The sequence below is a fragment of the Mustela lutreola genome, chromosome 10, assembly GCF_030435805.1.
Source record: "Mustela lutreola isolate mMusLut2 chromosome 10, mMusLut2.pri, whole genome shotgun sequence".
NCBI lineage: Eukaryota > Metazoa > Chordata > Mammalia > Carnivora > Mustelidae > Mustela > Mustela lutreola.
The window spans coordinates 110,545,941-110,618,029 of NC_081299.1; the positions used below are offsets into that span (position 1 = coordinate 110,545,941).

General features: G+C 43.5%; 1 non-coding gene and 1 pseudogene across 1 annotated transcript; one reads left to right on the plus strand and one right to left on the minus strand.

Moving 5' to 3' along the window:
* Window positions 1-20,133: 20,133 nt before the first annotated feature.
* On the plus strand, window positions 20,134-20,296 carry LOC131810725 (U1 spliceosomal RNA). The gene has a single exon (XR_009345704.1). It is a non-coding gene; the product is annotated as a U1 spliceosomal RNA (small nuclear RNA).
* Window positions 20,297-47,459: 27,163 nt separating this feature from the next.
* LOC131810746 (small nucleolar RNA U3) lies at window positions 47,460-47,700 on the minus strand (annotated as a pseudogene).
* Between the last annotated feature and the right edge of the window lie 24,389 nt (window positions 47,701-72,089).

Here is a 72,089-nt window from a genome sequence, read left to right on the forward strand (position 1 = left end):
GTTCTAATGAAATATCATAAAGAGTCAACTCAAAAAACAAACAAACAAACAAACAAACAAACATACAAAATATGGATGAGCTGGGAGAAAATAAGCAATGTTTCCTCTTTCCCATCAAGAGGAAGACCATTTCTGAATTATCCATGATTTTGCTTTTACCTGAATAACCATACAGTTCAATAGTACTTGAAGGAAAAAGCATGTTTTGTCCTCAGCGATCCTTTCCCCTGATATGGCCGGCAAGTGTGGAGTGATTTCTTGTGATATATCTTTGCTCCAGAATGGGGAAAAAAAGGAGTTCATTCACCAACGTTCAAAGGGTTTTTAAAAAATGGCCTTCATTAAAATACATCTGCCCCTCCTTTGGAACCTGCTCACACTACACTCCAGGCCAGTGAGCATCAAGGGGTTGGAAATATGGTACAAAGGGTTAAAGATCAGTACTCGAGGAACTACAGAACACTTTTGAAACAAACTAAAGAAGACACAAAAAGATGGAAGTCCATTCCATGCTCATGGATCGGAAAAATAAACACTGTAAAAATGTCTATACTGCCTAGAGCAATCTATACATTCAATGTCATTCCGATCAAAATTCCACTGGCATTTTTCAAAGAAGTAGAGCAAACGATCCTAAAACTTGAATGCATCAATAGCCATTGTTCACAACATGATGCTCTTAGCGTCTTAGGAAGAAATTTTTCAAATGAAAAAATTTAATCCTGGAGGGTTGGGGCAGAAATGAGGTCTAGGTAAGGAAGCACCTGTATGGAAGTCTATAAGAGTGAATTGAAAAATGTGGGCATGAGGTTTGTTGTAGAAGGGGACTCTCCCCAAGACCTGGCTCCAGCCGCCCTAGCAAGGGGTCCTTGGGCCAGTCATAGGGGAATTGGGTCCTCTCTGTGCCTTAGTTTCCTCATCTGCAAACCAGGAAAAGGGGAAGCTCACATTAACAAGTTTATTGTGAAGACTGAAAGTCCTAATATATATGAAATCATCAGTCTCAAGAACTATAAGGGACATCCCTGATCTCAGGGAGTTTCCAAACTGACTAAACCCCTGTCTTTCATACGTAGATTCCAGAGCCCACATAAGCCAGCTGAAACAAAATTGCTAGAAACCAGATCTAAGAGGTTGCATTTTTACTAACTTTCTCAGGCTGTTCTGACATAACGATCAATTTAGGAGTAGGAAACACTGAGTCGTATAACTTTCATCTAAAACAGCAAAGTAGGAATAGCAGAACGAGGATATTTTCAACCCAGTCTCTTCGACAGAGGAGAAAAGGTGAGGGACTCTCAAATGGAAGGAGACCTGGCCCATTTGACCCCATTTCCTCCAGTTGCCTGCAGAGACACAAACCTTTGGAGATGTAAGCCTCAGGCACCTGACAGTCCACCTTGAAAACTGTCAGAGCCCAAATTTCTCATTCAATGTTTCTTTGAAAGTAATGTTTTTGCTCATTGCTGGGACTGATTGTCTTGGTTTCTTGCCTTACAAAAATGAATCCTCCCTGTCATATTGCTATTTTTGGAAACTTCCAATTTTACAGATAATCTCGCCACCTAATAAGGAACCAGAAAGTTCCAACAACATCCAAAGAAAACTGACAGAATGAGAGAAGATACTTGCAAATATCTTATTAGATAACGGGCTAGTATCAGAAGCCATAAAGAACTTATGAAATTGAACACTCAACAAATAATCTAATCAAGAAATGTGCAGAAGACCCGAACAGACATTTCTCTAAAGAAGGTATCCAGATGGCTAACGGACACATGAAAAGATGATGCTCAACATCACTCGGCATCAGGAAAATACAAACCAAATCCTCAATGAGATACCATCTCGCACCAGCATTAAAGGTTAAAATTAACAAGTCAGGAAATGACAGGTGTTGGCAAGGATGTAGAGAACGGGGAACCCTCTTACCCTGTGGGAATGCAAGCTGGTGCTGTACTCTGGAAAACAATATGGAACAAAAGTTGAAAATAGGGCTACCGAATGACCCAGCAATTGCACTTCTTGGTATTTACCCGAAAGATGCAAATGTAGTGATCCAAAGGGATACTTGCACACTAATGGTTGTAGATGCAACTTCCAAAACAGGCAAACTATGGAAAGAGCCCAGATGTCCATCGACAGATGAATGGATAAAGAAGATGTGATATTATACATATATTCATGACTTCATCATATAATATATGATGGAATATTACACAGCCATTAAAATGGAAACTTTCTATTTGCACTAATGCAGATGCTAAGAGATATAAGTCAGTCAGAGAATGATCATTATCGTATGATCTCACTGATATGTGGAATTTAATAAACAAAACAGAGGATCATAAGGGAAGAAAGGAAAAAAAAATAATGAAGATGATTCCAGAGAGGGAAACAAGCTGTAAGAGACTCTTTGTTATAAGAAACCAACTGAGGGTTGCTGGACAGAAGTGGGTAGGGGATGGGGTAAGAGGGTGATAGACATCAAGGAGGCTATGTGTTGTAATGAGCACTGGGTATTATATAAGACTGATGAATCAGAGACCTGTACCCCTGAATCAAATAATACATTGTATGTTAACTCATTGAATTTAAATTTAAAAAAAGAATTGAAAAATTAAATTGAAAAAAGAAAGAGAGAACATTTGGATACTCAATGAAAAAAGAAGAAGAAGAAGAAGAAGAAGAAGAAGAAGAAGAAGAAGAAGAAGAAGAAGAAGAAGAAGAAGCAGCCAGAAAGTTCAGGATAGTTCAGCCCAGTACATCACAGTCATGAGACATTAGGCACCCCAATTAAAGAGAATTTACCCCTTTCTGTCATTTGATGTCATGCCAACTTCTGTGAGGTAGGAAAGAAGTTAACAGTTCCAAAGGACAGATGGGTTTTTCTTGCCTTCAGACCATCTCATGTCCTGACACCAAAAACCTTTCAGGGAGCCTTTGGAGGAGCCCCGCCATCACTAGAAATGGTTTAGTAGAATGAGGAGGGGCTCTTCCAGAAAAGCTAGGTCACATAGAGGTGGATTAAATGGGATGAATGCCTGTTAAAGACAAAACATGTTTCTCTTACCATTCCCAATGAAAAAGCAATAACTTACTTGCACCTCTACTGTTTCTTCTAATCTTGTCAAATTTTAATATGGTGACATAAATGATTTTAATGTTTCTCCTCAGTTTTCCTACTCTTTGTTTATGGATGATATGACCTCAAGTGATTATGATGAAAAAAAAAAAAGCCATAACATACATACAGTGATTAGCAAAATGCTTAGCACAATATCCCTCAGTGAGTATTATTGTTATGATAATTTTTTTCCTTTTGAGAGAGAGCAAGAATGAGCATACAGGTGGGAGTGGGGAGAGAAAAGTGAAGGGGCAGAGGGAAATGGAGAGAGAAAACCTAAAGCAGGATCCACACCTAGCACAGACGCCAAAGGGTCATGAGACTTGAGATCTTGAGATCTTGAGACTTGAGACCCTGAGATCCTGACTTGAGCCAAATTCAAGAGTTGGATGCTCAACTTACTAAGCCACACAGTTGGCCCTCTTAAAGGAGCTTTTACTAGTGCCACAAAACACTCATACCTGTGTGACTTCTAGTAAGTCATATAACTTCTGTGAGCCTTCATTTTCATCACTTTTCAGGGGAGGAGATTTGACAGATTTTCCTTCCATAGAAAGTCAGGTACTACCAACACGAGAAAAATAGGCTTCTTTAAAGCTATTTCTTCCTGGCATCCAGAGACTCATCTAGTAAGAAGAAGCTATGGCCAAGGTGTTGTCCTCTAGGATCTTGATGGCTTCCTATCTAAGGTTTAGGTCTTTCATCCATTTTGAGTTTATTTTTGTATATGTGTTAGGAAGTGGTCCAGTTTCATTCTTTTGCAGGTAGCTGTTCAGGTTTCCCAACAGCATTTATTGAAGAGACTCTTTTTTCCATTAGATAGTCTTTCCTGCTTGGCCAAAGATTAGCTGGCCAGGTAGTTGTGGGTCCATTCCTGGGGTCTCTATTCTGTTCCATTGATGTATGTGTTTGTTTTTGTGCCAGTACCCTACTATCTTGATGACTGACGCTTTGTATTGTAGCTTTAAGTGTGGAATCTGAAGCCTCCAGCTTTGCATTTCTTTTTCAGGATTGCTTTGGCTGTTCAGGGTTTTTGTGGTTCCATCAAAATATTAAGATTGTTTGTTCTATTGAGCACTAGCTGTGGCGCATAAACAATGAATTCTGGAATACTGAAAAGAAAAAAAAAGATTGTTGTTCTAGGTCTTTGAAAAATGCTGGTGGTATTTTAATAGGGATTGCATTAAACGTGTAGATTGTTTTGGGTCCTATAGACATTTTCACAATTGTTGTTTTTCCAGTCCATGAGCATGGGATGTTTTTCCATTTCTTTTTGTCCTGCTCAGTTTCTTTCATTAGTGTTCTGTAGTCTTCAGAGTAGAGATGTTTTACTTCTTTGATTAATTATATTCTAGGTGTCTTACGGCCTTTGGTACAATTGTACATGGGGTCCATTCCTCCATTTCTCTTTCTGCTGCTTCATTATTGGTGTATAGAAATGCAGCTGATTTCTGTACATTGACTTTACATCCTGCAACATTACTGAATTCATGTACCCATTGTAGCAATGATGTGGTTGGAGCTAGAGTGTGTGATGTTGAGAGAAATAAGTCATTCAGAGAAAGACAAATACCATAGGATTTCACTAACATAAGGAATTAAAGAAACAAAACAGATGAGCATGGGGAGAAAGAAAAAAGAAAGGCCAGCCATATACCAGACTCTTAACTTTAGAGAATAAACTGATGGTTATTGGAGGGGAGGTAGGCAAGGGGATGGATAAATGGATGATGGGCATCAAGGAGGGTACTTGTTGGGATCAGCACTGGGTGTTGTGTGGAAGTGATGAGTCACTAAATTCTATTCCTGTAGCTAATATTATACTCTATTTTAACTAACTGGAATTCAAGTAAAAACTTGAAATGAGAAAACAAAAACCCTTGCTGAATCTCACAGAATAATATCATTATGCATTGTGCATGGAGACTGTCATGGGGTAGGGTGAAGATAAGCTTTCAGAAGTGGTTGCTCCAGTCCTCTGTCCTCTACTTTTTTTTATATATTTTTTTTCCAGCGTAACAGTATTCATTGTTTTTGCACCACACCCAGTGCTCCATGCAATCTGTGCCCTCTCCAATACCCACCACCTGGTTCCCCCAACCTCCTACCCCCACCCCTTCAAAACCCTCAGACTGTCCTCTACTTTGAATGTTCAGTGATGCCTGGCCAAACCCATGCACCTTCAACTCAGGCCTAAGTCCAGCCACTAAATTGAAGAGATTGATGCCATCGATGCACAACAAACAACCCTTCAGAATTTCATTAGAGAAAAAAAAAAAAGACAGTTTTACTTGAGCCCAGATTAGGACAGCTGTGTGGGATAGGAAGTCTTCACAAAGAAGAGAGTGTTCTAACAAAGGGACATTTGGTGTCAGGTTATATCACTTTTTTATATAAAATGTTGCAAATTATTAAACAAAAGACATTGTAGAAAGACCCTGCAGTTCCAGATGTTAAGCTTCTACTATATTCAGGGTTGAATGACTTTAATGTCATGGGAACCAGGGAAGTGTCTTCCTTTTTCTTCTCTTTTCCCAAATGCTCCTTTTGGGCTATTTTCTTTTATTAAGCAGATGTACATTGTGTGCTCGGTGTAGAGAGAGAGCCCCTTCTTTGAGTTTTCATAGACTCCTTTTCACTTTTGGTAAATGTGAAAGCACCACTTCTTTGGGGAGCCCAGGAGCAGTACCCACAAACACTAAAAGTTGACAATTTCTTTTGTTGGTGCTACAGGAGCCTCTTAAGTCTTTGGCTCCTCAGATCTAGGAGGGAATCCTGTGCTGAGAGAGTGAGGATATGCTTCAGGGCATCACTTCCCCTGCCTGCCTATTTCTCTCTTCTCAGGCTCAGATTCTATGTCATTTAACACCACTTCACACATCCACAGTGGGTATCATCCATCACTGAGCCATGACCTTGAACTTCCTGTGTTTGGTTAGAGGAATACAACCTCAGATGAATGGCATGAGGTCATGTCAAAGGAATCTATCAAGCAGTGCTCCATCTTTTAAAAATAGTTTTACTTCTTTGAAACTTGAATTTCAGTTATCTTACAGTGTTAACATGAGTTTCAGGAGTATAATGTGGTGATTGAACATTTCCATACATTGCCCAGTGCTCCTTCACACAAGTACACTTTGTAACCCCCATCACTTTCACCCATTCCATGGCCTCCCTCCCCTCTGGCTACCACTGCTTTGTTCAGTATAGTTAAGAGTCTGTTTCTTGATTTGTCTCTCTCCCTTTTCTTTTGTTTTGCTTATATATTTTGTTTCTTATGCTTCACATACGAGTAAAATCATATGGTATTTATCTATATCTGACTGACTTAATTCATTTAGTATAATACACTCTAGATCCATCTGTCTCATTTTAAATGGCAAGACGTTATTCTTTTCTATGGCTGAATAATATTCCTGGTAGAAATATACCACATTGTCTTCACCAGTCATCTGTGGATGGACATCTGGGCTCTTTCCATAATTTGGTTATGAATGTCTTCCTGCTAATTAGTGTTTATGTATTCCTGGGAGTCAATATCCAGTAGTAGGATTATTGGATGATAGGGTAGTTCTGTTTTTACCTTTTTGAGGAACCTCCATACCATTTTCCACAATGGCTACACCAGTTTGTGTTCCCCCTACATTTTGGTAAGAGGGTTCCCTTTCCTCCACAGCCTTTCCCAGACTTGTTGTTTCTTATATTTTTGATTTTAGCCCTTCTGACAGGTGTGAGTTGATATCTCAGTGGTTTCTCCCTTTTTGAAGTTTTTACCTACTTATTTGAAACAGAGAGCATGAGTGGGAAAGTGTTGGAGAAGGAGAAGCAAGCTCCCCACTGAGCAGGGAGTCTGATGGGGGACTCAATCACAGTGAAATGTGGTCCTTATGACCTAATCAAAACAGCAAGAAAAGCATTGCATATGTTTTGGTGAAATTTACTGATGACACCAAGACAACCCTTGACTATGGATACATTGTAGATTCCCAGAAAGCTTGTGTGTCCAAACCCTACTTGTCTAAAGACTGCACATATTTTTTTTTTTCTAAACACTTTTCTTGCCATGAATTCCTGCAAACGTCATAATGCAAAACCAGCAAACACGGATGGTATTTAGGCTGGATCCTAATCAGAGAGACCTTGAGAATGCCAGAAGTCCTGTGATTGCTTGGTCTACCAGCATCAGTCTGAAACTGTCCTTTTGGATGGGGTCTTTGCCTGGTTTTGGGATCAGAGTAATGCTGCCTTCATCAAAAGAGTGTGAAAGTTTTCATCTTGTTTCTACTTTTTGAAACAGCTTCAGGAGAATAGGTATCATTTTTTCTCTGAAAGTTCATTAGAATTCCCCAGAGAATCTATCCAGTCCTGGAGTCCTGTTTTCTGGGAGGTTTTTGATCACTGTTTCAATCTCATTCCTAGATGTCAGTCTATTCATGTTGTCAGTTTCTTCCTGTTTCACTCTGGGAAGTTTAGAGGTTTCCAGAAATACATCCATTTCTTCTAGGTTGCTGAACTTATTGGCATATAACTGTTGATAGTAATTTCAGATGATTTTTTTTCTATTTCCTTGGTGTTAGTTGTGATCTCTCCCCCTTTCGTTCATAATTTTATTAATTTGGGTTCTCTCTCTCTCTTTTTTTTTTTTTTTTATTAGTTTGACCCGTGGTTAATCAATCTTATGGATTCTTTCAAAGAAACAGCCTCACGTTTCCAAGATGTGTTTTCCTGTATCTCTAGTTTCTAACACATTGATTTCTGCTCTATTCATGATTATTTCCCTTCTCATGTGTGCAGTTGGCTTAAGTTGTTGTTGATTTTCCTGCTCCTGAAGGTGTCAAGAGAGCTGGTGTATTTCGGGTTTTTCCGGTTTTGTGAGTGAGGCTCAGATGGCTATGTATTTCCCCTAGGAGACTCCAGGCTCCAAGTTTGGGAGGGATTAAGAAAGGGGCTTCTAGGGGACACCTGGGTGGCTCAGTTGGGTTAAAGCCTCTGCCGTCGGCTCAGGTCATGATCCGAGGGTCCTGGGATCGAGTCCCACATTGGGCTCTCTGCTTGGTGAGGAACCTGCTTCCCCTTCTCTCTGTCTCTGTCTGCCTCTCTTCCTACTTGTGATCTCCTTCTGTGATATAAATAAGTAAAGCCTTAAAAAAAAAGAAAGAAAATTTGCTTTCATATCTTTAACATATACCAATTTCTTTAATTGATCTGTTGGCTTTTTTATAAGATGGCAGTAGTGAGTATGAGACTCTGAAATACCACCTTATAAGCTGCCACTCTGGAGTCTCCCTTCTGTCTAACTGCATCAGCTCAGTGGACACTGAGTTCAAAAGTCATGTCACGGAAATGACAGCAATGCGATACCATAGAATGGGAAACTTGGGTGGGCAACAAGATGACAGGCTTTTGAAGGAAATGCTTCTTTTGTCTCAGGGATCAGTCAGTATCAAGAGGTCACCACCCCACCCTATTCAACTGTATGCTGCTCCCATTACATTCCTCTGGAATCTGGGGCAAATGCTGAGTTCCCAGTGTTCATGTCACCTGTGGCTGCCAAAGCATCCAGGACTTGTCGGGCTCTATGGGTTCTCCTTTCAGGCCCCTCCTTCCCTCCCTCTTCCCAAGACCCTGTGGGACGGTGGTCCCTACACATTCCCCCTGCTGAGTGGGACACTTGCATCACATCTCTTTTCCCCCTACAAACCTTCTTCCTCACACCTGGACTTACCACACCCACCTTCTGGGTCTGTCTTTCTTCTCCGTTTGTTCTCTTACAATTTTGGCTCTGATTTCCCACATAGACCCTTCGCATTATTCAATGAGTCTTTTGGTTGTTGTTCTTATTCCTACTTTACAGGTTTCATTTTCAAGAGCTAATTTTCTAGGAGGTGCTCCCAGTGAGGTCTCAGAAGCCACAGGAGGCCTAAACCCGGGGGGGGGGGGAGGTGTTGTCGACATCACTTCCTGCCTGGTCGCCAGCAGTCCATTGGCCATGAGGGTGGGATGGGCAGGGAAAGCTGTCTGTCTGGATGGTATGCAGAAGGGAGAAGGTAACAATCAATGGCCCAGACTAATGAGCGTGTCTAGTTGTTGTTGTTGTTGTTTACAAATAGAAGTATTGTAATATTATTGTTTATTTGTAATTGTGGTAAAATTCACATAACATAATATTTACCATTGCAACCATTTTCTCCAGATTTTTTAAGGTATAATGAGCACATAAAATTACATATATTTAAAGTATACAATCTGATGATTTAATATACATATGCATTATAAAATGATTAATGCAATCAAATTAATGAACACATCATCTCACAATCACCTGAATTTTTTTGTAATATTTTATTTATTTATTTGAAAGAGAGACAGTGAGAGAGAGCATGAGCGAGAAGAAGGTCAGAGGGAGAAGCAGACTCCCATCGAGCTGGGAGCCCGATGAGGGACTCAATCCTGGGACTCCAGGATCATGACCTGAGCTGAAGGCAGTTGCCCAACCAACTAAGCCACCCAGGCACCCACCTGAATTTTTTTTTAATAAGCAAGCTTAAAATCTGTTCCCTTAGCAAGTTTCAAGGGCACTCTACAGTATTATAGCTACAGTTGCCATGCTGTACATTAGATCCTCATAACCTATTCATCTTGTAACTGAATGTTCTTACCCTTTGACCAATATCTCCCATATGACCCACCTCCCAGCCACTGGTAACCATCATCCTACTATTTGTTTCTGTGAGTTTACTTCTTTATTTTTTAAAAGTCCATGTATAGATGATAGCACACAGTATTTGTCTTTCTCCTTCTGGCTTTTTTCACTTAATATAATGTCCTCCAGTTTCATCCATGTTGATACAAATAGCAGAATTTCCTTCTTTTTCATGACCAAATAATATTCACACTTGCTTTATCATTAAAGTATAATGGATATACAATATTATATTAGTTTCAGGTGTACAACACATTAATTTGACAATTATGCACACTACTCAGTATTACTCAATAAGTGTAATCACCATCTGTCACTATACCCTGTTATTACAATACAATTGAGTATATTCTTTATGCTGGACTTTTCATGTCCATGACCTACATTTTATTCACCTGTGCAACACTTAAGTTGTTTCATTGTCTTGGCTACTGTCAACAATGTTACAATGAACATGGGGTGCAGATATCTCTTTGAGATCCTGTTTTCAGTACCTTTGAATATACGCCCCAAAGTGGGATTGCTGCCTCACATGGTAGTTTTACTTTCATTCTTTTTGGAAAAAAAAATGGCTGTATCAACTTATGTTTCTACCATGTACAGGGGTTCTATTTTCCCCACAACCTTGACACATCTTCCTTATCCACTCGTCCGTTGAAGGGCATCTTGGTTCTTCCCACAGTTAGGTGACTGTGGACATTGATGCTATGAACACTGGGGTACAGATGGCCCTTCTTTTCACTACATCTGTATCTTTGGGGTAAATACCCAGGAGTGCAATTGCAGGGTCATAGGGAAGCTCTATTTTTAATTTCTTAAGAAATCTCCACACTGTTCTCCAAAGTGGCTGCACCGACTTGCATTCCCACCAGTAGCGTAAGAGGCTTCCCCTTTCTCCACATCCTTTCCAACACACATGATTTATTGTTTTGTTAATTTTGGCCTTTCTAACTGGTGTAAGGTGATATCTTAATGTGGTTTTTATTTCAATCTCCCTGATGGCTAGTGATGATGACCATTTTTTCATGTGTCTGATAGCCATTTGTATGTCTTCATTGGAGAAGTGTCTGTTCATGTCTTCTGCCCATTTTTTGACATGATTATCTGTTTTGTCTGTGCTCCATTTGAGAAGTTTTTATAGATCCTGGATATCAGCCTGCTGTCTGTACTGTCATTTGAAAATATCTTCTCCCATTCCGTGGGTTGTCTCTTTGTTTTGTTGACTGTTTCCTTTGCTGTTCAGAACCTTCTGATCTTGATGACATCCCAAAAATTCATTTTCGCTTTTGCTTCCTTTGCCTTTGAAGACATATCTTGATAGAATTTGCCATGGCTGATATCAAAGAGGTTACTCCCTATGTTTTCCTCTAGGATTCTGAAGGATTCCTGCCTCACATTGATGCCTATTATCCATTTCGAGTTTATCTTTGTGTATGGTGTAACAGAATGGTCAAGTTTCATTCTTCTACATATAGCTGCCCAGTTTTCCAAGCACCATTTATTGAAGAGACAGTCTTTTTTTCCACTGCATATTTTTTCCTGCTTTGCCGAAGATTATCTAACCATAGAGTTGAGGGTCCATATTTGGGTTCTCTCCTCTGTTCCAGTGGTCTATGTGTCTGATTTATGCCAGACACATAGACCACTTTATGTCATGCTGTCTTGGTGATCACTGCTTTGTATTAAAGCTTGAAATCAGGCAATGTGATGCCCAAGGTTTGTTTTTCTTTTTCAACATTTCCTTAGCAATTGATGGTCTCTGCTGATTCCATACAAATTTTGGGATCGTTTGCTCCAGCTCTTTGAAAAATGCTAGTGGAATTTTGATCAGAATGGCACTGAAAGTAGAGAATGATCTAGGCGTTATAGACATTTTTACAATGTTTATTTTTCCAATCCATGAGCATGGAATGGTCTTCCATATTTTTGTGTCTTCTTCCATTCCTTTCATGAGTGTTCTGTAGTTCCTCAAGTACCAATCCTTTTCCCCTTTCCTTTGGTTTATTCCCAGGTATCTTATGGTTCTTGGTGCTATAGTAGATGGAATCGATTCTCATAATTTCCCTTTCTGTATTTTCATTGTTAGCATATAAGAAAGCAACTAGTTTCTGTACATTGACTTTGTATCCTGACACATTACTGAATTGCTGTATGAGTTCTAGTAGTTTGGGGATGGAGCTTTCTGGGTTTTCCATATAAAGTATCCATAAAGTGTCATGTCATCTGTGAAGAAAGAGAGTTTGACTTCGCCCTTGCCAATTTGAACACCTTTTATTTCTCTTTGTTGTCTGATTGCTGTTGTTAGGACTTCTAATATGATATTGAACAAGAGTGGTGAGAGTGGGCATCTTTGTTGTGCTCCTGATCTCAACGGGAAGGTAGTCAGCTTATTCCCTTTGAGGGTGCTGTGCATTTTACATAAATAAACTTTGTGAAGTTGAGGAATATTCCCTCTATCTCTATACTTTGATTCATTTTAATCAGGCCCAGATGCTGGATTTTTTTCATTTTTTTTTTTTCTGCATTGATTGAGAGGACCATGTGGTTTCTATCTCTTCTTTATAGAAACAAAGACTTCACAGGTAACACAATGTCAATAAAAACGTATCTCTGAATTATCACTCTCAACATGAATGACTTAAATATGCCCAAAGACCAACACAGGGTTGCAGATTGGATAAAACGACAGGACCCATCCATATGTTGTCTACAAGAGACACATTTTGAACCAAAGGATACATCCAGACTGAAAGTGAAGGGATGGAGAAGCATTTTTCATGCAAAGGGGGCTCAAAGGAAGGCTGGGGTACCAATTCTCATACCAAATAAATTAGATTTTAACTAAAGATTGTAGTCAGAGATACAGAAGGACACTACATAATTCTTAAAGGGACTATCCACCAAGACGTTCTAACAATTGTAAATATTTATGCCCCCAATGTGGGAGCAGCCAATTACATTAGAAAACTGTTAACTGGAGTGTTGTGGGGGAGAGATTGGGTGGCTCAGTAAGTTAAGCCTGTGCCTTCAGGTCAGGTTCTGGGATTTAGCCCCACAGTAGGTTCTCTGCTCAGCAGGGAGTCTGCTTCCCCCTTTCTCTCTGCCTACCTCTCAGCCTACATGTGATCTCACTCTGTCAAATAAATATAAATAAATAAAGAAAGAAAACTGTTAAGAGAGAGAGTCATATTGATATAAATACATTAATAGAAGAAGATCTTAACATGCCACTTTCAGTAATAGATCATCCAAGCAGAAAATGAATAAAGAAGCAAGAGGATTGAACAACACATTGGACCAGATGGACCTCATGGATATATACAGAACATTCCACCCTAAAACAACAGAATACTCATTCTTTTGAGTGCACATGGAACCTTCTCTAGAATAGACCACATACTGGGTCCCAAATCAGGGCTCAAATGATACCAAAAGATTAAGATTATTCCGTGCATATTCTCAGATCACAATGCTTTGAAACTGGAACTCAACCACAAGAAAAAGTTCGGAAGAAATTCACACACCTGCAAGCCACAGACCACCTTGCTTAAGAATGCTTGGATCAACCAGGATATCAAAGAATAGCTTAAACTATTCAAGGAAACAAATGAGAACAAAGACACTTCAGTCCAAAACCTATGGGATATATAGCCATCCAAGTCTTCCTCAAAAAAATTGAAAAATCCAGAAAACACAAGCAGTCTTTACACCTTAATGAACTGGAGAATCAACAATGAATTAATCCAATTCCTGACACAAGAAGGGAAATAACCAGGATTGGAGCAGAGATCAATGAGATGGAAACTGGAGATAAAGTAGAACACATCAATGAAACTAGAAGCTCATTTCTTGAAAGAATTGATAAGATCAATAAACCATTGGCAACACTAATCCAAAAGAAAAAAGAGAAGGCCCAAATTTAAAAAATTATGAATGAAAAGGAAGAGATCACAACTAACACCAAGGAACTAGAAACAATCATCAGAAATTATTATAAGCAGTTATATGCCAATAAGTTTAGCAACGTAGATGAAATGGATGTATTCCTGGAAAACTGTAAACTTCCAAAATTGAACAAGGAAGAAACTGACAACCTGAATAGACTGATAACTAATAATGAGATTGAAGCAATGATCAAAATGCTCCTAAAAAACAAGAGCCCAGGACCTGATGGATTCCCTAGGGAATTCTACCAAACGTTCAAAGAATAGATAATACCTATTGTCCTAAAGCTGTTTCAAAAAATTGAAGCAGAAGGCAAACTTCCAGATCCTTTTAATGAAGCCAAGATTACCCTGATCCTCAAACCAGGCAAAGACCCAAAAAAAGGAGAATTTCAGACCAATATACCTGATTAATATGGATGCAAGGCTCTCGTCGAGATCCTAGCAAATAGGATCTAACGGCATATTAAGAAGATTATTCACCATGACAAGGTGTGATTTATTCTTCGTTGCAAGGATGATTCAACATTTGCAAATCAGTCAATGGGATAGTACACATATATTTAGATTCAGTCCTGGCATCAGACAAAATCATAGAAAAACCCTGTGAAGTGGGAAAGATATTACATTATTAAATTATACTGAGCTGTGTAATTGCAGGCTCCATTAACCCCTCCTACCCACCTGCATATCCCACAAAACTTTTCAGTAGAGTTTGTTCGTGCCCTCATGTAGAGTCTAAGGATATAATAACTTGAACTCTTACTCCACTGTTCCACTATTTCCCCTATATGCTACTGAGTGCAAGGTATATAGACTGCCCATTCCCATTTTCAGAGAGACTTCAGTGAGGGCATCCAGGGAATATTCTGTTCCTTGGTCTACTTCTCTACTTAGTGTGCCAACTTTTGTCAGCCAGTGGACTTCTGAGAACACACGGGAAACCCAACAAGTACTAAAAGTATAGGGTCTCTGGGTTGATCTTGGGAAGTGTCAGCCAACATTTAGAATTCTCTCAGGGCTCAGAATGGCTCTTGACCTGCAAGGACCCTATCCTATCCTGAGGGGAGGCACTCCAGATTCCTGATGCAGCACCTTACGATTTCCAAGGCAACACACACAGAGAGATGCACACACAACCTCCAATATTTTCTTATTGGCAAAAATGTTTACAAGTCTGTGATATGCAGCTGACTTAAATTTGAGCAAGGGTGGGAGAAATATCTAGAGGACAACACTTGGAACAACACTGAACTCCCCACCCAGAAGAGCTCCAAGGTCTCAGCCGGGGATGCTGGTGGCAGGGAGAAGCATGCCTATGGAATGCTGTAATGGAGCAGGAGGATGGTGGGGGCGGAGGGGGCGGCAACATGGAGTGCAGGGGGAAAGAGAGAGGGAAGATGGGAAGGTGAGAGAGTGAGATTGCTCTGGCATCCTGCTGGGGGCAGCTCCAGAGCCCTGAGACCTACTTGCAATGGCCTCCGTGGACACCGTCCTTCAATTTGGAGCGTCTGTCCAAAGAACAAGGACTCCTGTAGTCTTATTATCCTTGTAGGTGTTGATCCAAGGCTCTGGGGCTGAGGTGAAATCCCATCTGTCGCTCCTCCTCACTGAGGGCAAAATCCAGGGGTGTCCACACGCAGAAAGATAAAATTCTATCCTGGGCAAGAATATCTTTCAAATCTCAAGCGTGTAAATAGCATGTGGGAAGGAAGAAATAAAACTATAGATGACCTTGTACAACATATTTTAGAACAGTACGTGTACACTTCCGGATTCCCTTTTTATAAACAAAGCATACTACTCTAACTATATGTTCTCATCCTTATGATTATCCTAATACCATTTGTTTCTCTAGCTTACTTTATTATATGTATACAGTGTAGAATACAAATAACTTGCAAAAGAGGCATCAGTTGACTATGTTTTCACTAAGGCTTCCAGTCCACAGCTACTATTACTAGTTCAGTCTTGGGCAGTCAAACATTATACACAGATTTTTGACTTTGAGAGTCAGCACCCTTAACCCTGCATTCTTCAAGGGTCAACCTGCAACTCTATTTACAGAGCACATGCTCCTAAACATAGAAAAATCTCAAGTCATCCACACACAAGAATATTAGCGTCCATAAACTCATTCTGTAAGGTTGCAGGGACCATGTATACACACATCAGGTGTGCTTCCATGCACTAGCAATGATAGATCAGAGAAGGAGATTAAGAAAAGCAATTCCATTGACAGTGGCACCCAAAACAGTAGAATATGTAGGCATCAGTTCCTTCAAGGAGAAGTAAGACCTGCTTACTGAATAGTAAAAAACATTGCTGTAGGAGATTACAGACCTAATGAGCAAGAAACTGTGCTCATGTATGGCCGATTTACTGTAGTTCCTAAGGCCATACTACTCAAAGGGATCTATAGAGTCAACACGATTCTATCAGAATTTCTATTCTACATTTTCTCATTGCTGTCAATCTCTTGCCATACATTCCTTTCAGACATTGTCACTTTCATCTCTTAGATGGGGTCTTGTTTATATTATTTATTTATTTATTTCGCATTTTCAATTGATTGTAAACACACTAAAAGTTCTTATGTCATTTTCTTTCTTTTTTTTTTTTTAAAGGCTTTTTATTTATTTATTTATTTTTTAAATTTATTTGTCAGAGAGAGAGCGTGAACACAGGCAGACAGAATGGCAGGCAGAGGCAGAGGGAGAAGCAGACTCCCTGCCGAGCAAGGAGCCCGATGTGGGACTCGATCCCAGGATGCTGGGATCATGACCTGAGCCGAAGGCAGCTGCCCAACCAACTGAGCCACCCAGGCGTCCCAAAAAAAGTTCTTATGTCATTTTCTGGTAGTTGTCCCATCTGCATCATCTGTGGGTTCAGTTCAGGTGACTGATCTGTCTCCTGATTATGGTCATTTTTCCTGCGAGAGCTCCAGGCGCTGTTCTCTCTACCGCTTTCAAATGATTGCCCCCGAGTTGCAGACCTTGCCATCCATGGAGTAGGACAATTGATGACCATGGTCCTGAGTAGGACCGCACTGCACCTCACCCCAGATCTCCTGCAGAGCTCTGGCTAAGTGACTTTCTGCAACACTGTCCTCCTGGGACAGCGTCCTGGGGTCTCACAACTCAGTGTCCTCAGCTCCAGGATGTCCATGGGGCTCCTGCTCAGGTTCTCCTGCCCCGTGGCCTCGCTTGGAAACTCTCTCGAGCCAGTTCCTTGGAGCAGATATAGGGCTCCGCTCACCTGTGTGCTTTCCTGTCTAGGAAGGTTCTCTTCTTTCCCTGATGCCCAGAAACTTGGAAATCTGCATTTTATGCATCTTGTGTGTCTTTGCAGTTGCTTTGTTTTTTTCAGGTAGGAGAGTAAATCCAGTCTGTACAGACTTGGACAGTCTGAATATAGACTTGTACAGAATGCAGAGCCAGAGCCAGGGCCCAACCTTGAAGTAAGAAAACCCTTACAAGTTTGTATTTAAAAACCACTGAGCCAGAACAAAGGGCAGCTTTTGTTGTGTATTTTTTTTTTCTTTTTGAGAGAAGCCTGTGCCCTTATGGGCCCAAAAGGCTACTTGAGAAGGATGAAGCAGGAGGACTGAGTGGTCCCAGGACGCCCATGCAGGGCTGTCCTGCTTTCCAGGTTGGAGGTGATGGAGACCTCGCCAGGGTAGTGGCTTGGTTTCCACCTGATTGAACGTCTAGCCATTGTGCGCAGTCTCCCTGTTGCCCACCATCTCTAGCAAGAGGATGGGGTCCAGCAGGAGTGCCTTAACCGCCTGGGGCTTGTCCATGGGGAAGCTTCCTTCCTGGCCTTGCCCAGGGGCTTCAGTACTGTGTGCCTCCTCCTCCACCAAGTGGGGTCAGCCTATGCTGCTGGGGGTGCTGTTCAGTGGCAGCTCCTGCTCTGAGGCCCAGTCCCAGAGCTTGTGGAGGTGGACCTGAGGGCTGAGCAGAACCTGGGGAAGGTGAGCTTCTTCCGCTGCTCCACTGCTGCCATCTCATTAGCTTTTCTAAGACAGTTTTTCGTCAACACTGGGGGAGAGTGCAGGAGACACCCACCCCTTGCGTGGGGGCTGAGAGGATGCTGCCCTGAGGTCTGTGATAAGAGATCTCTTCTGTCAGTGGGCATGGCTCTTGAAAGCCCCTGAGCCTGCTCTGCTCATTTCTCTTCTCTCCAGCATCCTCCCCAGGAAGAATGAGACTGACCACAACGTGGCCTCATGGTAAGTGTGGGCTCTCTCCCAGCCTTTCTAGGGTGTCTCATGGGTAACACTGAGCCCAGGTCTGACTTCTGATCCCTAGGGAAATAAAGAGAGCCACGAGTTGTGTCAAAGCCCTGGACTGCAAAGCTGGTGCTAAAGGAGGGTCAGGGATTCCTTGCTCCCATCCAGGCACTCCCCTACTGGTCCCAAGAGACCCCAGAAAGGGCTCCACTCACACACACATTTTTACCTTACAGTTCTGAGGGTGCAAGGTCCCAACAAGGATCTCAGTGGACTAAAATCCAGATGTCCACAGGACACCTTCTCTTCTGAAGGCTCTAGGAGAGGGTGGAAATTAGTCAAGGGAAACTGCACTAAAATGCAGTTTGGAGGTTTTAGCAAGGGAGCTCCTCTGCCTTCCTTACCTCCTAGGGCACTACAGCCCCAGGGGAGGGACTGATCTGACCTTACAGGGACTTGACATTGCACAGGCATAGGCCTCTACTAACCAGGCCAGAGTCAGGAATGCTAGCTTTGTTCTCCCAGGGAGACACCAGTGCTCTTCCAACTCACAGTTCACCCCGATGGACTTTTAGAACAATCTTCCCAACTGACCTCTTTCAAAACTGTCCCTCCCATTTGTTCTCTGGACTCACCTATGGATTTGCCAATGCTGATTTTTCCCAGATCACCTTTCCCTTTTATCCTGAAAAATCCCATTTTTGCTGGTAAAATATCTGACAGTTTCTATTTTTTTTTAGGTGAAGCAGTGGTTCTATTTGCCTGTTCCAGCTTTTAGAGGCCCCTCCTCTATGCTAAGCCCCAGCCCCAGCAGGGATAGTCGTCCTCACACAGCATCCTTCTGACCTCCTTCTCTGCCTCTTCCAGTTTTAAGACCCCCTTGTCTTTCCAGAGGTTGCCTGGAGAATCCAGGATCATCTCACCATTTCAAGGTCCTTAACATAAGCACCTCTGCAGTGTCCCACTTGCTCTGTGATAGAACATGCATACAGGTTCCTGGCATTAACATGGGTCCCTACTGCCCCCACCTCACTATGAATTTATGTGACAACTAAAGTTGGATGCCCCTCCACCCCCTTTCTTTTCGAATTACAACAGTCCCATAAAAGAAAAGCATTCTCTCAAGGCACAATCAAGACTATGGCAAATTAGGATCCTGGCGGCTCCTTCCATGACCATAGAATTGCCAAGTACTTGTCTCCTGGGAGTATTTGTTTTGCTTTGCTTCCTAGATCTGACTTTTTTCGGTCCACAGGCTGACTTTGATGCAGAAATTTCATCCGAGGGGAAACGCTGGAGGGAGGGAAGGCAGCGGCAGAGCAGGGCATGTGGAACCCTGCTAACCCCCTACTGTGAACCCAGAGCCCAGTCTAAGGGAGCAGAAGGGATGGTTTCCTTTGGCCCTGCCCTCAGAGGCAGAATCCTTGGGCGCTCTCTTTCGGGCGGCCACCAGAGGGCACCGCAGCTCTGCCCTAGGAGCCCACCTGGTGAAGAAGCTGGTCCTGGTGGTGTTCTCAGGGCCTGGGATGTTGCTGGCAGGTGTCAGCCCAAGGCATGGCCCAGAAGTTTCTGATTTTGGGTTTCCCGCCCCCTCCCCCGGGGTGTCCAGGCCTGGGGGGGGTGCGTGGGGCACTGGCTAGGAGGCTGAGTTCCACAAGTGCAGCCAATGTACTCTGTCTCCTCAAAACAGGTTCTAAGGAAGGGGGCAGAGAGAGAGAGAGAGACAGAGAGAGAGAGAGAGAGAGAGAGAGAGAGAGAGATGGATCTGTGCTTCTCTGTCTGCTGGAAAGTCCTCCCTCACGTTCCTCTCAAGCTGGGACAGCCTTCCCTGTGATGAGTGCTCTGTGTGCATGCGTGCATGTGTGTGTTTGCCCCTGATGTCATGGGCGCAACGTGTCTAATGTCAAACAGGTGCCCTTGCGGGGCAGTTCTGGGCCAGAGAATTCCTGGGACAGAGGATGTAGCAGTGCTTTTTCTTCCATTGTATAAGAAAGACTCCTGTGGAAGGTGAGTATGCTTAGGACAGGACAGGGTGCCAAGGATTTTGGGGGTCAGGGTGGCGAGTGAACATGTATGTGGGGTGGACAGCCGGTGAGGCTGGACTGGAGCAGAAGAGGAGGGAGTCATATTTACTTAGCAGGGAAAATGCCACTATCAAGTAGGTGGTTTTCCCAGGATGAGGTTTGACCATTGCACGACGGTCCTGCTGACTCTTGTGATATCCCCAAATGTGGTAAACTCAACTGCCTGACTTGTGATGGGGAGGACTGTCTTCGTGCTCTTTCCCTGGTAAATGACAGAATTCTCTTTTCTTTGTATTCTCACATGTTTTTCTCTGGTAAGATGCATTTTGGTCCTCCCAGTTACTTAAGGAATGCATGGTTTTTAGCCCTTTTAATTATATTGCTGCTTGATGAAATAATGTAAAATTTCCTTGGTAATTTAACCTAGATTACTTGTACAACTGGATCAGAATATATATACATTCCTCAACTGTCAAATGTCCTTTTAATTCTCATTCCAAATAAAATTTGGTCATGTTGATAAACAAACAAAGAAATCAAGAACCACAATAAAAGTGTGTTCCTCACCTTTAGGTGATGTTCCCTCGCACTTGTATCATGAAGGACACTGTGAAGGGCATTTCCCAACTACAATAGGTTTTTGCTAACACCCTCTTCCTGAGACCATGGGGTGTGTACTTTCTGGTTGCAAGGAATAAAATCCCCAGTTTGTTTCCTGGGAGGTGTGTTCCTGATGATTTGGCTTCAGGGAATTGCCATCAGCCTAGCTCTGCCATGGTGGCAGGAACCATTTTCACACGTGTGTGGTGTGGCACATTTCCTGAAAATGAACATATTTTTTCAAGGTAAGATTGCTCCCTGTAATTCCTCTGTTCTTATCCCTACTGTTTTCCTAACTATGGTAAATTGTACAAAAGAACTGAATTATCATAGATGGGGTTTGGGATTTAATAAGAGCTGTTGGGGAGCCTCTGTGGCTCAGTGGGTTAAGCCTCTGCCCTCAGCTCAGGTCCTTGGATGGAGCCCCACGTTGGGAGCCCCGCTCGGTGGGGAACCTGCTTCTCCCACTCCTTCTGCTGTTCTCCCTCCTTGTGTTCTTTCTCTCTGTCTCTGTCAAATAAATAAATAAAATCCTGAAAAAAAAAAAAAAACCAACCAAGAGGTTTTATCATCTTGAACTTCCAGGGAATTGATGACAAGGACTACAAAGGAGCTGGGCAATATGCCTCTGGGCTTTTCAAGTTGCAAATGGGCACGTGCAAAAGAATGATACATAATTTTGGAAGATACTTCAGCAACAAACTTGGCCATCACGGCCATGAAACCAATGATCCGCCAGTCACTCTGTACATAGATTATCTTGCTTTAACATTGGCCAATTGCAAGTATTTCAGGAAACATTAGAGACTTGGATAAGACCACATCCAACCAATATGGGATGACATAAAGGATTGTATTGCCTAATCAGTCCCCCCAAACCATAAATCGTCCACAGTATCAAGTTTTACTTGCATTTTCAAGCGTCAAATATTGAGGTATGATGAAAGCATCTGAGACCCCAGCAACACTAACTGCAGGAACCTGCTTCCCACAGGAGGACACGCTCTGGCCCACATGAAACCTTATGGTTCCTCAGTGATGTGTGAGCTCAGCACACAAAGTGGAGCTGTGTGGGGTGATGTCCCATGGCCATGCTTACATACCTCATGTGACCATTCCTAGGGAATGTGGTCATTTTAATCCGCAGATTCTAAGTTTGGTTCCTTAAATAGTTCTATACACATCAGATACACCCTTGTAAATCAGCAAGAATCCTATTTAACTTCCTTAGGAAAAGGTACGCAAAAAGGGAAAAGTTCCTCCCTTATCCTTCAAGGTCTCACAGCTAAACTAAGAAGTAAGTTTACCTGAGACATTGAATACGCATCAATAACCAATATTAAAATCGAGGCTGTTACAGAAATATAAAGGATGAAGGCAGACAGTTTTTATGCATTTTAGACAAGGAGATCTTGTCTCTGAGGGCTGTTTGGGAGTTTAATTTGGAGGGAGTTCTAAGCAGAATTTAGAACCTCTGTTTTAAAGTCCCTGGTGAGAAGGATATCTTTTTATTTCTTAGCACAGGCAGTGCCTTTTATATATGGGAGGTTGGTTTCCTGCTCTCAGAAAGAGAGAGGAGGATTTGAGTGTCCTTGTACCAGGTGCTTTTCAAGTAGCTTCAAGTCAAAATAATCAGTGTGCCACAGTGGTCCATTTTGGGCAATCTGACCTTGGTGTCTAATGGGTACCATGGTTTCTCTCAGCATTGCTCATTATTCAGTGCCTGTTTCAGTAGAAAGCTAAACATATGATTGTCAGAAAAACAAATGGACACCCAGGTGGTTCAGTCGGTTCAGTGCCTAACACTTGACAGCTCAGGTCATGAGTTGAGGGGCATGGGAACCAGCCTCAGTTCTGCTTCCATTCTCTATGTAGAGTCTGCTTGGGATTCACTATCCCTCTGCCCATGACTCCTGCTATAAATAAATATATATACGAAAGAAATAAAAAATAAACACTATGATCTTACCTGAAACTAATACAATGCTGTATGTTATGTGTAATGGAATTTTTAAAGAATTATTTGCAGGGATTCCTGGGTGACTAGTTTGTTGAAGTGTCAGTCTAGGGCTCAAGTCAGGGTACCAGGGTCCTGGGATAAGCCCCAAGTAGAGTTCCCTGTTGGTGGTGAGTCTGATCCTCCCTCTCACTCACCCTTCCTCCAAAACCACTCCTGCGTGAGAGAGAAGCGTGAATGAGAGAGGAAGCGGCCCGCTTCCCGAGGGGCGAGCACATGGGCTGAGGGTCCTGCCTCTGCCTCCTCAGTGTCTGGCATTGTAGGCGGGAAAGCAGACTGCTAATGCAGAGTGTAAGTGAAGGCCTGAGGTAAAGTCCCTTTGCGTCCCTGTGAGAAAGAAGTCAGTGTGGGATGCCAACATCGTCCCCGCACACTTTGCTCCAAGAGGAAGCATGCCTTCTCAAACCTGAGCCTGCACAATGTGAGACAGAACCAGAGCCTTACCTCCCAGAAGCAAGCCTGAAGCCCAGCTGCCTTTTGCGGGCAGGCCTCCGTGGCGAAGACAGAAAGAGTGGCATGCGCCAGTTAGTGCACAAGCCTGAGGAAACTTCCCCGCCCTCGGATTGGAGAACAGCCGTGGAGTCCATTACCTGGGTCACAAAGAAACCCCTCACAGGGGCATCGAACAGGCTCTTCCTGCTACCCTGAACATGGGAACCACAGCAGAATACACACAGAAGGATTGCAAGTGTGGGAGTACTTCTGACCTCAGCCCCTTTTCTCTCAGCATGACTGTCGCCTTCGGTGGACCCCACTGGAGCAAGCCTTAGGAAAGCACTGTGCTGCATACCAGTCATGCAGAGAGGAAAGGATGGCAACTCCCTCCTTGGGGCACACATTCTTGGAAGCGTCCTGAGCTGGGAGGCCTACCTGAAACATGGGGGGAGACAGTGTTGGGTTGCGGGGAGGTGGCGGAGCACAAACAAATGCCACGGGAGTACGTAAAGATGCCCAAGTTGTCCCACATGCCACACATTTCCATGAAGAGAGAAGCAGTCATGACACCCAGAAGCACAGAGCAAGGTACCAGCACCTCAGTAGCATGAACGAGCTTCACAGATGAGGTCCAATCAGATCCAGTTTCCCCAAAGCCAGAAAGCCTTCTCTCAGCTGTTGGTTATCTTCCACACACCTCAAGGCCTTTGGCCTCCAAGTACTGGTGGGTGCCACCAGCACCTCTGGAGTGACAGCGTGGTTCAGTGAGACAGAGTCATTTGCTCCGGGGCCTGGAAGCCGAACGAGCCAGCGGGGCCCTGAATTCAGAGCAATTCCGCTCCCCGGGAAAATCATCCTCCATGAACAGAGTCCTCGAAGAGAGAAGCGTGGATGAGTGAGGAAGTGGCCCGCTTCCTGAGTAGCGAGCGCCTGGGCCGAGGGTACGGTCTCTGCCGCCTTAGTGACTGACGTCGATCCCGGGAAAGTGGTCCTCTAAGTCCGAGTGTGTGTGAACGCCTGATGTAAAGTCCCTCTGCGTCCGTGTGAGAAAGCAATGTGGGATGCCAACACCGTCCCCTCACACGTGGCGCCAAGGAGCAGGATGCCTTCTCAAACCTGAGTCTGCACGATGCAAGAGAGAACCAGAGCCTTCCTCCAAGAAACAAGCCTGAAGCCGAGCGTTCTTTCGCGTGCAGGCCTCCCTGGCAAAGAGAAAAAGAGTCGTGTCTGCAAGTTGGGTAGAAAGCCTGGGGAAGGTTTGTGACCCTCGGATTGCAGGACATCGGTGAAGGCGCCCGTTCCCTCAGCCTCACGGACGACCCTCAGCGGGGCGACGAATCGGCTCTTGCTGCTACCGTACCCACAGTAGAATGCACCCTGCAGGTCTGGGAGCGCGGTAGTATTTCCGACAGCAGCCGCGTTTCTCTCAGCCTACCGGTCTCTGTGAGTGGGCCCCACTGGAGCAAGCGTTAGAAAAGCCTGAGCTGCATAATGGTCTCAAGGAGAGTACAGGACGCTACGCCCTCCTTGGGGCACACATTCTTGAGGTGACCTGAGCAGGGAAGCCTGCCCGAAACAGGGGAGATGGCAGGGTAAGGCGGGATGGTGGGGTGGACGCGCAAAGCAAGTGCCACGGGAGTACTTGGAGACTACAAGGTTGCCCCGCACACCACACTCAGTCCCATGATGAGAGAAGCAATCGTGATACTCAGAAGTACACAGCAAGGCTGCAACGCCTCAGATCCATGAACGAGCTTCACAGAGGACGCCCAATCAGCTCCGGTTTTGCGTAAAGCAAGAAATGCGGCTCTCTTCTCTCCGCGGCTGGCGATCGTCCACACATCTTAGGTGACGTGTCTGTGCCGCCAGCACCTCTGGTGGGACAGCGTGTTCCAGGGTGACAGAGTCGTTTCGCATAGGGCCCGGGAAGCCGAACGAGCCAGCGGGGCCCTGAATTCAGAGCAATACCGTTCTCAGGGAAAAGCGTTCTCCCTGAAGAGTCCGAGAAGAGAGAAGCGTGGATGAGAGGAAGCGGCCTGCTTCCTGAGGGGCGGGCGCCTAGGCTGAGGGTTCAGTCTCTGATGCCTTAGGCCTGAAGTCGAACACAGGGAAGAAGCGGTCTCTTAACTCAGAGAATGTGTGAACGCCTGAGGCAAAGTCCCTCTGCACCCATGTGAGAAAGAAGTCATTGTGGGATGCCAGCACCTTCCCCCGCACGCAAGCGCCAGGGGGAAAGATGCCATTTCAAACCTGAGACTGCACAAGCGAGAGAGAACCAGAGCCTCTCCTCCAAGAAACAAGCCTGAAGCTGAGCTGCCTTTCTCGTGCAGGCCTCCTTGGCAAAGAGGGAAAGAGTAGTGCCCCCGAGTTTGTGTGGAAGCCTGGGGAAGCTTGCCGGCCCTCTGGTCGGAGGACATCCGTGAAGGCGCCCATTCCTTCTGCCTCACAGAAGACCCTCACAGGGGCGTCAAACAGGCTCTTGCTTCTACTGTGACTGCAGGACACACTCACAGCGCGGGAGTACTGACAGCAGTCCCCTTTCTCTCAGCCTGACTGTCCCTACCGTGGGCTGCATAAGAGTAAGCATTAGGAAAGCACCCTGCTGCAATAGCCATCTCACAGAGAGGACAGAACGGTGACGCCCTCCTTGGGGCACACATTCTTGGAGGCACTCTGAGGAGGGTTGCCTAAGCGAAACAGAGGGGGTGGCAGGTTTGGGTGGCACAGAGGGGTGGAAGGGCAAGAACGTGCCACGGGAGTACTTCGAGATGATAACGTTTCCCTGCACGCCACACTCAGTCCTGGGACGAGAGAAGCAGTCATGACACACACAAGCACAGAGAGAGGATCCAACGCCTTAGCTCCATGGACAAGCTACACGGAGGTGGTTCTTTCAGCTTAGTTTTCCCCTAATGTCAGAAAGCCTACTCTTACACGCTAGTGAACATATACACACTCTGAGGGATATGACTTCCCATCCAGTGAACTGTGGATGCCTCCAGCACCTCTGGTGGGACAACGTGTTTCAGGGAGACAGAGTCGTTTCACACAGGGGCCAGTATGCTGAACGAGCCAGCGGGGCCCTGAATTCAGAGCAATACTGTCCTCCGGGAAAACTGTCGTACCTGAACAGAGTCCGCAAAGAGAGAAGCGTGGATGAGTGAGGAAGTGGCGTGCTTCCTGAGGGGCGAGCACGTGGGCTGAGGGTCCTGCCTCTGCCTCCTTAGTGCATGGCATTGTAGGCGGGAAAGTGGTCTGCTAAGGCAGTGTATGTGAAGGCCTGAGGTAAAGTCCCTTTGCGTCCCTGTGAGAAAGAAGTCAGTGTGGGATGCCAACACCGTCCCCGCAGACTTTGCTCCAAAAGGAAGGTTGCCTTCTCAAACCTGAGCCTGCACAACGTGAGAGAGAAACAGATACTTACCTCCCAGAAACAAGCCTGAAGCCGAGCTGTCTGTCGCGTGCAGGCCTCTGTGGCGAGGAGAGATAGTGTCTTGCCCTCCAGTTTGTGCATAAGCCTGAAGAAGCTTCCTGTCCCGCAGGTCGGAGGACATCCATGAAGACACCTGTTTCCTTGGCCTTACAGGAAACCCTCACAGGGGTGTCTAACAGGCTCTTGTTACTAACGTGACTGTGGGACCCAGAACACAATACACATTGCAGGATTATGAGTGCAGGAGTACTCTGAGAGCAGACCTGATTCTCACACCCTGACTGTCCCGAGGCAGGGCCCCACTGGAGCAGCCCTTAAGAAAGCACTGTGCTGCATACCCTTCTCACGGAGAGAACAGGATCGCGATGCACTCCTTGTGGCACACATTCTTTTAGGTGCCTACGCTGGGAGGTCTGCCTGAAACACGGGCGGTGACAGGGTTGGGTTAGGGGGAGGTGGCAAAGCACAAAGCAAGTGCCACGGGAGTTCATTAAGACAACAGGTTTGCTCTGCACTCTACATGCAGTCCAGTGAAGAGAGAGCAATCCTGACACCCAGAAGTACAGAGCAAGGCTGCAACACCTCTCTGCTCCATGAACAAGCTTCACAGAGGAGGCCCAGTCAGCTCCGGTTTCGCCTAAAGCCAGAAAGCCTTCTCTCAGCCGCTGGTGATCGTACACACACACTGAGGGCTTTGGTCTCCACCCCAGGGACATGTGAATGCCGCCAGCACCTTTGGTGTTTCAGGGAGGCAGAGTCATTTCGCACAGTTGCAGGGAAGCCGAATGATCCAGCAGAGCCCTGAATTCAGAGCGACACCTTTCTCTGGGAAAAGTGTCTTCCCCAAACAGCGTCAGTAAATAGTGAAACGTGGATGAGAGAGGAATCAGCCTGATTCCTGTGGGGCGAGCGCACGGGCTTAGGGACCAGCCTGGGCCAACTCAGCGCCTGGCGTTGGACACAGGGAAGCTGTTTGCTACCTCAGAGTGTGTGTGTGAATGCCTGAGGTAAAGTCCCTCTGCCTCCCTGTGAGAAAGAAGTCAGTGTGGAATGCCAACAACTTCCCAAGCTTCAAATGAATGCTGTAGCCCTCCCCGGAGCTCTCAGGTAGAGACTTGGCAACTACCAACAAGAGTGCCCACCACCTTCCTCCTGAACCTGTCCTTCTGCCAATGTCTGTCTGCCTGAAGACAGAAGCATTTTGACCAGTTGGTGAGGAAGCAGGGGTAAGGGACCGTGCACGTCCCTCCGAGGCGTGTGTGGGCCTGGAAGGCAGCTTTCAGCAGACATCATGTTTCCAGAAGAGAGGACTCCATGGAGCAACAAGAGGAAAGCACTTGGTGCTTAAACTGGAGAAAGATGACACAGTGCAGAGATGCCAGTTTTTGAGCAACATGTCCTCCTCTGATGCTATAAGCATATTCCCAAATTGGGGTGGGGGGCGCGAAAGTGCTATGTGCCCCACTTTGAAAAGCCAGTCTGGGTACAGTGCGACTCACGGTTGATCCACTCAAGATACAGGGTAGGGCTCAAGGAGACAAGATGGCGGAGAAGTAGGAGGTGCCCTTTCAACCTCTCCCCTAAAGTGAGCTGATTACCTACCAAAGAACTCTGATCACCCATGATATCTGCCTGAGATTATTATATACTTCTGGATCTCTACATGGGCAGAAGATGCTAGTGGGCAGGTAAAGCAGAGTGGGAGCATCGATTGGACTGATATCGAAAGACAAACAAGGGGGAGGGAACCACCAGAAGTGATCGATTGGAAAGCAATACCCCAATACAAAAGTGCCCTGTGATTGGGGACCAGCATTAACTTGGAGTCTGGTTGAAAGCACTCAAAAAGAGCAAAGTTTCATATGGGGAAACTGGGGGAATGGGACGGTTCAGAACAGTGCCTTAGGCCTGCCTACCCAGGACAGCCACCACTGGTGCTGAGCCAGAGAGAGTGTAGTGAAGAAGCCAGGTCTTGGTCCCTGAGCCACTGCCTGTGAGGGTGAGGGAGCCTCTCCAGTCAGCAGAACTGATGAAGTCCCAGAACCTAAGTCAGGTTCGGTGGAGTGAGGAGGTTCGGAGCCGACGACTAAAGAAAGAATTCTTAAGACGTCGTTGGTGCAAAAGGTGATTTATTAGAGCACGGGGACAGGGCCCGTGGGCAGGCGGAGATGCGGCTGCCCCGGGTTGTGAGGGTGGGCATGTTATATACCCCACGGTTGGGGGGGAGGTGGTGAAGGAATGGGGGATTTCGACAGAGTTCTCACATGCTAGGGAGGGTCTACAAGGTGCCGGGGGGGAGTCTTTGCCATTATGGCTTGATCAATGTCGTCTTTAGGTCAGGCACTAACATCAAGATAATGGGGGATTCTTGGTGGGGCATTATGATCCGGCCATCATCTACATTCCTTTCTACCCCAATCTCCTCCAGTTTATGGTGGGAGGGGGACATTAGGGCTTCAGGAACCAAGAGTTATTTGCCTCTGGAAATTTGTGCTATTGATAAGGTAACCTCCCTGTTTAGGTCTCTAGGACATCTTGTAGAGCAAGGGAGATTCCTGTTCTGCAGGATTGCGATCCCTGCAAGTTAACCATTTATCGTTTTATGGCAGTCATGGGTGCCTGAGGAATGCCACACATATGGAGGGGAGCAGGTGAAGAGGGGGTGCAAGGCGCCAGCTTTTGCTGTGTCCTCAGCCAGCCTCCTGCTCCCTCATCAGAACCACAGCTTTTTACACTCTGTATGGGCACACGTGCGCTGCACGACCAGAGACCGAGTCATGCCCTACACCCTCCCCTGAGAGAGACACGTGCAGGCACCAGCCAGCCAGTGCTCTGCAGGACCTGGAGAGTCTGAGCACTCCCAGGCCAGGCAGCATGAAAATCTCGGTGCACTATCTCTGCTTGGGTCCTCTCTGGTGGTCTTGACCTTCCCAGACAGCTGGGGCTAGTATTTCTCGTGGTTTTGGGTACAAGCAGGAATTCCTGTCACCCCAGAGACCATGACTGGGAACGTTCTCTGCCAGAGGCAGAGGGGGAATTTATATGCTCTGGAGCACCCAGAGGGGAAGAAACTGAGGCTTCTCTCTGAGAGGGAGGTCTGGGTGCAACTTGCTTTTCTCTAAACCTCCAAAACCCACCAAAAGCTGCCAAGGGAGGAGGAAACAAACAAACAAAAAGCCTGCAGAGAACAAAAGCCTGAAAAACCGGTTTCCTCAGAGCCCGGCCCCTTGATGGGGCAGGAGGACTTAACTCTAGTAACAGTCCCTGAAAACCATACTGCAGGCCCCTACCCTAGAAAGCCAGCAAAAAAAAAAAAAAAAAAAAGACAAGAGAACAACCACCACTACTTCATAGATAAAACATTTATGTTTAAATATTTCCCTCTATACTGTTTTTTTTCATTTTTTTAATATATAACTTTTTAACCTATTTACCATCACAGTAAGATATTCAGTACAGCAAATTTCATAGTAACCTTTTAATCTGAACTTTTTGATACATATACCTGTGTTTTTCTTTTGCTTTCCTACATTTTAATTTATTTTATTTTATTTTTTTCCTTTTTATATTCATATAGAGATAAGCTTCAAATGCCCTTTCCCCAATCAATGCTACCCCTATAGATAAACCAGTTTTAATCCCCCTTTATCTCAAGAAAGTTGAGTCCTTGAACAAAGATTTCAAGATACATCCAGGAAGAACCAAAATATCCTTCCTCGCCCACACTGAGAATTTATAACCACTCTCCCATCTTTTTATTCTGTCAGTGTTTCTGTGTATTTGTTCTTGTCCTGGTAGTATATAAATCTTATACTTGAGTTTCTTTTTGACAAGGTTCTTTCATTTACTTATTTATTTATTGCCTTTTGTCATCTACTTTTGTCAGTGTTTTTGTTTGTCTGTTTTTGTTTGTATACTTCATAAATCTTACCCTGGGACCCATTTGGGCTTCTCTTTTATTAGATCTTTCTCTTTTTTTCTGTCTCTCTCTCTTTTTTTTTCTTTTTTCTTTCTTTTTGGTGGGGACTCTCGATTGCTCAGAAGCGTTTCAGGGTGCACCTTGCCTGCACCGCAGTTGATACTTTCAGCTACACATCCGTTCAACCATTTCTCACCAAAATGACTAGGAGGAATGCCCAACAGAAGAAAAATTCAGAGACTGGGCCCTCTCCATCAGACCTACTGGATATGGACATAGTATGTCGGAAAGGTAATTCAGTCTAACAATTATACAGGCAATAGCTAGGTTGGAGAAAGCCTTTGATGATGAAATGAATTTGTTAGTGCAGAAGTGAAAGCCACCAGGGATGATGTTAACAATATTCCCAATGAGTTCTGATCTATCTAAATTCTCTAAAAACTATAGTAACTGAGGCAGAAGATAGAAGTAGTGAGCCAGGGGAGAAAGAGACAGATGAAAAGGATCAGGATGTAGCCTGGAACAAACAGCTTAGAAGCCATGAAAACAGTATTAGGGAAATAAATGATGCCATGACATTTTCCAAGTCAAAATTATTAGAATCCCTGAGGGGGGAAGAGAAAGAAAGAAGACTAGAAGATATATTTAAACAAATTCTCCATGAAAATTTTCCTTATCTGGCAAATGAAACCAGCATTCATGTACTAGAGGCAGAATGGTCTCCCCCCAAGAGCATAGACTCTAGAAAGATCTCGAGAAATCTGATTGTGAAGATGATGACTCATAATTGTAGACAGGAGCTCTTGAAAACAGCTAGGGGGAAGAAATTCCTTACGTACAGAGGAAAGCCCATCAGAATAATGTCAGACCTGTCCACAAAAATCTGGCAAGCCAGAAAGGGCTGGCAAGACATATTCAAGGCACTAAATGAGAAGAACATGCGGCCAAGAATACTTTATCCAGCAAGACTGACATTCAAAATGGATGGAGAGATAAAGAGCTTCCAAGACCGGCAAAGTTTAAAAGAGTATGTGACCACCAAGCCAACACTGCAGGAAATATTGGGGGAGGGGTTCTGTAAAATAGCAAAAAACCTAAGAATATCATTGAACAGAAATATATGGAGACAATCTCTAGAAACAAAGACTTCACAGGTAACACAATGCCAATAAAAATGTACTTCTCAATAATCACTCTCAACGTGAATGGCCTAAATGCACCCATAAAATGACACAGGGTTGTAGATGGGATAAAACGACAGGACCCATCCATATGTTGTCAACAAGAGACCCATTTTGAACCTAAGGATACATCCAGACTGAAAGTGTAGGAATGGAGAAGCATCTTTCATGCCAATGAACCTCAAAAAGAAGGCTAGGGTAGTGATTCTCATATCAGATAAATTAGATTTTAAACTAAATACTAGAGTCAGAGATACAGAAGGACACTTCATCATTCTTAAAGGGACTATCCACAAAGAAGATCTAACAGTTGTAAATACTTATGCCCCCAACATGGGAGCAGCCAATTACATAAGAAAACTGTTAAGATAAAGAGCCATATTTATATAAATACATTAATAGTAGTAGATCTTAACATGCCACTCTCAGTAATAGACAGATCATACAAGCAGAAAATCAATGAAGAAACAAGAGCATTTAATGACACATTGGACAAGATGGACCTCATAGATATATACAGAACATTCCACCCTAAAACAACAGAATTCTCATTCTTCTTGAGTGCACATGGAACCTTCTCCAGAATAGACCACATACTGGGTCATAAATCAGGGCTCAATTAATAACAAAAGATTGAGATTATTCCCTGCATATTCTCAGATCACAATACTTTGAAACTAGAGCTAAACCACAAGGAAAAATTTGGAAGGATTTCAAACACCTGTAAGCTAAAGATCACCTTGCTTAAGAATGCTTGGATCAATCAGGAAATCAAAGAAGAACTGAAACAATTCATGGAAACCAATAAGAATGAAGATATTTCTGAAAGGAGGGGTCAAGATGGCGGAGAAGTAGCAGCTGAGACTACTTCAGCTGGCCGGAGATCAGCTAGATAGCTTATCTAAAGATTGCAAACACCTGAAAATCCATCAGCAGATTGAAGAGAAGAACAGCAATTCTGGAAACATAAAAACAACCACTTTCTGAAAGGTAGGACCCGCCGAGAAGTGAATCCAAAGCGACGGGAAGATAGACCCCGGGGGGGGGGGGGCAGCTCCCGGCAAGCGGTGGAGCAACTGCGCACAAAATCAGGACTTTTAAAAGTCTGTTCCGCTGAGGGACATCGCTCCAGAGGCTAAACCGGGGTGAAGCCCATGCGGGGTCAGCGTGGCCTCAGGTCCCGCAGGGTGACAGAAGGATCGGGGGTGTCTGAGTGTCGCAGAGCTTGCGGGTACTGGAACAGGAAAGCCGGCTACAGAGACAGAGCCGACAGTAAGCTCACAGCTCGGGGTTACCTTGAAGCGGTCGCAGGCTCGGTGAGCTTGGAGCGCGGCCGGAGGTCAGGCAGACGGGAGTAACTGGGCGCGGTTTTCTGAGCGCGCACTGAGGAGTGGGGCCCTGGGCTCTCGGCTCCTCCGGGCTGGAGACCAGGAGGACGCCATTTGTATTCCCGTCCTCCGGAACTCTACAGAAAGCGCTCAGGGAACAAAAGCTCCTGAAAGCAAACCCAAGCGCATTACTCACCCCAGCCCCCCGGGTAAGGGTGGTGCAATTTCGCCTGGGGCAAAGACACTTGGGAATCACTACAACAGGCCCCTCTCCCAGAAGATCAACAAGAAATCCAGCCGAGACCAAGTTCACCTACCAAGGAGTGCGGTTTCAATACCAAGGAGAGCAGCAGAATTCCAGAGGAGAAAGCCAAGCATGGAACTCATGGCTTTTTCCCTGTGATTTTTTTTAGTCTTGCAGTTAATTTAATTTTTTTCTTTTTCATTTTTTGTTTTTTTTCTCGCCTTCTGGTAAATTTTTTTTTAACTTTTACCTTTTTCTTTTTTAACGTTTTTTAACGAGTTTATCCAATATATATATATTTTCTTTTTTATATTTTTCTTATTTGTTTTCTTTTTTAAAATTCTTTTCTTCTCTCTTTTTTTTTTTCTTCCTTTTTGAACCTCTTTTTATCCCCTTCCTCCCCCCTCACGATTTTGATCTCTTCTAATTTGGTTAAAGCATATTTTCCTGGGGTTGTAGCCATCCTTTTAGTATTTTACTTGCTCCTTCATATACTCTTATCTGGACAAAATGAAAAGACGGAAAAATTCAACACAAAAAAAAGAACAAGAGGCAGTACCGAAGGCTAGGGACCTAATCAATACAGACATTGGTAATATGTCAGATCTAGAGTTCAGAATGACAATTTTCAAGGTTCTAGCCGGGCTCGAAAAAGGCATGGAAGATATGAGAGAAACCCTCTCGAGAGATATAAAAGCCCTTTCTGGAGAAATAAAAGAACTAAAATCTAACCAAGTTGAAATCAAAAAAGCTATTAATGAGGTGCAATCAAAAATGGAGGCTCTCACTGCTAGGATAAATGAGGCAGAAGAAAGAATTAGTGATATAGAAGACCAAATGACAGAGAATAAAGAAGCTGAGCAAAAGAGGGACAAACAGCTACTGAACCATGAGGGGAGAATTCGAGAGATAAGTGACACCATAAGATGAAACAACATTAGAAAATTGGGATTCCAGAAGAAGAAGAAAGAGAGAGGGGAGCAGAAGGTATACTGGAGAGAATTATTGGGGAGAATTTCCCCAATATGGCAAAGGGAACGAGCATCAAAATTCAGGAGGTTCAGAGAACGCCCCTCAAAATCAATAAGAATAGGCCCACACCCCGTCACCTAATAGTAAAATTTACAAGTCTCAGTGACAAAGAGAAAATCCTGAAAGCAGCCCGGGAAAAGAAGTCTGTAACATACAATGGTAAAAATATTAGATTGGCAGCTGACATATGCACAGAGACCTGGCAGGCCAGAAAGAGCTGGCATGATATTTTCAGAGCACTAAACGAGAAAAACATGCAGCCAAGAATACTATATCCAGCTAGGCTATCATTGAAAATGGAAGGAGAGATTAAAAGCTTCCAGGACAAACAAAAACTGAAAGAATTTGCAAACACCAAACCAGCTCTACAGGAAATCTTGAAAGGGGTCCTCTAAGCAAAGAGAGAGCCTACAAGTGGTAGATCAGAAAGGAACAGAGACCATATACAGTAACAGTCACCTTACAGGCAATACAATGGCACTAAATTCATATCTCTCAATAGTTACCCTGAATGTTAATGGGCTAAATGCCACTGTCAAAAGACACAGGGTATCAGAATGGATAAAAAAACAAAACCCATCTATATGTTGCCTCCAAGAAACTCATTTTAAGCCCGAAGACACCTCCAGATTTAAAGTGAGGGGGTGGAAAAGAATTTACCATGCTAATGGACATCAGAAGAAAGCAGGAGTGGCAATCCTTATATCAGATCAATTAGATTTTAAGCCAAAGACTATAATAAGAGATGAGGAAGGACACTATATCATACTCAAAGGGTCTGTCCAACAAGAAGATATAACAATTTTAAATATCTATGCCTCCAACGTGGGAGCAGCCAACTATATAAACCAATTAATAAAAAAAATCAAAGAAACACATCAACAATAATACAATAATAGTAGGGGACTTTAACACTCCCCTCACTGAAATGGACAGATCATCCAAGCAAAAGATCAACAAGGAAATAAAGGCCTTAAACGACACACTGGACCAGATGGACATCACAGATATATTCAGAACATTTCATCCCAAAGCAACAGAATACACATTCTTCTCTAGTGCACATGGAACATTCTCCAGAACAGATCACATCCTCGGTCCTAAATCAGGACTCAACCGGTATCAAAAGATTGGGATCATTCCCTGCATATTTTCAGACCACAATGCTCTAAAGCTAGAACTCAACCACAAAAGGAAGTTTGAAAAGAACCCAAATACATGGAGACTAAACAGCATCCTTCTAAAGAATGAATGGGTCAACCGGGAAATTAAAGAAGAATTGAAAAAAATCATGGAAACAAATGATAATGAAAATACAACGGTTCAAAATCTGTGGGACACAACAAAGGCAGTCCTGAGAGGAAAATATATAGCGGTACAAGCCTTTCTCAAGAAACAAGAAAGGTCTCAGGTACACAACCTAACCCTACACCTAAAGGAGCTGGAGAAAGAACAAGAAAGAAACCCTAAGCCCAGCAGGAGAAGAGAAATCAGAGCAGAAATCAATGAAATAGAAACCAAAAAAACAATAGAACAAATCAACAAAACTAGGAGCTGGTTCTTTGAAAGAATTAATAAAATTGATAAACCCCTGGCCCGACTTATCAAAAAGAAAAGAGAAAGGACCCAAATAAATAAAATCATGAATGAAAGAGGAGAGATCACAACTAACACCAAAGAAATACAAACTATTATAAGAACATACTATGAGCAACTCTATGCCAATAAATTTGACAATCTGGAGGAAATGGATACATTCCTAGAAACATATAAACTACCACAACTGAACCAGGAAGAAATAGAAAGCCTGAACAGACCCATAACCAGTAAGGAGATTGAAACAGTCATTAAAAATCTCCAAACAAACAAAAGCCCAGGGCCAGACGGCTTCCCGGGGGAATTCTATCAAACATTTAAAGAAGAACTAATTCCTATTCTCCTGAAACTGTTCCAAAAAATAGAAATGGAAGGAAAACTTCCAAACTCATTTTATGAGGCCAGCATCACCTTGATCCCAAAACCAGACAAGGATCCCACCAAAAAAGAGAGCTATAGACCAATATCCCTGATGAACACAGATGCGAAAATACTCAACAAAATACTAGCCAATAGGATTCAACAGTACATTAAAAAGATTATTCACCACGACCAAGTGGGATTTATTCCAGGGCTGCAAGGTTGGTTCAACATCCGCAAATCAGTCAATGTGATACAACACATCAATAAAAGAAAGAACAAGAACCATATGATACTCTCAATAGATGCTGAAAAAGCATTTGACAAAGTACAGCATCCCTTCCTGATCAAAACTCTTCAAAGTGTAGGGATAGAGGGCACATACCTCAATATCATCAAAGCCATCTATGAAAAACCCACCGCAAATATCATTCTCAATGGAGAAAAACTGAAAGCTTTTCCGCTAAGGTCAGGAACATGGCAGGGATGTCCATTATCACCACTGATATTCAACATAGTACTAGAGGTCCTAGCTTCAGCAATCAGACAACAAAAGGAAATTAAAGGCATCCAAATCGGCAAAGAAGAAGTCAAATTATCACTCTTCGCAGATGATATGATACTATATGTGGAAAACCCAAAAGACTCCACTCCAAAACTGCTAGAACTTATACAGGAATTCAGTAAAGTGTCAGGATATAAAAATCAATGCACAGAAATCAGTTGCATTTCTCTACACCAACAGCAAGACAGAAGAAAGGGAAATTAAGGAGTCAATCCCATTTACAATTGCACCCAAAATCTTATGGTTTTGGGTTAGGAATAAACCTAACCAAAGAGACACAGAATCTATACTCAGAAAACTATAAAGTACTCATGAAAGAAATTGAGGAAGACACAAAGAAATGGAAAAATGTTCCATGCTCCTGGATTGGAAGAATAAATATTGTGAAAATGTCTATGCTACCTAAAGCAATCTACACATTTAATGCAATTCCTATCGAAGTACCATCCATCTTTTTCAAAGAAATGGAACAAATAATTCTAAAATTTATATGGAACCAGAAAAGACCTCGAATAGCCAAAGGGATATTGAAAAAGAAAGCCAACGTTGGTGGCATCACAATTCCAGACTTCAAGCTCTATTACAAAGCTGTCATCATCAAGACAGCATGGTACTGGCACAAAAACAGACACATAGATCAATGGAACAGAATAGAGAGCCCAGAAATAGACCCTCAACTCTATGGTCAACTAATCTTCGACAAAGCAGGAAAGAATGTCCAATGGAAAAAAGACAGCCTCTTCAATAAGTGGTGCTGGGAAAATTGGACAGCCACATGCAGAAAAATGAAATTGGACCATTTCCTTATACCACACACGAAAATAGACTCAAAATGGATGAAGGACCTCAATGTGCGAAAGGAATCCATCAAAATCCTTGAGGAGAACACAGGCAGCAACCTCTTCGACCTCAGCCGCAGCAACATCTTCCTAGGAACAATGCCAAAGGCAAGGGAAGCAAGGGCAAAAATGAACTATTGGGATTTCATCAAGATCAAAAGCTTTTGCACAGCAAAGGAAACAGTTAACAAAATCAAAAGACAACTGACAGAATGGGAGAAGATATTTGACAGATAAAGGACTAGTGTCCAGAATCTATAAAGAACTTAGCAAACTCAACACCCAAAGAACAAATAATCCAATCAAGAAATGGGCAGAGGTCATGAACAGACATTTCTGCAAAGAAGACATCCAGATGGCCAACAGACACATGAAAAAGTGCTCCATATCACTTGGCATCAGGGAAATACAAATCAAAACCACAATGAGGTATCACCTCACACCAGTCAGAATGGCTAAAATCAACAAGTCAGGAAATGACAGATGCTGGCGAGGATGCGGAGAAAGGGGAACCCTCCTACACTGTTGGTGGGAATGCAAGCTGGTGCAGCCACTCTGGAAAACAGCATGGAGGTTCCTCAAAATGTTGAAAATAGAACTGCCCTATGACCCAGCAATTGCACTATTGGGTATTTACCCTAAAGATACAAACGTAGTGATCCAAAGGGGCACATGCACCTGAATGTTTATAGCAGCAATGTCCACAATAGCCAAACTATGGAAAGAACCTAGATGTCCATCAACAGATGAATGGATAAAGAAGATTTGGTATATATACACAATGGAATACTATGCAGCCATCAAAAGAAATGAAATCTTGCCATTTGCGACAACATGGATGGAACTAGAGCATATCATGCTTAGCGAAATAAGTCAAGCAGAGAAAGACAACTATCATATGATCTCCCTGATATGAGGAAGTGGTGATGCAACATGGGGGCTTAAGTGGGTAGGAGAAGAATCAATGAAAGAAGATGGGATTGGGAGGGAGACAAACCATAAGTGACTCTTAATCTCACAAAACAAACTGAGGGCTGCTGGGGGGAGGGGGTTTGGGAGAAGGGGGTGAGATTATGGACATTGGGGAGGGTATGTGCTTTGGTGAGTGCTGTGAAGTGTGTAAACCTGGTGATTCACAGACCTGTACCCCTGGGGATAAAAATATATGTTTATAAAAAATAAAAAATTAAAAAAAAAAGAATGAAGATATTTCTGCCAAAACCTATGTGATACAGCAAAGGCGGTCCTAAGGGGGAAATACATAGCCATCCAAGTCTCCCTCAAAAAATTTGAAAAATCCAGAGTACACCAGCTGTCTCTACACCTTAAAGAACTGGAGAATCTACAACAAATCAAATCAACTCCACACATATGAATGGAAATAATCAAGATTAGAGCAGAGATCAATGAGGTAGAAACCGGAGATACAGTAGAACTTATCGATGAAACTAGAAGCTGGTTTTTTGAAAGAATCAATAAGATCAATAAACCATTGGCCAAACTAATCCAAAGGAAAAGATAGAAGGCCAAATTAATAAAATTATGAATGAAGAGGGAGAGATCCAACTAACACCAAGGAAATAGAAACAATCATCAGAAATTATTATCAACAGTTATAAGCCAATAAGTTTAGCAACCTAGATGAAATGGATGCATTCCTGGAAAATGATAAACTCCCAAAATTGAACCAGGAAGAAATTGACAACCTGAATAGACTAATATCTAGCAAGAAGATTGAAGCAGTGATCAAAAACTTCCCAAAAAACATGAGCCCAGGATCTGACAGATTCCCTGGGAAATTGTACCAAACCTTCTAATTAGAAATAACACCTTAAAATAGCTCTTAAAGCTGTTTCAAAAGTTGAAGCAGAAGGCAAACTTCCAGACTCTTCTATGAAGCCAGCATTTCAGACCAATATCCCTGATAAATATGGACACTAAGATTCTCAACAAGATCCTATAAAATGGGATCCAAATGCACATTACAAAGATTATCCTCTATGACCAGGTGAAATTCCTCCCTAGGTTGGGTGGATGGTTGCAGTGAGAAGTCCTGTGTGAGGACTCATGGGAAAGAGGGCCTGCACTTCCCTCAGAGAAAGGAGAGTGCAGGGAGCGCAGCTTTGACAGACAGCTTCATTTGGGAAGAGAGAAATGTTTCCCACAGACCTTGGGGCAGCTGAGGGAAGGGCCTACCTAAGGGCCTACCTAAGGGACTTCCCCAAGGGAAAGAAGGAGCACTGCCAAGTTACAGTTTTTATTCACATCTCCTCCCCGGAAGTGGAAGCCTCTTTGGGACCGAGGCCAAGTGTGCTAAGGGCTCAACTCTAAGAAACACATCTGGGTACTGTGCAGCTAACAGCTGGCAGCTGGCTTCTGGAAGATACAAGTGCTGGCAGACTTGTGTGTGGATGCTGCAGGGAAATGGAAACCAAGTGCTGCGGGAATAATGGACGCTGGGCAGAAAGCCCTTGGCTTCTAACACTTTCCCAGGCAACAGCAGCCCATTGCGGGATTGTGGAAGCAAGGGCAAGCCCTGGGTAGTGCCGAGAGTACCCTAGTCAGCATGTGGGTGTGAGGGGAGCTCAAGGTCTGTACCATAGTCCTGCCCCTGAGCGACAACGCAGGACAGGGACTGTCCTTTATGCACACCTGTGCTCCATGTTTCTTAGAGGGACAAAGGCATAAAGAGAGTTCCTCAGATGCATGTCCCTGCAGCAATGCTACAGGGAGACTGATCCTCCCCGTGGTTACCTTCTCTCTCCTTGGGAGAGAATCCTATCACAAACTGGGTGGGACCACGTAAGGAAAGGGCCCATTCTTTTAGTCTGAGAAACAACACCACCACCAACTCCCAAGACCCAGCCCTTCAGCCTATGTCTTGCTTCCTGAAGACAGAAGCATTTTGCACAGCGAGTGAGGAAGGAGGAAGAAGGCGCCTTGCATGTCCCTCAGAGGCATGCATGGGTCTGGAAGGCAGCTTTCAGCAGACATCTTGTTTCAAGAAGAGAAAACCCTTTTCCAGACTGCAAGGGGCAGCAGGAGGAAAGCGCCTGGTGCTTAAACTGGAGAAAGACGACACAGTGCAGAGATACTGGTCTTCAAGTAACATGGCCTCCCCAATGCTAGCTTTTCCTCAAACCTTGAGGAGGTTGGGGCAGGTGGGAAGAGTGCTATGCGCTCCACTTTGAGAAGCTAGTATGGGTGTAGTATGACTCCCGGTTGACCCTTGGCTTCTGGAAGCTAGAACCCTGTTCAGAGCTCTGTGGAGGCTCAAAGTAAACCAAAGTGAAGAACAAAGAAATGGCACAGGACAGACAGTGCCCTGCTTTGAAATGTCTTTTCAGACCACTGTATCACGACTGGGGGTTTGTGAAAGCTAGGAGGGTGGGATCCATATGCTGCAGCAAGTACCCCACTCAGCTGTGTGTGAGATAGGACACATAGGTTAAGTGGTTTATGCCAAAACAGGAGACACAATCCTGTGGAGGAACCGTCTCCATCTCGCCCACCAGCGCTTCATGTTGCAGAACAGAGGGGTAAGGCAGAAGGAGCGTGCCACAAAGTGTACTCTGTGAAGCAATGGTGGCAGAGACCTTCCCTGGTTAGAACAGGGCCTCCATCGAAGGCTTTCCATGTCTTCATGACACTGAGCCTACTTGGGTAAGGGCCTTCTGTTCTACCCTGAGCCACGAATCTGTGTGGAATGCAAGCCTGCACTTACACCCTGTTTGAGACAGCCGTTGCAGCGTTTTCTAAGTAGGCATGGAAGCCTAGGAGACGTGTCTGATACTGAACCCCCAGAAACCACTGTGGGGAAAGGGGGCCCCAAAGAACATCTTCGTCATACTTGAAGGGAGAAGCATTTGGAGTGGGAGGTGTAGTAGTGTAAAGCAAAAGGCCCATGTACTTCTGTCGAGGAACCAGTCTGTACAGATGGTTTCTTGTTCCTGGAATGCGGAGGTCCATTTTCAATGGGAAACGAGAATGCCGACGGAAAATGCCCTCTGCTTCCTTACCTGTGAGAAATCACTCAGTGCCCACGGTGGCTACCAGACGTCTGCAAGGAAGTCCCACATGAAAGCGCCGTACACTTCCCTCTAAGAGAGGAGCCTGAAGGGAGACCTTCTCTCACGATGACCTCTTCTTTCCTGAAGACAGAAAGATGCTCAGTGGCCTGCGGGGAACCAGAAGGAGAAGGACCCCTCTCTTAACATCTGAGAAACTCCAAGAGAGCTCACCCTTATCTCGGGCCTCAGAGCCTGGCCCCACGCTGGCATGGGATTGACTCCTATCATCTCCCCGACCACAACCCTGACGGTATCCCTGGTGGTGGAACTGACTGGGCCTCAACCCATGTTCTGAGGGTATGGTGGAGCTGACACCCCTGACTGTTGCCAGACAAATCAGTGAGGAGCACTGGAGGGAATCAGGCAAGAACAAGGTTCTGTAGCAAGGGGCTCGGAATGCCCAAAGACATTGCTGCTGACCACGATGTAGTGATAAGCCTATGCTTCAGCAACACTAGGAACATCTCCCTGAGTCCAAATTGGAAGGCACTCGCCCATCCTACTGGTTTCTCTCAAACAAACCTTAGGGTCCTTCTTGGCACTGTTGTCAGTGAGGTGCCTTCTACCTCCCGGGTTCTCACTCTTAACCATTAGCTTGGCTGGCCCTTCAGGGACCTGAACACTGAGTCCGAGGATTGAAGGGATTTGTAACATAGGCCTGGTGTGGAATGAGTTCTCCAGGAGTACAGAAGCAAGGCAGCCACGGGCAAGTGCTAGAGCAGAGCTGTTGGCATGTTTCCAGCGCAAACCTGAACGTTGATCCCAAGATGACCCTACACTGGGGACTCCAGCACCACTACCTTAATTCTGAGTTACACACTAAGATTCACCCTCTACTCAGGCCGCAGGGCAGATGTCCATGCCCCATTTGTGGAGTCTCCTCACCATTACCAGACCCTAATTCAAAACGTAGCTTGGGTTGTGGATCTGACTGTGGCAGAACCCTTTTTTAAGGGCACCAGGAAATGACTCCTGAACCCACGCCTCACTCGTCCTTAAGGACTATGGAAGGAAACAGCCGGGCCTGTACCCCCCATGTGCTGCAGGACCAGAGGGTTCCAGGCACTGACCTGAAATTTAGCCACAGTAGGAGCCATCCCTCCCCAAAAAACTGCTGCTAAAGTATGAGCCTCACCCTAATGACTGTTTGATGTTAGGTGCTTCTCCTCTGGTGTCTTAAGGACCAGCATGCAAATGCTTTGGGTGTATGGAGGTGTGACATGTCCAGAACCATAGTAGTGAGGTAAAAGGTATTTTGGACACCTGGAACAATGTCAAGCTATGCAGGCACGAACAAAGAAGGACACTCTGGTGCTAGGAACACCCAAGGAGGTTTCTTAAACATAAGACTAAGGATGGGTTTGGGGACCCATGACTGGTGCAGAACAAATCCTGCAAGAAAACAAAAGAAAGCCTGAACACATGCAATGTCAACCGAGGAGCTGTGAGCATGACCCAGAAGCCACCCTGTCCCTCGAACACAACGTGGGCTCCTCTTGAAACAAAAGCCTCATCTTGCACAGCATCCGGAAGCTCAGCTTCACTTCAGTCCTTGGGCTGGTCTCCACACTCACAGTGGGCACCCGCTTCCAGCTGTGAAAAGGACCGCAAAACCTAGCTATGAGAGACTGGCGGTGGAAAGGAACATGCCAGAAAAAGAGAGCCCTGAGGGGGTCCTACGTTTGACTCCCATCACCGATGCCGCACAATTCCTCCGGAACACAACAGGAGAGTGAGCCACATGCAGCCACGGCTGTTGCTGCCTGAGACCATGCCCTGAGGGAGCATTGATTTGGCTCAGCAAAACCTAGGTGGGGTCATCCCCCAGGAACAGAGAAGGAAAGAGGGCCACTTCCAATGGCCGCGTATGGCTAGACAGCAGGCTCCAATACCTCACCTGGAATTCCGCCCCAGAGGGAGCCTCCCCCCTGGTCCACAACGGACAGAGGAGACCCTCCATGCAGCCCTCCCAAGAGAACTCTGCACCGCCATGCAGGTGGCCCTGAACAACTGTGGGGTCATGAAGCAAACTCAAGACTGGGCTGGGGCCCTGGCCAAAGCCCTCACAACAAAGCGTTGTGAGGCGATAACGGATGTTGGATCCCAGGGAGAGGCCATGCTAAACAGGCAAGAGCACTGAAGGAAACCGTGTGACTAGCAAACCCTGGCAGCGATTGCTGCTGACCATGATTCCAGGGAAGGTGCTCTATAAACTTCAGGAACACAAGGAGCGTCTCTCTCCCTGAGGCCACACTGGAACACAGATGATCATACTCCTGCTAGGCCTCCACTCACACCTCGAGGCACTTCTCCCCACTGCCAGGGATGAGCTGTTTATTGTCACCGGGATTCTCACCCTACCTTGGGGCAGGGCCCTTTCCCTCCCAGGGCCTTATATGCAAGCCTGACGGGCTTTGGAACACAGGGGGAGACACTGCACAACTGTCGAAGAAGGCTGAAACAACCCATGCCGTGTGCCACCACCAGGGTGGGGTTCAAAGAGTGATGCTGGTCAAAACCCTGCCCCTTGGGCCCCCATGAGGCCTGAGGGAACCTGAGACTACACCTTAACCATGCACCCCACACTCAAGCTCACCCTCCACTCCGGCCTTGGGAATGGTCCCCACAGTGCCATGGGATGCACCCCTTCCATTGCCCTGGCTTGGAAAGGACTGTGCCCACATCCTAGCCCTGAGGGAGCCCTGGATTTGGCTTACCCAACTGCTTCTACACTGAGTAGCTATGCTCAGTCCGGAACCCAGGAGGACACCATGCCTCAGATAGCCTCAGCAGCTGCTGCACCTCAGGTAGCCAAACCCAAACCAGAAAAGCAGACACAATGGTGTGCAGCCCCCAAGCCCAGCTTGAAGCCTGAGGCTTGCCCCATGCCAGCACACCCCTCAGCTACAGGTCGGACCCTGTACTTCCGTGGAATTGTGCCCTCAGGCTCTCAGGGCTCCAACTTCAACTCTCCCCCGGATGTGGCAACAACCACCCCCGAAGCTGATTGTTCCTGAGGCAACAATGGATTTGGGACACAGGATCAACAGCAGGCATATAGGGCCAGGCTAAAGAAGGAAACTGGGCCTGACATCCATCCCTTCTGGGTGTTGCCTATGTCCATGATACTAGTGAAGCCTCCCTCTGAAAGGAACACAGGGAGCATCTCCTTGAGGCCAAATGGGAAGAAAGATGTTGAGCCTGAAGGCAGCCCTCATCTGAGGCCTCAGGTCCCTTTTGCATGCAGCCTTCTGATCCATGCCTCCCATCTCCCTGATTCTCACCCTACCCCTTGCCATGGCACCGGCCCTCCCTCGACTGGAGTCCTCAGCATGAGAAACGACGGGATTTTGGACCCAAGCCTGGCACAGGACCCATCCTCCCAGAAAGCAAGAAGGAATCTGTTCCTTGGGGAACCACCAGGGTGGAGCTCAAAGAATGGTGCTGACGCCACTCTGCCCCACCAGGGCAGGGTGAGCTTGTCCTTGAGGCCACACCCCAGCCAAGCGCTTCACCCTCCAGCTCTCCCTCCCTTCAGGCCTCTGCTCTCAGAGTGCGTCCACACTCACAGTGGACCCATACTTCCTGCTCCAGGGGATGAGACGAATCCCAGAGTGGCCATGGTAGGGAGTGTGCCAGAAACAGAGCCCCCAGAGGGTACAGCATTGACTCACCTCAGGGAGGAAGGTTGTCCCTCAGGAACACAGCAGGGAAACCAGCCACCTGCAGCCACGGCTGCTGCTGCCTATGACCCAGCTCTGAGGGAGCATAGATTTGGCTCACCTAAGCTACGCTTCCTCATCAGTCTCAGGCCCAGAGAAGGAAAGTGTACCACTTGCAACCACCTTGTATGGCTGGACAACAGCTCCACACCTGAAACTATGCCACACTGAGAATCTCCGCCTGAGGCCAAAGCCGACACCAGAGTTTCACTTTCCCTAGGGCACTTCTTTCATCCTTCACTAAAAGACTGTACACTTCCATGCAGTTGGCCCCTAACAATGACAGCACTAGGGCCCCAAGGGGAGGCCCAGCTGTGGCCATCTGCAAAGCTGAACCCTATCTATGAGGTGACCCTGGATATTGGATACCTGGGGAATGCCCTGCAAAAGAGGCAAGATCAAAGAAGGAAAGCTTGGCACTTGCAACCCTGGTGGATGCTGTGGCTGTCCATGAGTCTAGGGAAGACATTACACAGCAGGAAGTCAAGGAGCAATTTGCTGCGGCCAAACTAGAATTCAGATGCTCACATTAATGCCAGCCCTTGACTCCCACCTCAGTGTCCTTCTGTGTACAGCCGTCTGATCCATGCCTCCCGTCTCCCCAAGTCTCACCCTGAGGCTTGCTTGCCATGGCACCGGCCCTCCCGCCACTCCAATAGACAGTGTGAGGAAGGACAGATTTGGGACCCATGACCAGTGCCGGCTAATCCTCCAAGAAAGCAAAAGGAAGTTGAGCCTCAGGCAACCACAAGGGAGCAGCTACTAGCTTGTCTCAGAAGCCACACTGCCCCTCGTCCACAAGGTGGGCCTATCTCAAGACCAAACCTTCATCTTGAGCTTCACCCTGAATCTTGCCCTCAATTCAGGACTCAGGGCCAGGCTCCACACTCACAGTGGATGTATGCTTCCAGCTGCAGGCCGGACCACAAAACCTAGCCATGAGAGACTGGCTGTGGAAAGGACTGTGCTGGAAAAGCAGAGCTCTGAGGGGGTCCTGCATTTTACTCACCTCACCGATGCTGCAGAATTCCTCAGGAATAGGGTAGGAAAGCAAGCCACATGCAGCCATGGCTGTTGTCCCCTGAGACCTAGCTCTGAGGAAGCATGGATTTGGCTCACCTAACCTATGCTAGATCATCTGATAGGAACAAAGATGAAATGTGGGCCACTTCTAGCCTGTGCATTGTGCTTGAAGGTTGGTAGCACATACATAATTTTTGGCACAATATACTAGATTGTGTATTTCCTTATAGTTGTCTCCCCAACCCTTCTTCCAGTCATAGTAGCCTTACCATTTCTGAAGGCCTTAGCCAGCTATAGCTTCCTTTGCCCAGGAAAACAATAAAGCTATTTTTACCCATTATTCCAAACTCTATCTTTGTCTTATATTTTGGCTGTGAAGCACAAATGTCAGTTTTCAATCATTTAGGAGCATCAATTAATACGACAATGAGTTAGCATTACATATCTAGCTCTGTGGCTAATATTGCAGACATTTAAAACATATGTGGTGAGGATTTAAAGTAACTGATAATTGCTTACACTTGTGGGAATGAAAGATGGTCCGCTCTCTTAGAAAAGCTAAACCACAGTTAAACATTTGCCAATCATGTGAATGGTTGTTCACATTCCTTTCTTAAGTATTTATACAATATGTCCACACAACAATCTGTCGTGAATTTCACCATAACTTTACTCACAGTGGCTAAACCCTGGAAACTACAGAGATATTCATTAATAGGTAATGTACAGACAGAATATATCAATTTACTTAGCAACAAAAAAGCCTGAACTGGTGATCCATGTAGTGATAGGGATAGATTAAGAATCCTGAGGCTGCACTAGCTTCATTTGTATGCACATCTATGAAAATGCATTTGACTGTACAGTTTATTTTTTATTTTTTTAGAGAACACTTAGAATGTGTTCTCGCCCTCTTACTCCACCAAAGGAGAAGAACAATCATCAGTGGCAATTGGCTGTTTGGTTCTTGTATTTGGTTTGTTTGTTTAAAGATTTTATTTGAGAGAGAGAGAGAGCATGAGAGGAGGGAGGTGAGTGGGAAAAGCAGACTCTCTGCTGAGCAGGGACTCTGATGTGGGACTTGATCTTAGGACTCCAGTATCATGACCTGAGCCAAAGGCAGTTGTTTAACAAACTGAGCAACCCAGGCACCCATAATTGGCTGTTTGGAAAGAACACCTAAATCCAGCTTCAGGCTCACAAGAGAGCACTCCTCTTCCTCCACATGGTTTGAGGTACTCTACATGTTCAGAAAAACTTCTCTAGCAACAAACTGTAGAAATGATCCCCGAACACAGTGTCTTTTTTAACATAATACCTATTGAATTAATTTCATTATTTCTTATGTTCAGTTAGCCACTGTATAGTACATAATTAGTTTTGATGTAGTGTTCAATGATTCATTAGTTAACTATAACACCCCATGCTCATCATAACACATGCCCTCCTCAAAGTATAGTTTTAATTGTACACTTTAAAGTAATGCAGGTTACTGTACATAAATTATACTTCGGTAGCATTCATGTAATCTACTGTATTTCTCCATATCAGCAGTGAGCATTTAGGAAAATAAATTTTCTTTTCTTTTTTTAAGATTTTATTTATTTATTTGACAGACAGAGATCACAAGTAGGCAGAGAGGCAGGCAAAGAGAGGAGGGAGCAGGCTCCCTGCCAAGCAGAGAGCCTGATGTGGGGATTGATCCCAGGACCCTGGGATCATGACCTGAGCCAAAGGCAGGAGCTTTAACCCACTGAGCCACTCTGGTGCCCCAGAAAATTATATTTTAAAAAAGTAGAAATGAGTGGTTGCATGGAGATTCCTCAAAAAGTTGAAAATAGAGCTACCCTATGACCCAGCAATTGCACTACTGGGTATTTACCCTAAAGATACAGCCATGGTGATCCGAAGGGGCACATGCACCTGAATGTTTATAGCATCAATGTCCACAATAGCCAAACTATGGAAAGAACCTAGATGTTCATCAGCAGATAAATGGATAAAGAAGATGTGGTATATATATATACAATGGAATACTATGCAGCCATCAAAAGAAATGAAATCTTGCCACTGGTGACAACATGGATGGAACTAGAGGGTATTATGTTTAGTGAAATAAGTCAATTGGAGGAAAACAACTATCATATGATCTCCCTGATATGAGGAGGTGGAGATGCAACATTGGGGTGGGGGTGGGGGTAGGAACAGAATAAATGAAACAAGATGGAATCAGGAGAGAGACAAACCATCAGAGACTCTTAATCTCACAAAACAAACTGAGGCTTGGTGGGCTGGGGGTCAGGAGAGGGTGGTGGGGTTATGGGCATTGGGGAGGGTATGTGCTATGGTTAGTGCTGTGAAGTGTGTAAACCTGGCGATTCAAAGACCTGTACCCCTGGGGCTAAAAATACATTATATGTTTATAAAAAATTTTTAATGTTTTAAAAAGTGGAAATGAATAGAGATTCATATCCACAATCATTATATCAATAAGAATACATATAATGAAGATCCCTGAAAATTACTGCTGAGGCAAATCAAAGGAATGTTAAATAAATAAAAAAATATATATGATATTCATAGAAGACTCTGTGTTGTTGGAATATCAAACCAGCATTATTCTGATTCATGCTGGATGAGGCATTTTAGTGAGAAATTTACAAGGTAATTCTAAAATGTATATGGAAATCAAGGTACCTAGAAGAGCCAAGAGAATTGTAGAAATTTACTATATTTCAAAACTGATCTTACAGTTACAGTAAATAAGGCAATACATTATAGTGTAAGTAAATGTAATGTAAAATATATCAATATGTGAGAGTAAAATGAGAAGTTTCCTCATGCACACATACAAGTTTTTAATTTTAATTTTATTTTTTCAATTATTTTTTAAAAGATGTTATTTATTTGAGGGAGAGACAGAAGAAGTGAGAGAGGACATGAGTGTGGTGAGGGGCAGAGGGAGAAACAGACTCCCTACTGAGCAGGGAGTCTATGCAGGGCTCAATTCAAGGACTCTGGGATCATGACTTGAGCTAAAGGCAGATGTTTAACCAACTAAGCCACCCAGGCACCCCAACTTTTCAATTTTTTAAATTTTATTTTTATTTTACATCATGATAATTGTATTATTTTTTAAATTTATTTTTTATTTATTTTCAGCATAACAGTATTCATTGTTTTTTCACCACACCCAATGCTCCATGCAATCCGTGCCCTCTATAATAACCACCACCTGGTACCCCAACCTCCCACCCCCTCACCACTTCAAACACCTCAGATTGTTTTTCAGAGTCCATAATCTCTCATAGTTCACCTCCCCTTCAAATTTCCCCCAACTCCCTTCTCCTCTTTAACTCCTCATGTCCTCCATGCTATTTGTTATGCTCCACAAATAAGTGAAACCATATGATAATTGACTGTCTCTGCTTGACTGATTTCACTCATCATAATCTCTTCCAGTCCCGTCCATGTTGCTACAAAAGTTGGGTATTTGTCCTTTCTGATGGAGGCATAATACTCCATAGTGTATATGGACCACATCTTCCTTATCCATTTGTCCACTGAAGGGCATCTTGGTTCTTTCCACAGTTTGGCCATTGCTGCTATAAACATTGGGGTACAGATGGCCCTTGTTTTCACTACATCTGTATTTTGGGGGTAAATACCCAGGAGTGCAATTGCAGGATCATAAGGAAGTTCTATTTTTAATTTCTTGAGGAATGTCCACACTGTTCTCCAAAGAGGCTGCACCAACTTGCATTCCCACCAACAGTGGAAGAGGGTTGCCCTTTCTCCACATCCCCTCCAACACATGTTGTTTCCTGTCTTGTTAATTTTGGCCATTCTAACTGGTGTAAGGTGATATCTCAATGTGGTTTTAATTTGAATCTCCCTGAGGGCTAGTGATGATGAATATTTTTCCATGTGTCTGATAGCCATTTGTATGTCTTCATTGGAGAAGTGTCTGTTCATATCTTCTGCCCATTTTTTGATATGATTGTCTGTTTTGTGTGTGAGTTTGAGGAGTTCATTATAGATCCTGGATATCAACCTTTTGTCTGTACCGTCATTTGCAACTATCTTCTCCCATTCCGTGGGTTGCCTCTTTGTTTTCTTGACTGTTTCCTTTGCTGTGCAGAAGCTTTTGATCTTGATGAAGTCCCAAAAGTTTATTTTCGCTTTTGTTTCCTTTGCCTTTGGAGATCTATCTTGAAAGAAGTTGCTGTGGCTGATATCGAAGAGATTACTGCCTATGTTCTCCTCTAGGGTTCTGATGGATTCCTGTCTCATGTTGAGGTCTTTTATCCATTTTGAGTTTATCCTTGTGTATGGTGTAAGAGAATGGTCGAGTTTCATTCTACTACATATAGCTGTCCACTTTTCCCAGCACCATTTATTGAAGAGACTGTCTTTTTTCCACTGTATATTTTTTCCTGTTTTGTCGAAGATTAATTGACCATAGAGTTTATAAAATCTATCTATGAAAGACCCACAACAAATATCATCCTCAATGGGAAAAAGCTTGCAACCTTCCTGTTGAGAACAGGTACACGACAAGGATGCCCACTCTCACCACTCTTGTTCAACATAGTATTAGAAGTCCTAGCAACAGCAATCAGACAACAATGAGAAATAAAAGATATCCAAATTAGAACTGAAGAAGTCAAACTCTCTCTCTTTGCAGATGACATGATTTTTTATATGAAAAACCCAAAAGACTCCACCCCCAAACTACTAGAACTCATACAGCAATTCAGCAACGTGGCAGGATATAAAGTCGATGTGCAGAAATCAGTGGCTTTCTTATACACTAACAATGAAAATACAGAAAGGGAAATTAGAGAATCGATTCCATTTACTATAGCACCAAGAACCGTAAGATACCTGGGAATAAACCTAACCAAAGAGGTCAAGGATCTGTACTCGAGGAACTACAGAACTTTCATGAAAGAAATTGAAGAATACACAAAAAGATGGAAGACCATTCCATGTTCTTGGATCAGAAGAATAAACATTGTTAAAATGTCTATACTGCCTAGAGCAATCTATACTTTTAATGCCATTCTGATCAAAATTCCATCGGTATTCTTCAAAGAGCTGGAGCAAATAATCCAAAAATTTGTATGGAATCAGAAGAGACCCCAAATTGCTGAGGAAATGTTGAAAAACAAAAATAAAACTGGGGGCATCACGGTACCTGATTTCAAGCTTTATTACAAAGCTGTGATCACCAAGACAGCATGGTACTGGCATAAAAACAGACACATAGACCAGTAGAACAGAGTGGAGAGCCCAGATATGGACCCTCCACTCTATGGTCTATTTTGTTTTTAAGTAATCTTTACACACAACATGGGGCTCAAACTCACAACTCTGAAATCAAGTCACATCATGCTCCACCTATTGAGCCAACCCGACACCCCGCAGTTATTTGACTTTTTAAATAAAGTCACAAGTACACATCATTAGAATGAAAGACTTTACCTAAAAATAACTGGAATGAATGAATATCTATATAAAAACAAGTTAATATTAAAACCTACTTCACACCATACATTGATGTTAATTGGAGTTGTGAAGTTAAAATTATAAAGTTTTGAAAGAAAAGTAGAAATATTTTCATGATCAAGGCATAGGCAAAGATTTCTTACACATAACACTAAGGCACTCACCATAGATGAAAAATTGATTAAACTGGATTTTATAAAATATTAAATCTTCAGCTTATCATAAATTACTATTGAAAAAGTGAAAAGATAATCCATTGTCCAGGAATAATTACTTACAATACCTGTAACTAACCACAATCTTACATACAATATATAAAGAACTTACACAAATCACATAGAACATTATAAAATCCTAGTTTATTAATGAAGAGAAGGCTTGAAAAGGCATTTCATAAAAGAAGGTATCCAAATTACTAGTAAGATTTGAAACCAAACTGAGAATACCAGGCATGTTGGAATGTAGAGAAACTGAAATTGGCCTACATTTGGCGGAAAATGTAAAATGATGCAACTACTTTGCAAATGTCTGTGCCAGTTCCTATTCTTTGACCAAGCATTTTATTCCTAGATGTATGTACCTAGGAGAAACAAGTGGATGCCTCCACAAAAAAACAAAAACAAAAACAAAAACAAAAACAATTCATAGAGCCACCTAGGTGATTCATTCCATTTATTGAAGGACTCTAAAATCTCAGCTCAGGTCTTGATCTCAGGGTCATGAATTCAACCCCATTTTGGGCTCCACACTAGGTTCAGAGCAAAAAATTATACATGGTTCTTCATAGTTACTTTATGCATAATATTTCAAAAGTAGAACTGTCCACCAGAAAATTGGATAATCAAATTGTTCTGTAAACACAAAACAATATTTCTTGGCAGCATAAAGACCAAATGACTGACATGTAGCTAATTTAGGATTGACTCTCAAAGTCAGCTATCCAGTGGAAAAAAACATGGAACAAAAGAAAACATACTGCACCATTCCATTTATAGGAAGTGTAAGAATAAGTGAAATTAGTCTATGGTGAGAATTCAGAATGTGTTTATGTTTGAAGATGGATACTGACTGGCAAATAACAAAATAGAACTTTGGGGGGTGGAGGAAGATGTTCTACATCTTGATCTAGAAGGTGATTACACAATACATACATATGTTAAATTCATTGAGCTGTATGCTTGATTTTTGTGTATTTTGCTCTATGTAAATTATTCCCCAATAAAGAACTGTTAGAATTTAAAAAGAGAGAGATGGTAAAGCCTAAAAGAATGTAACATATGACAGGGAGTATGCATCAAATACAGAACATGTAAAGAATAAGAATCTCAAAGCAATAGAATAGAATGAACACTAAAAAGCATAATTTAGTGACAAAAAGGTAGGGAAAATTGACAGTTAAAATAGTATTAAAATGACATCTTGCTGCCTGGGAAAAGCCCTTCAGAGCAACAAACACTGAGCCTCCAGCAAAAGTGCTGTTATTCACTTTGATATATGGGTACAATATTTGCTTTTTTTTTGGGGTAGTTAAGGTATAGATAGATTTGGATATAGAAGATTTAGATAGGGGAGACAGTTTCACAACTTTTAAGCAGACTAAGAAAATCACTGAACTAACACAAAAATTTTATGGGTTTTATGATATATTATGTTATAAATAATAATAATAATAATAATAATAATAATAAAGCAATATGTCTTTGCAAATGCCCATGCCCTTTATTTTTACTAAGCACTGTGTCTCACATTAATAGTCAGTTGTGAGAATATGATACTATTAGCTTGTTCTGAAGATATTTTTCAAATATAAAAATTTAATCCAGGAGGTTTTGGGCAAAATGAGGTATAGGCAAAGAAAGAATAAGAATGAATTGGAACTGTGGAAAGAACCAAGATGCCCTTCAACAGGCCAATGGATAAGGAAGATGTGGTCCATATACACTATGGAGTGTTATGCCTCCATCAGAAAGGACGAATACCCAACTTTTGTAGCAACATGGAAGGGACTGGAAGAGATTATGCTGAGTGAAATAAGTCAAGCAGAGAGAGTCAATTATCATATGGTTTCACTTATTTGTGGAGCATAACAAATAGCATGGAGGACATGAGGAGTTAGAGAGGAGAAGGGAGTTGGGGGAAATTTGAAGGGGAGGTGAACCATGAGAGACTATGGACTTTGAAAAACAATCTAAGGGTTTTGAAGGGGCAGGGAGTGGAAGGTCAGGGTACCAGGTGGTGGGTGTTATAGAGGGCACGGATTGCATGGAGTACTGGGTGTGGTGCAAGAATAATGAATACTGTTATGCTATAAATAAATAAATAAGTTTTTTTTTTAAAAGAGTGAATTAGAAAATGTGAGAAGGAGGCCTGTGGTAAGAGAGGGACTCTACCTGGCTCCAGCACATATAGCAAGGGGTCCATGGTCCAGTTATAAACTCTCTCTGTGCCTTGGTTTCTTCTTCTGCAAACCAGGAAAAAGTAATGCTTTCTTCACAAGTTGATTGTGAAGACTAGAAGTCCTAATACGTATGAAATCATCACTCTAAAGATCTGTAAGGGACATCCATGATATCAGGGAGTTCCCAAACTGACTAATAAGTCAGTGAATTTAATAAGTAGCTTCCAGGCCCACTAAATCAGAATTGCTAGAAACCATGACTTCAAACTTGTACTAATTCTCCCTGGCTATTCTTATAATGATCAATATATGAGTAGGAAACACTGATTCATATAACTTTAATCTAAAACAGAAAAGTAGAAATAACAGAATAAAGATATTTTCGACCCAGTCTCTAAGCCAGAGGGAAAACTGAGGAGGACTCCCTAACTGAAGGGGACCTGGCCCATCTGTCCCCATTTTACCCTCCTCCAGCTTACTGCAGAGATAAAATACTGGAGGCTGTATGCCTAAAGCACCTGACAGTCCACCTTGAAAACTGTCACAGCCCTAACATCTAAGTCAACACTGCTTTGAATGGAAATGAAATTTACCTGGTTTTGCTCATTGATGGACCAGTCTTCTCCAAGTTTCTTGCCTTACAAAAATAAATTCTCTTTGTCATATTGCCATTAATTCAAACCTCAACAGAGATGCTGAAGTAAGACAGTCTTATAAATAATCTAGCCACCTCATTAGAAACCGGAAAGTTCAGCACAGTTCAGCCCAATTAATTATAGTCAGTGAGACTTCAGACACCCCAATTAAAGGGAAATTATGCATTCCCATTATTTGACATCATGCCAACCTCAGTGAGGGGGGAAAGTAGCTACCAATTCCAAAGGACAGATAGATTGTTTTTCCCTCCAGACTGTACTGACACCTGACATCCATAACCATTTCAGGGAGACTTTGGAGGAGCCCAACCATCAACCAGAAATGGTTTAGTGGAATAAAGAGGAGCTCTAGAAGCAAAGTCATGTCACATAAAGGAGGAGTAAATGGGACAAATGCAGGATAAAGGTGTTTCTCTCACTGTTCCAAAACTGAAAACAAACTTGCTCTTATCATTTTTTTTCTAATTTTTTCTATTTTTAGTCTGGCCAAAAATTATTTTAATGTTTCTCTTCAGGTTTCCTACCTTTTATGGACAATAATAGTACCTCAATGATTATGATGAAAATAAAATGCCAAAGTATATGTACAGTGCTTAGCAAATATTACACACGCACACACTAAAATAGTACTCAGTCATCAAAAAGAATGACATCTTGCCATTTGCAACAATATGGAAGGAACTAGAGGGTATTATACTAAGTGAAGTAAGTCAGAGAAAGACAAATACCATATGATATCACTCATATGTGTAATTTAAGAAACAAACAGATGAACATAGGGGAAGGGAATAAAAAATAAAATGAGATGAAAACAGAGTGGGAGGCAAACCGTAAGAGAACTCTAGGAAACATAGTGACAGTTTGCTGGAAGGGAGGTTGGTGGGGGGAGGAGGGAATGGGGTAATTGGGTGATGGGCATTAAGGAGTGCTGGCTGTTATATGCAACTAATGAATCACTAAATTCTACCCCTAAAACTAACTAACTAACTAACTAACTAAATAAATAAATAAATAAAATCCTAGTAGAGAACATAGGTGGCAACCTCTTTGATATTGGCTGTAGGAAATTGTTTCTAGGTATGTCTCCCAAGGTAAGGGCAACAGAGCAAAAATAAACTATTGGGGCTTCATCAAAATGAAAACCTTCTGCACATTGAAGAAACAAACAGAACAATTAAAAGGCAACCTGTTAGTTAGAAGAAGATATTTGCAAATGAATTATCTAGTGAAGGTTAAGATCCAAAATACATTAAGAGCACTCAAAAAACCCCAAATAATCCAGTCTATAAAGTAGGTTAAAAAAAAAAAACATGAATAGACGTCTTTCCAAAGAAGACATCCAAATGATCAACAGACCCATGGAAAGATGCTCAACATCACTCATCATCTAGGAAATACAAATCCAAAGTACAAGGGGATAGCACCTCTCTCCCATCAGAATGGCTAAAATTAACAACACAGGAAACAAGAGGTCTTGACAAGAACGTGGAAAAAGGAGAACCCACTTACACTGGGAATGGTGGAAATGCAAACTGGTTCAACCACACTGGAAAACATTGTTGAAATTTCTCAAACAGTTAAAAATGGAACTACCCTATGACTCAGCAATTGCACCTCTAGATACTTACACAACGTATACAAAACTATATACTCAAAGGGGCACATGCACCCTGATGTTTATAGCAGGCTTATCAACAATAACCAAACCATGGAATGCACTCAACTGTCCATCTGTTGGGGAATGGATAAAGGAGTTGTGACATATATAGAGCTAGTTGTGACATATGGAGCTAGAGTGTTGTGTTAATGAAATAAGTCAGTCAAAGAAACACAAAAAACATACGACTTCTTTCTGATGCAGAATTTAAGAAACAAAACAGATGAACACGTGGGAAGGGGAAAAAGAAAGGGAGCAAACCATGAGACACTAACAGAGAACAAACAGGGTAGATGGATGGAGCTAGGTGGGAGATGGTCTAAATGGGTGATTGGTGGGCACTTAGTAGTATGAATATGGGGTGTTATAGGTAGGTGAAGAATCACTAAATTCTACTCCTGAAACAAATGTTATGCTAAATGTTAACTAATTAGAACTTAAATAAAAATCTAAATAACCAAGAAGAAGCTTGGGAGTCTGGTCATGTTTTTGTGAGTTTGGGACCATGGGCCTACCATAATTTGGCTTCAGCACTATCCTGACATCATGAGGCCTAGGGCATTTGACATTGCCTACCAGAGAATGTTGGTGTGGAGGCAGTGGCATCCCTTTTGGGAAAAGATCTGGCCTCATCTCTGGGGAAAATGGACATGAAGACACCCCCCCCAAATTTCCCATTCCTCTTTGAAATGTAGAACTTAACTCTTTTTGTAGCCATTTCCATATTGTTGCATAATTTCTAAGTAGGCCTCATTCCCATCCAGGGGTGATAGGTCTCCCATACAGCCAGCACCCAAGGGTTGGTGTCAAGTTCACACTTGGATCCAGTGGTAAGGGAGAGTGATTAGTGTCTGATATCCCAAAAGAATGCTGGCATTTGTGTTCCTGAGTACTTGCTTGGCCGACTCATGTAAATATAGGGCTCAATAACCAGTTTGCTTCCCCCCTCTCGCTGATCCAGATGCCTTCATTATGAAGAGTAGATGAGCTGTGCATGTGCAGTATGCTCCAGGACCTGGTTAGTGGAGAAAATGCCCTTTCAAGGCATACTGCACCAAGGTCCCATTCTAAACACTTGAGCATCAGTGGCAAGCACCCACATGGTATTGTTGAACCCCTGCTTTCTCTAGCCACCAGGGAGGCGGGTAGGGAAAACAGCTAAGTCCAGAAGCTTTCCCTCTCTTTCTGAGGGGAAAATGTAGGTCTCTTGCCAACCATGTTCCCCTATTGTAAACAATTTAGCTATTCTGGAGGTGCCCACTTGCCAGGAGATGGTGCAACTCCACTCACTACATTAGGCTATTCTCATTGCTCATAATGCATTTTAACCTTCTGTGTATCCATTTTCACTCTTTTGATCTTTTTTTAGGGCTTATTTATTTATTAGCAAAAGAGGGATAGAGTGTGCACATGAGTTGAGGGAGGGGAAGAATGAGAGAATCTTCAAGTAGACTCCCCGCTGAGCACAGAGCCAGATATGGGTCTCCATCTCACAACCCATGAGATTGTGACCTCAGCTGTAACCAAGGCTCGGGTTCTTAACTCACTGAGCCAATCAGGTGCCAATACCCTTTTGTTTTTATCTGAAACTAGATTAACCCAAGGGACCATTCTGAGCCAGTGTCTCAGAACAATATCCTCTGCTTTAAAGTGGGGACTCATGCAGAATTCTTAGGACTGTGGAATACATTGTGCCACAAAGCCCCTCAAAATTTGGTTTCAGAACAATCTAGAGATAAGGAAACTTTGGCAGAAAATATTATGTGTAGGCCAAACTATAGAGTTTGGGTGGGGTGTGACCTCATTCCTGGGGCAAGGGGAAACAAGATTAGTTCTCTTCTTCCCAGGCCCCCCCCCCCATTCCTGTGTGAAATGTACAACATTCTTCTTACTAGGCATTCCCTTCATCTTCCATATTTCTAACTGGGTCTTTGCTCACATTCAGGGGTAATGGAGCTCTCACACAGCCATCATCTGAAGATTTTGATGAGTTCTCACTTTGTTAATGTGCTGAACGAGCATTAATTGGTGTCTGATGTCCTCCCAAAATGATGGTCTTCCTGTCCTTGTACAGTTGTTGCTGAAGGTATTGTGGTCAGTGCACTGATGATTAGCTATACAATCACCTTACACATGCCACTCTCACCCCTGCATATACCACCTACAAATACACATCCCACTGACTCCAAAAACACAGCAGACACTGACACATTTCCATGACATGCCAGCAGCACAAAGTATAAAATACACATAGACAACACATAGACACATTCACCACTCCTCTACCACATAAATACATCACACATACACCTCACATATAAAACACATATGTAACCCACACACACTGCTAAACACGCACAATACCTACAGACATTCACACCACAATTACTAAATACACACCACACATACAATGTGTACACGCATGTGCACACATACACAGACTTCACACATGCGCTACACAATTACACATACACTACATACACAGGAACCCCACAAATCCACACAAATGCCAAACACACACACCAGAAAGAAACCCCAGAAACTGAACACATGTTACCCATAATATTCACACCATGCAAATAACACCAACATATGTAATCAAAACACACAGAAGTACCACAACTATACCATGCTCATACATGCACCATGAAAACACATGAACAACACACACAACACTCATAATACACACACCCCAAAAGGACACCAAACATACACAACACCGTGATTGCAGACACATCACACCTACAACACACATCACCTATACAATCCACACACCACACACCATGCAAAAATACACAACAAAAGACACCACATACATCCCACATCATAAAACCATTTGTATCACACACACAACTAATTCGTACCACACATAGTTGACCCATTTACCACATGGACATCACAAATAACACATACATGACACATATGATACATATACCACACACCTACCCACATCATATAAACCACACACAACACCCTATATAACACATACACTACACATATTCCACATATCAGTATCTGATATCACCAGGGAAATTGGTGCTCTTCCTTCCAATTGCTTGCTGCTTCACTGGATGGAATAAGTACTATAATGGGTGGTCCGCTTGCTCAATTCTTTGGCTCACTGAGATGCCTCTGTTCTGAGGAGTGTTCAGAAGGTGTGGGCATGTATTGTTCAGGTCCTGGTGAGGGCAGAAAGAGCACATTCAATGAATACTGACTGAAGGCCCAGTTCCAAACACATGAGCATCAGCAGAGAGGACTCACCTGATTCCTCTGAACTACTGCCATCTCTACTGACTGACTTGGAGGGCAGGAGAAATATCCAAGGCCAGAAGTTTTCCCTCAATTTCTGACTAACTCTCTGGTATAGCCAGTGGAGGTTTCCCTTTGCCTGAGCCCAGAGGTGTTTCTTATTCCTGAGAAAGCCAGTTCATTAGGAAATCCCATTTTCACCTGTCATGAAGAACTGTGGCATTTTCTGTAGCCCTTTCCATCCCTTTGCTCTTTTTTCACAACTAGACTCACCTTTTCAGCAATTATGAGTCAGTGCCTCAGGACAATTCCACCTACTTTAAATTACGGAGTTTGGCAGAGTCCTTGGGAATATGGGCTAGCTATGGCCACTGGGCCCCTCAAAGATTGGTTCTAGAACTATCTGGATGGTGAGAGGTCTAGGACATGTGAAGGCACCCAGCATAGCATGTTTATATGTAGTCTGTGCAAGAGGTTTTAGGAAGGTGCTGGCCTCATTTTGGGGGCAATACAAACAAATTTAGACATATCATTCCCAGATGTATCCCATTCCTGTTCAAAATGTATAACTTTGGTCTTCCTGTGCCCATTCCCACCATCTTGCTATGTTCCTAACAAGTTCTTGGTTTATATTCCATGGCAATGAGACTCTGACTCGCACAGCCAGCCTTCAGGGATTGCTGGTGAGTTCACACTCTAGTCCTCTGCTATGCAAGTGAATCAGTGTCTGATATATCCCCCACCCTGGAAAACAAAACAAAACAAAAACAACAAAACTGGCTGTGTGGTCCCTGAACACTTGCTATTCAGCCAGTAGAGGTAAAAGGTGCTGACTAGCAGCTAGTGTCCCAACCACCCTTAACTGACCTAGATGCTTACATTTTGAAAAGCAGGAGGTTCATGCATGTGAAGTATGCACCGAGAACTGCTCAATACAGAAAGAGTCCTTTCAAACAATACTGCCCCAAACCCCAGTTCCAAACACTTGAGCATTAGTTGCAAGCACCCGCCTGCTACACTGAGCCCCTGCTGCCTCAATCTACTGATGGAAATTGCAGGAAAAAGAGCCAAGACTGAAAGCATTCTCTCTTTTTATGAGTGAACAATGTGGGCCTCTTATTGGCAGACTTTTCAGGTATAGCTAATGGGGGTTTCTTTTAGCCAAAGAGCACTGGTGTTTCTTATTCCTGAAATGGGCAGCATGTGGGAGATTGGGCTAGTAACATCATTTTCAACATCCATAGATGACAGGGTCTTAGAGCAATATCCTCTGCTTGAAACTGAGGAGTCCTGCTGAATCCTTGGGACTGTAGGATAGGTAGGGCAAGTGAGTCCCTCAAAATTTAGTTTCAGAAGGATGTGGACATCAGGAGGTCTGGGACATTTGAAGGTGCCCAGCAGAGAATAATTGTACATAGTTTGGGCCATAGGATTTGGGAGTAAGGTGGCCTCATTTCTGTGAGAAAAGAAAATGAATTGAGACATTTGCTTTCCAGATTAAGTCCATTTGAAAAGTAGGACATGGCCCTTCAGATTGCTATTCCCATTCTCTGGCTGTATTTCTAACTTTACCTTTATTCATATTCAGGGACGATGGGCCTGTAACGCATGCAGAAATTGATAGACCATTTCTACTCTGTTCCTATGCTAAGCAAGGCTTCATTTGGCTCTCTGAGATTGATGCAAGAGCAATCAGCATCTGATATCTCCAGAAAAGATGGCCTTCCTGTCCCAGACCACTGGCTTCTTGGCCAGCTGGAGTAAGCCCAGGTATGGGTAGCCAGCTTGCCTGCCACCCCTGGCTGCCCAGGGTGGGCATTCTGAAGAGCAGATGGTTTGCACTTGCACAGCGTGTTCCAGGACCTGGTCAGAAAGAGCTCTTTCAGATACTTCCCCAAAGCCTGTTTCCAAACAGTTGAGCCTTAGCCTGAGCAACCACTTGAAAGAACTGAACTAACACTGCCTGGAAACCCTGGTTAGAAAGGCGGGGTGGGGGGAGCAAAGGCCAGAAGCTTTCCTTCTTTTTCTGAAGGAAGAATGCAGGCTTTTTCTAACAGGGAAATGTGGTCAATGGACGTTTCCCTCTGCACAAGCCTGCCACTTTTTCTTAGTCTTGAGACTGTCAGCTTGCTAGGAAGTTGTGCTAGTCACTTCATTTTCAACATTATCCCATTGTTATCTCTAATGAAGCCTGGCTTCATTTGGCTCACTTAGATGCCTCTGTTCTGAGGGCCAGAAGGTGTGGGCATGTAGAATGTTGTTCAGGTCCTGGTGAGGGCAGAAAGTACATATTCAATGAATATTGACTGAAGGCCCAGTTCCATACTTGGCTCCCAAATATTTCATTTCTATCCTTCAGATGTTTTCTCAATCTAGGTTTTCCCTGGGGGCCGTCCAGGTCCATTGTCTCAGAATGATACTTCTGCATTCAGCTGGGAGTTTGGCCAAGTCCTTGAGATGGTGGGACATTTTGGGTCATAGGGCCCCCTTACTATGGCTTCTAAGCTATTTTGACCATGGCAGGATCAGGCATTTGAAGGTACCCAACAGTGAATATTTTTTTTATTTTTTATCTTTTAATTTTTATTTATTGTTAACATATAATATATTGTTAGCCCCAGGGGTACAGGGTTGTGGAACATTGGGCTTACAGACTTCACAGCACTCACCATAGCCAACAGTGAATATTTGTGTATAGGCATGGCCAGAAGATTTGAGCTGGGGAGCTGCCTTCATTTTTATGGTAAAGGAAAACAAGGTTAGACATCTCATTCCCAGATTCATTTTACTCCCATTTGAAATGTAGAACTTTGACTCTCATTGCCAATATTCCCATTTTCTTGCTATTTTTCTAACCAGGTATTGGGTCACCATCAGGGATCATGGTGCTGTCACTTACACTGCCAGTGTCCAGGAAGTGGTGGCAAGTCCCCTGTCTGGTCCTGGGCCAAGCAAGAGCAGTTACTGATAGTTAGGGATGTGCAGTGATGGGTAGCCAGCTTGCCTCCATCCACTGGTTGACTGAGATGCCTTCACTTTGAAGAACAGACTATTCCTACATGGGCAACATGTCCCTAGAGCTGGTCAGAGCAGAAAGAACTTTTCCAAGGAATACTGCACCAAGAAACAGTTCCAAATACTTGGTCATCATCAGGTGGGAGAACAAAACTGCTGCCACTGAATCACTGTGCTGCTACCTTTTGAAAGCAGGAATAGCAGCCTCCACCAGAAACATGCCTTCCCATCATGGAGGAAGAATGCAGGCCTCTGGCTAAAGCTTTCCTGGGGTAACAAATGGAAGTTTCCCTTATCACAAGTCTACAGGTGATTCTTATTCCCCAAACTGCCAACTTGTTAGGGGATTGTGTGAGTCACTTCATGCTTAACATGATCAGCCCCAATGAAGAGCTTAGGCCTTCTGTGCATCATTTCCATTCCTTTACTCTTGTTGTTGTTGTTGTTTTCAAATTATGTTCTCCCTGGGGGGCTGGCCTACCATCTCCGAGCTAAATCTTGGGCTTGAAATTGAACCCTGTGAAGGAATATTTGTCACACGGGTAGGTTAGATCAAAACACCTCTGGTAATTTGCCTTCAGAAGTGCATTGACATCAGGATGACTAGGAAATTTGAAGGGGCCCAGCAGAGAATATTTGTGTGTAGGCTCTGGCAGAAGTTTTAGGAGGGAACTGGCCTCATTTTTGGTACAAGTAGAAGCCAAGTTAGATATCATCCTGCAAGATGCATTCCATTCCCACTTGACATGTCGAATGTTGGGAGCACTCAGGGATTGGTGGTGAGTTCCCAACCTGGACCTGTGCTAAGATAGAACAATCAGTGTCTAATACTGGGAAGGGAAATTTGCCTTTCTATCCCTGAGCACTTCATTCTTGGACAGCTGAGGAAGCACAGAGATGAGGATCTAGCTTGCCACACTCTCTTGGCTGATTGAGATGACTTCATTCTGAAGAACAGATGAATTGTGCATGGCCTACTATGCCCCAGCACCTGTTCAGTGCAGAAATAGCTTTTTCAAGGAATAAAGCTCCAAGCAGCAGTTCCAAACTTTTGATCCTCAGGTAGGAGTTGCAGCCTGGTACTCTGAATCACTGCTGCCTCTGCACTAATGGAGGTGCAGGAAAACCTCCAATGCCAGAAGTGTTCCCTCTCTTTATGAAGGAAGAATGAAGGCATTTTGTGGCACCTGAGCGACTCAGGTGGTTAAGCACCTCACCCTTTGATTTTGGCTCAGGTCATGATTTCAGGGTTGTAAGATCCAGCTCCACATAGGCTCTGTGCTGGGTATGGGGCCTGCCTGAGATTCTCTCTCCTCCTCTACCTCTTTCCCACCCAGGGTACTCTCTCTCTCTCTCTCTGTCTCTTAAGAAAACAGGAATGAAGGCCTCTTGTTTACTCAGTTCCCAGGTGTAGCCAATGGATATTTTCCTTTGTGCAAAATCACCAGAGTTTCTTATTCCTAAAATTGCCAGATGGTTAGGACATTGCACTAGCCACTTCATTCATATTATCCCATTGTTGTCTCCATGAAGCACTTTGGCCTTCCATGTGCCCATTTTCATTCATTTGCTCTTTATTTTCTTTTCCCAAAATTGATTCAATCTAGGGGGCCATTCAGAAGAAGTGTCTCAGAACCATATTTTCTGCTTTAATTTAGGGAGTCTGGAAGAGTCCTTGGGACCATGGGATACCTTGGACCACAGGGCCTCCTGACATTGAGTTCAGAATTCTGTGGACATCATGAAACCTAGGGCATTTGAGGGTGCCCACCAGAAAATGTGTGTAGGTTGGGCCAGAGAGTTTGGAAGGGAGCTGGTGTCATTTCTGGAGTAAGGAGAAATTAATTTCAACATATCCATCCCAAATTTATTCCATTCCCATTTGAAATGTAGAACTTTTTCCTTCTTGCAGCAATAAAGAACCTTGCCTCCTGCACACATATATACGTCCCTGTGCTCTTTTTTCAAACGAGGCTCTTTCTGAAGGTCATTAAGAGGAGCCAGCATTCTCAGAGAAGTATTTTCAGATTGAAAATGGAGACATGACTGAGTCCCTGTGACTCTGAGACGTTGTGCCACAGGGCCCTTGTAATTTGGCTTCAGAACAATGTTGACATCAGGAAAGTCAGAGGGTTTGAATGAACTTAAAAGATTGTGTGTAAGTGTGGCTAGGGATTTTGAGATGGAGCATGCCTTTTTTCAGTGGCAAGGGCAAATGAAGTCAGACATCTCAATCCCAGATAACTTTCATTTCCATTTGAAATGTGGAACTTTGGTTTTCCTTGAAGCCATTCCCATCCTCCCATTCTTTTTCTAATAGGTTGGTTCACATTTAGGGGTAAGAGGGGCATCACACAATCAGTGCCCAGTGTTGGTGGCAAGTTCCCACTTGGATCCTCTGCTATGTGAGAGCAATAAGTTTCTGACAGCCAAGAGGAAGGATTCCCTTCCCGTCTCTGAGTGCTTGTTTCTTGTCTTGCTATTATAAATGCCTTGATTGGTAGCCAGCTTCTCTCTCTCCTCTGAGTGACAGAGATATCTTCATTCTGAAGAGCAGACAGATCACACATGTGCAGTTGCTCCAGGACCCGGTCAGTGTGGAAAGAGCTCTTTCAAGGAATACTGCTCCAGTGACCATTTCCAAATACATCATCAACTGGAGAAACAATCTGCTAACCCTAAATCACTTGTGGGTTTTTTTTCCCCCATGATAGGAAAGACAAGAGAAATCCAAATCCAGAAGGAAGATTGAAGGCCTCTTGCTTACTTGGCCCCCAGATGTAGCCAATGGTGGTAATCCATTGCCCAAGCCAACAGGCCTTTCTTAGTTCTGAGCCTGCCAGCTTGTGAAAAGGTTTTGCTAGACACTTTATTCTCAACATTATTTTATTCACAAAACTAAGAAAGTCTTCATTCCCTCTGGGTCCATTTCCATTCCATTTATTTATTTATTTGTTTGACAGAGGGAGAGAGAGAGAGAGAGAGAGAGAGAGAGAGAGAGAGAGAACACAAGCAGGGGGAGTAGGAGAGGGAGAAGCAAGCTTCCTGCTGCACAGGGGACCCAATGTGGGGCTCGATCCCAGGACCGTGGGATCCTGACCTGAGCTGAAGGCAAACACTTAATGACTGAGCCACCCGGGCACCCCTATTTCCATTCCTTTGCTCTGTTTTCAAACTAGGTCCTCTGGAATGAAGTCTTCTCAATAAGCTGGGGAGAGAGGAGCCCTGACTATCCATCCACACATTTTTCCAAGGCAGCCACACAGGCTCAGGGACAACAGGACCAACTGTTTTTTATTTGCATACCAGAAACTAAACTTCTCACTTCACTCAGGACAAGACGGGGAACTCACCAGTAATTCCTAGGTGCTGGCTGTGAGTAAATCACCTTCTAGCTGGAATGTGAACCGATAGCTAGATAGAAAATCACCAAGACTGCAGGAATGTATGTAAGAAGGGCCAATAATCTACATTTAAAATAGGAATGGACTAAATCTGTAATGAGATGTCTGGTTTTTTTCCCCTACCCAATAAATGAAGCCAGAACCATCTAAAATTCTCTGGCTAAGCCTACACACACATATTCACACACATTCACTGTTTGGAAACTTCAAATGCCTTAGGTCTCCTCGTGTGAATATAGTTCTGAAAATAAATTTCAAGGGTTCCCTGTGTGCCACATTTCCCCACAGTCACAAGGAATTTTCTATACTTCCCAGTTTAAAGAGAATGATATTGCTCTGAGATACTGAATCTGAATGGCCCACAGGGTGAACCTAGACCAACAAAGAGCAAGAAAATAGAAATGGATATACGGTGGCCCAGATGTGATTATTAGACATAATGTTTTGATGGAAGTGACTAAGACCATCTCCTAGCAACCCAATTCTGATTCCCAGGGATGGGAAACAACTATGGGCCTGGGTAAAGGGAAATCTCCATTGCTTACACCCGGGAGTCCTGTCAGCAATAACTCTGCATTCTTCCTTCAGAAAGAGAGGGATATCTGGTGTTAGTTTCTTTAATTGCCCTTCCCATGAATGGGTAGAGGCTGCAGTGATATGGGTATGGTAAGTTGGGACTCCCAGCTGATGCTCCAGCTTATGGATCCAGGCCATTGTGCAATATGCCTTGAAAGGGCACTGCCTGAGCTCAGCAGATCCTTCAGCATGCAACATATTCATCACAGTTCTTTTCTTCAGAAAGGGGCCATCTCAAGCCCAAGGAGAGAATGGCCACCTTTCCTCCTATTAGACATGGATGCTCTCACATAGCACAGGGCTGATGTGGGAACTCACAACCAACATAAGTACCCAACTCAATCCTTGGGTGCTGGCTATGTGTGTAAAATCCTCCAGGCCCCATATGTAGACCAACCTTAAATGGAAAAATCAGCAAAGGGATGGAAATGGTACAAGGAGAGCCAAAAATCTACAATAAAATTGAGAACAGAGAATTGGTTTGGGTATTGTGGATATTATTGCCATAAACTTTGAGGTGCATGTGCTCTTTCAAATCAGTATCCTTTGGATAAACACTAAGGCATGCAATCAATGGATCATAGGGTAGCTCTACTGTAATGTTTTGAGGAACCTCTATACAGTTTTCCACAGGGCTGCCCTAGTGTGCATTCCCACCAACAGTGTAAGATGGCTCCACTTTCTCTACCTCCTCACCAAGATCTGTTGTTTCCACAGTTGTTCATTTTAGCTATTCTGATTGGTGTGAGGTGGCATCTAATTGTGGTTTTAATTTGTATTTCCCTGATGCCAAGTGCTGTTGAGCATTGTTTCATAATCCTAAGGGAGAACACAGGCAGCAATCTGTTTGACAAAGTCTTGCTAGACAGGTCTCCAAAGGCAAGGGAAACAAACCCCAAAATGAATAATTGGGACTTTATCAAGATATAAAGCTTCTGCACAGGGATGTGGGTGGCTCAGTGGGCTAAGCCTCTGTCTTCCGCTCAGGTCATGATCTCAGGGCCCTGGGATCAAGCCCCGCATCAGGCTCTCTGCTCTCTGGGGAGCCTGCTTCCCCACCTCTCTCTGCCTGCCTCTCTGCCTACTTGTGATGTCTCTCTGTCAAATAAATAAATAAAATCTTTTAAAAAAAATCTTTGCACAGGAAAGGAAATGGTCAAAAAAACCAAAAAACAACATAAAGAATGGTAGAAGCTGCCTGGGCAGCATAATCACAGGCCCATGGACATTCCTGTCTGGTGAAACTGGTAATACCTGGCATTCCACAAAGCCCACAGTATGCATTCTGACGTTGGGATCCAAACAGATCACTGAAATAGAGATGAATGGACTCCAGGAACCTTACTTTATTATTTATTTTGTTATACATCTTGTTATTATATTACTTTATTATTTACTATGTAAGAGGAGAGAGACACGGGAGGGTTTTAGTTACAGGAAAAGTTGGGAAGCCTGAGAGCTGGCTCATCTGAACACACAGGAAGATTCCCTGGCCACTATCCTAGGCATTAAACCTTTCAGGACAGACTGTGTGAGATTTTCCAATTGCAGGAAGAAGACTGCTCCTGGCTCTGCCAGATCTCACGTGATGTGAGGGCAAATCTCACATGATCTCAGTCCAAATCTCCTGAGATGTCATTGAAGCCCTGTGAGACCTCAGGCCAACCATCAAGGTCTAGGGTAAAATCTAGTGAGATTTCTGGCCAAAGCTCTCAGGCCCTTAGATGGACCAGACATTCCCCAGCAGAGCCTGCTTTGTGCTCCTTAGGTAGGTAGCAATTGCACATGCCAGAAGTGGACGTGAAGGACGAAACAAGCTGTCTCACACCTAAATCCCCAGTATCGCCACGTTCTGGACGGAAGTGGGGGTAATAAGGGAGCATTGAATTCAAAATGAGTGGGCCTGATGAACACTTATTCACACTTCACCTGAATGACAGAATGAAGAGGGCAGGAAGAGAAGGAAGAGAGAATGTGCCCCACAAGCAAGACAAGTGAGCACAAAGGCTTTCCCAGGCATTGAAAACATTAAGGCTGTCTGTATTAATGGCACAACCACTAAGAAAAAGAAAAAAGAAAAGATCCCTCTTTCTTTTGCCAGACATCACATGATCTTGGGGAAAATCTTCTGAGATATCAGTCCAAATCTCTTGAGATTTCAACCAATCTCAGGAGATCTCAGTCCAAATCTCGAGAGATCTCATCTAAATCTCATGAGATTTCAACCAGTCTCAGATCTCAGTCCAAATTTTGAGAGATCTCATCCAAATCTCTTATCTTGGGCCCATCTATGGACACCTAGGGTCAAAACCTGATGGATCTGTGACCAAACACCCTGGCCCTTGGTAACTGACCCTTCCTAGTAGAGCCTTCCTTGCACTCCTTATGTCAGTAGGGGATACACATGTTAAGATGGGGCAGAATTCACTTTCATAATTAGGCTCAGACATGACCAGGAAGACACAAAGTGTCTGACACTGAAATACCTGGTGTTTAAGCATCCGGTCTTCAAGCAGGTAAGAAGGGAGCATTGATTCAGGATCAATGGGCCCAGTGGATTCTTACTCTTTATCATCCAGAGGTGAGAGAAACCAGAGTTGGTAGGCGGAAGAAAAAGTGAAAGGCCCCAAGACAGAACTGGTGAGAGCAGAACCAGGGTTCCTGGGGGGCTCTCCAGGACTTTCAAAACATAAAGGGTATTAGCCTGTATTAGCCTCACAACACTCCAGGAAAAGAAAGAAAGAAAAGAAAAGAAAATAGACCTCTTTCCTTTTATTTTATCAACTCTTTTTTTAAACTTTTTTTTTCATTTATTTATTTTCAGCATAACAGTATCATTATTTAACTCTTTTTTTAAAAAAAAGATTTTATTTATTTATTTGACAGACAGAGATCACAAGTAAGCAGAGAGGCAGGCAGAAAGAGAGGAGGAAGCAGGCTCCCTGCTGAGTAGAGAGTCCGATATGGGGCTTGATCCCAGGATCCTGAGATCATGACCTGAGCTGAAGGCAGAGGCTTTAACCTACTGAGCCACCCAGGCACCCCTATCAACTCCTTTTAAAATTCTTTTTAAATTTTCATTTTTATAGTTACAGTCTATCTCTTCCTTGTGTTTCAGCTTATTTTTGGGTATACATGTAAGTTTTTCTTTCTTTACAATTTTGGGTTGCAGCTTCTTCTAACAGATCAAAGTACATCCAAAATCTAGTGAATGACTTTGTTGTATTCACCTGTCTGATCATATTCCATTTTTTTGTCATTGTTTCTCTTTTTTTTCTTTGTCTTCTTCCTTTATTTTGTTTTTGTTTTTTAATTTAAATTCAATTATCCAAGGTATAGTACATCATTAGTTTGGATTATAATGTTCAATGATTCATTAGTCATATATAGCATCCAGTGCTCCACACATCATGTGCCCTCCTTAGTACCCATCACCTGGTGTCCCATTCTCCCACCTTCCTCTCCTCTGCAACCCTCAGTTTGTTTCCTGGAGTCCAGTCATGATTTATCTCCCTCTCTGATTTCTTCCCATTTAGTTTTCCCTTTCTTCTGCTATAGTCCTCTGCACAACTCCTTATATTCCACATATGAGTGAAACCATATGATAATTACCATTCTCTGATTGACTTATTTCACTTAGAATAATCCCCTCCAGTTTGATCCATGTGGAGGCAAATGGTAGTATTCATCCTTTCTGATGGCTGAGTAATATTTCATTGTATATATAAACCATATCTACTTTATCCATTCATCTGTTGGAGGACATCTCGATTCATTCCACTGGGGTGCAAATTTCCATCATTACAGTTACATTCCATGCTTTCAATGAATTTAATTTCATTTTTGCTTATATTGGGTTTTCTTTCTTTTACAATTTTGAGTTGTAGTTTCTTCTAACAAACCGACCAAAATACACTCAGGAGATAATGTATTGTTCTGTTCTGTTCACCTGTCTATATCTCTTCCTTTTTTGTTGTTTGTGGTGTTCTTTTCTCTTTCATTCTTTCTTGTCTTTTAATTTACACTTTTACACTTACATTCTATCCTTTCATTATATTTAACTTTGTTTTTACATGTTTTTCTTTCTTCACAATTTTGCAATCGAGTTTTCTAAAAAAAAAAAAAAAAAAACCCAAAACCAGAAAACAGTCCAAAACACACACAGAATCCAGTGTATTGTTCTATTCTGCTCACTTGACTGATTACATTCTCTCTCTCTCTCTCTCTCTCTGTTTCTTCTCTGTAGTTTTGGGTCTTTTCTGATTTGTTTAGTGTACATTTCCCTTGCCATTTTAGTATTTTGTTCATTCCTTCATTTATTCTTCTCTGGACAGAATGGCAAGTCAGAAAAACTCACCTCAAAAAAAGAGAACAAGAGTCAGGACTTACTGTCAGAGACCTAATCAGTATGGGGATATGTCAGGTGTTGGAACTAGAATTTAGAATAACGATTATAAAGATACTAGCTGGGCTTGGGGAAAAGCGTAGAAGACACTAGAGAATTCCTCTCTGGAGAAATAAGAGAACTAAAATTCAATGAAATTGAAATGTTAAAAGGCTATTATGAGATACAATTAAAAAATGGAGGCTCTAACTACTAGGATGAATGAGGCAGAAAAGAGAATTAGTGATATAGAAGACCAAATGATGGGGAACAAAGCAGCTGATAAAAAGAGAGATGAACAACTACTGGACCATGGGGGAGAATTTGAGAGATAAGTGATACCATAGAGTGAAACAATATTAGAATATTGGGATCCCAGTAGAAGAGGAAAGAGGAGGCAGAGAGGGGCAGAAGGTGTATTAGAGCAAGTTATAGCAGAGAACTTCCCTAATTTGGTGAAGGAAACAGGCATCACGATCCAGGAGGTACAGAGAACAACCATCAGTATCAATAAAATTAAGTCAATACCCCAAAATATAACAGTGAAACTTAAGAAATATCAGAGAAAAGGGAAAATCCTGAAAGCAGCTCAGGACAAGAGGTTCACAACCCACAAGCGTAGAAGCATTAGAATGGCATCAGACCTATCCACAGAGACTGGGAAGGCCAGAAAGGACTGGCATGATATACTCAGCATGCTAAATTAGAAAAATATGCAACCAAGAATACTTTATCCAGCTAGGATGTCATTCAAAATAGAAAGAGAGATAAAAAGCTTCCAGGACAAACAGAAATTAAAGAATTTGTGATCACCAAACCAACCCTACAAGAAATATAACAAGG